Source organism: Cinclus cinclus, chromosome 24 (assembly GCF_963662255.1).
Source record: "Cinclus cinclus chromosome 24, bCinCin1.1, whole genome shotgun sequence".
Lineage (NCBI taxonomy): Eukaryota > Metazoa > Chordata > Aves > Passeriformes > Cinclidae > Cinclus > Cinclus cinclus.
This window is the reverse complement of record NC_085069.1, coordinates 2,734,750-2,805,395: the sequence shown is the minus strand read 5'-3', so window position 1 is coordinate 2,805,395 and position 70,646 is coordinate 2,734,750. Positions and strand designations below refer to the sequence as shown.

Below are 70,646 nucleotides of genomic sequence, written 5' to 3'. Positions count from 1 at the left end.
CTCTTTGTAGTTTTATTATCTCTTCATTTTCTCACCTGGATGGCGAACACAGTGATAGCTTTGGTAACAAACAGTGATAATCGCCTTCACACCCCGATGTATTTCTTCCTCACTCAGCTGTCCTGTTGGGATATCTGCTATTTGTCAGTCATTATCCCAAGTATTCTCGAGAACCTGATGGTGGGAACAGTGAGTATTTCCAAGACAAGATGTGCAATGCAAATGTTTTCCTTCCTTTTCTTTGGAGTTGCTGAGTGTTTTCTCTTGGCCGCCATGTCCCTTGATGGTTATTTTGCAGTTTGCTCCCCCTTGCATTACACAATGATCATGAGCAGCAGGGTCTGCAGAAGCCTGGTTGTTGGAGCTTACATCTGTGGAACTGCTGAGGGCTTAGTTCACACCCTCATCACCTTCAGCTCACCCTTGTGTGGTTGTGCCATTGACCACTTCTTCTGTGAGATTCAGCCTCTCCTGGACCTACTCTGTGGCAACACTCTCCCAAGTGAAATCCAGGTCATTGTGGTGGCTGTCTTTGCTATTCTGAGTCCTTTCTCACTGGTCATTTATTCCTATATTGGTATCGTTTCCACAATTCTTCACATGGCATCAGCTGAGAGCCAGGAGAAGGCGTTTTCCACTTGCTCCTCACAGCTCCTGGTTGTGACTGTTTTTTATGGCACTGCAGGCTCCATGTACCTGCGGCCAAAATACAGCTACTGTGCATCTGTGGATAAATTCCTCTCCCTTTCTTATTCTCTGGTGACTCCTTTATTGAATCCCATCATTTGCAGTTTGAGGAATAAGGAGGTGAAAGGAGCCCTGAAGGAAAAAATGGAGCAAACCTAAGTTAGTGTGGAAATGAAATAGAAGATTTGGGTTGTTCCAGGTGTTTGTGGTGGAATTTTTCACTCTAAATTCTTGTTCAGGAAAATCGATTTCCTGATCTACTTCAGCTATTGGGGAGGAAGGAGGGAGAAGAGTGGAGATTTTTAGCTCTAAGAGGGAGTGTTAGAAGCTATGTTAACATTTTGGAAGGGAATTTCTTCCACATACTTAAGAAATTCTTCAAGAAACTTATTTTTTTCCTTTTCTTTTCCTTGCTATTTTTCAAAAGCTTGAAAATTGTGCTTTACATACTTCTGAATTTTTGAACCAAAAAGTAATATTCAAGAGCCTGACTTTACTGAAAGAACTGAAAAGAATGAGTTTTCACCTGTTTGCATTTATTTCCTGAAAATGTTTAGTAAATCTGTTGGGGGAAAGGAGAGGACAGAATTCAGGCAACAATGTGGAGCCCAGGATATTATTGAGTACTGATTTTAATTCTGAGATTGTTACTGGGGCAAAAAAAAAAAAAAAAAAAAAAAAAGAGGTGTGCAAAATTGCATTCCTGCCCCACTGCCTCAAAGATATTTCTTCAATTTTAGAGTCATTGTTTTAAAAATGTTAGACCAAGTGTAGGCCTTTGAAGTACTTAACCACTGTAATCTTCTGTAACTATTAATACAACTCTTTATATTAAATGCTCAAAGCTTAAATGATATTGGAAAGATAAGGACATGCATTACTCCTTAAATTAATCCTTCATTCCAGGAAATCACTGAAAATATAAATATCATAAAAGTACATGTCCTGGTTTAAAAGACAGCTGTTTGCTAAGGAAAGCAGAAGCTTCCCTTTGGACTGAAAAATGTGACCCTTCCTTCCTTCTTTCCTTCCGATTATTAGGATTTTGAAATTAAGGGAGCTCTCAGGCAAAGATATGGGGGTAGGAATAACAGTTCTTTACTAGTATATCTACCAAGACAAACAAGAACAACAGCAGCTATGAAATTAGCCACAAACAGAACAGTAACTCAGTCCCAGTGTTTTTTGGCTGCAGGCACCTTTTCCCTGAGCTGCAGTTCCCGGTGCTGGGGGCGGGCAGGTCCCGCAGAGCTGCAGGAGGGCTGGGGGTGATGGCAGAGCTGTCCCAGGCAGAGACAGAGAGAGATGGAGAGAGCTCTCCGCTCACGGTGTGGGTCCTGGGGCTCAGCAGAGTGCTGGAAGGTGGCAGGTTCCAGCGAGAAGGCAGCAGGGCAGGGTCCCACAGCAGTGAGGATGGCTCCCGGCGATGGCATGGCAGGAATGCAACACAGGCGGCGATCGTCCTTCTCGTCCCAACTCCAAGGGGGAAATGGGACCCAGGCCCAGCCTTCCGCTTCCTCTTCTGGATGTCTCAATCTCGCAGGGTTTCCCTCTTCTCTCTCTCCTCCCCCTTGTCACCAGGGCCCAGTCAACAGGTATCTTAGCATGACAATGGGGAAAATTCCACAGAGGGAAAAGGGAAAGAAACAACCCCCAACAGTACAGGGTTCTTAATTGGATGTCATATGAATTTTTATCTTGAGAGTTTGTAAATCCACAAAAAAATTATAAGGTATAATATTCTTTGCAGAAGCTTGACATCTTTGTTTTTAATCACATCTTATTTTGGACCAAAAAATTTATTATAACAGAAAATGCTGTCTCATACTTTTAATTTTTTAAATTTCAAATGCATTACAAAAAGAATGCATTGTTTTTCGTCATATTGCTTTATTGGCATTAAAGTTTCTCCCCTAGTCATATATGCTAGACTCCTTACAGCAACATTCCCAGAGAATTGCACAACTGTGTGTATTATGAAAGAAGTGATGAAGAGGGGAAACCCAAGTAAAAAAAGCAGTGGGGATAAGAAAAGTGTAATTCATAAAACAAAAAACAAACAAAAAGCCCCCAACCAAAGAAAAAAAATGGTAAAATATAGTTCAGTAAAATGAAAGAAAGCATTAAAAACCTGGGAAGTTTCAGTCTGGTAAACCACCAGGTCCAATTCTTTCTTGATTGATTATGCAAAATTTGTGAGTTCTCAAGTTTGTGGACAACACTAAATCAGAGGGAGTAGACAATGTGCCAAAGGGCCCCCATGTTTTAATGAATCCAGAGGAAGGCTGGATGAGTTCCTTGAACAGAGAGCCCAGCTCTAGGTGTCCAAACCAGGTGGGATTCAGCTGCCTCTTCATGGCTTGATTTTGGGGGAGCTGCATCCATGGATTCACACTTGCCCATCTTAAGTGTCTGGAATCTGAGCCTGAAGGATGGTTTCTATCAAAATGGAAATTAGCACTTCTAGGGCAGGGATCTTGTGCTTCAGAAGGAGTCTTTGCAGATGAGTGCTGTCCTCATGGCCTGGAATAGCAGGCATGCAGAAGAACTTACAGGACTGAGTCCCCTCCAGGGGAAGCTGCGTGTTCCTGGTCTCTGCTGGGGAAGAAAGGCTGGTGGTACCTTGGACAGGATGAGAAAGCAGAGAGTCAATGATAAAAACAAAAATCAACCTCTCCTTCACTTCCTTTCTGACTGAAACTGTAAAACAAAGCTCAGAGAACTCACATTTGTGGGATCAGTATGGTGACGAGGATTTGCAAATCTCAGCTGTTTCAAGAGAGGTGTTTAGCCCTCAAGTTACCTGAAGATCTATGAACCCTGAGGCTCTGTGAATGATTTCATTTGCCCAAGACTACTTGCACCGAACAAAATGAGTCTGCTCTACAACAGAGCTTGGTCTCAGCTGATGCTAGAAATCTGACTGTGCAGTTGCCTCTTGAAGCAAGGTGCTCACTTTGAGAGAAAGTGTACAGGTGAAAAACTTAATTCCTCCAATTGGAACAGATCTTCAGTATTGTTCCAGAAAACTCTGAATTAACTCCACCTGATCTGATTTCAGGCTCCAGAGCACTGAACGGGAAAGCCTTACTGTGACAGACAGGAGAGCCAGGGGAGAATCAAACCAACCATGGTGCAGAATAAACACAACTAAATCCAGTGCAGAGTTCCAGCTCTGTGCCAGGATCCTTGTGCTGGTCTGGAGCACAGAGGTGCGGGACGGAAACATGAAAACACACGCTTGGGCTCACAGGAATATCCAGAGACAATTAATCATCCTTTCAGAATTTCACAGAAGAGGTTAAAAGTGTCCACACCTTGCTTATTTTCATCTTTTGAATGGAAAAGGGGATTTTGAATTTAGCTTTCTGTAAATGCTTTCATTGTATCTGCTTAAGTATAGCTGGAAGAAACCTGACTCCGTCTGGCAATAGAAGTATATGCTACTTGGGAATAATTGTCATAGGTTAAACACCCAGCAGATTGCACCAGTGAATCCTGCTGTCACTAGAATAGCCAGCCCATGGAATTTTGTGACTCTCATGCCCTTGGTGCTCCAGAAAACATTGTAAACTCTAGATTGGCAGTAAATTGGCAGTAAAAACAAAATAAAATAAAACACAAATACAAAAAGGCAGAAAAGACTGTAGTTCTTAAATCTGAGTAAGTCTTTTGTTTTGCACTGCACGTCTAGACATAAAGCGGTGAAAAATTAGTTTTTCTAGATAGAAAGTTTTACATCTAGGTATTTCTAATACGTACTACATCTTTACAAGGGATATGCTAGACACTGAGCTCTCATTTTAAAATAGTGCAGTAAAGCATGCTAAATTCTCCAAACCAATAATTGCCATTTCAGATTTTGTCTGAATCAGGTTTTATTCTTTCCCCAGCCAGTGCCCTCTCTGCTCTTTGTCTTTCTTTCCATCTTCCTCTGTCCTTTCTCTCTGTCTGTCTAACTAGCTCTTTTTTGACATCACTTCCTTGCATTCCTTGGGCTTTCTCCTCTGTCTCCCACTGCTGCAGCTCTCCTTTCTCAGCGGAAGGTCCCAATGCTTTTGTCTGCCTCAGGCTCTGCAGCCACCCAGCCCGGGGCTGTTCACACCCTGCTTTGTGCCAGCCTTCTCAAGCCCCTCGGTACGGTTCTGTTTGCCAGCACTGCCGTGCCCTGCTCCTCAGCACCTCCCAGCCGGGCCCCTGTGTCCGCCTGAGCCCGGCACTCAGCTGCGCTTCTCCAGCCCTCGGCAGCTCCCGCCTCCCTGCTCCCCCTCTCTGCTGTGCTCACACCCGGCAGAGCAGCACAGATCCGCCCCGTGCCCCAGCCCTGGCTCGGGGCCCGCCAGGAGCCTCCACCCTGCTCCTCACCTGCACCAGGTGTGCTGTCACCTGAGCAATGGCCAAACAACCGGGAGCCTGCAGCAGCCACTCATTCCCTGACACTGCAGCTGATGCCTCCATGGGCTTCCTAAAAGCACAGGCCACACAAAGCCAAGGGAATCAAAAGCAGATATATCTACTGAATAAATAAATTCCATACATCAATATCAATATCAATATCAATATCAATATCAATATTTATTGAAGGGCCTTCAGGAACATTTCAGGCAGACAAAGCCTCCCAGGGGCTACACTCCAAAATGGACCGTGGGTCACGGCTTCTCATCCTTTTCTAAGTTTGGTCCATTTGCCTATTGGAGGTTTATTTCCAATGACAGCTTCAGGTAATGAAGTCATTTACCTTCAGTTTGTTCACCCCCAACTCACTTTTGTTTCCATTTCCTGGGGCCTGAGGCAGTGAGGGGTCCTTGATTGCCAGGCCTGGGCAGGAATTGCTGTGTCTGAGCAGAATGGGGAAGCAGCAGCTCACACTGTGCATGGAGTTTGGAGTCACACGCATAAGAATGGCAGGATTGCAAATCTATGAAAAATACAAAAGCTACAATCCTGAGGCATCAGGGGTGAATAGCAACCAGCTGCCTCTTTGGAGCCCGAGGAACAGCAACTGCCTGCCGCAAGGCCCAAAAGCTTGTTGGTCAAATGCAGCAGGAACAAAAGTGCCTCCAGCCATCCTGAGTGGGAATGTGGCTAAAGCTGTGTCGGATCCAAGGCAGCCTGGAGGAAGGAGTGAATGTGAAGCTGCTGAAGAGCTGCCCAGGAGAGGCTGGGGCCCTGGCAGCCAAGGCTCACCCAGTGCAGCCTCTGGGGGTCCCTTTGGTGGGGCCAGCCCAGGGTCAGCCTGTGGGTGCACCTTGGGGGCACACCAAACTCACTGGAAAGGACCCTCTGAGAGCTTGGGTGCCTTGCACAGGAGTCTCACAGGCACAGGCCAGTGGAAGAACAGAGTGGAGTGGAACAGAAATGCCCGGCAGCCTGAGGGCCAGACACAAGTGTGACCTGGCTTGTGACAGCTCTGGGCAGGGCTCTGCTCACTGGGCTCTGTGCTCTGGGGAAGGAGTTCACTGATCCTTCACTCAGGGGAGGCCCTGCCAGCCAGTGAACCCCTGTGCATCAGAGGACAGGGGGAGTCCCAGTGACTGCCACCTGGGAGAGGAGCCATGTGGTTCCAGGGCCCAGGAGCCATGTGCTTCTGTGACCTCAAGGGGATCCATCCCTGTGTGCCCCCATGTCACTGAGGGGCAGCGATGTGGCACCTCTCCAGTGATTGTGACTCACCTGCCCAGGGCTCAGTATCCTGAGAGCAGGCTAACGTGTCAGCAGGTCTTCAGGATAGCTCAGCTTAGTCCTGTGCTACGCACCTCTCTGCCTTTCAAGCAGATTTATTGTTTACTGTCCCCTTCAGCTTTTGTCCTCTCACAGGTAATTATGACTTGACTCTTGGGATAGATCATAGAGGAAGGAGAGAAAAGTCTAGGCTGCTTATACCTTCCTAGCTGAAGGCTGAGCTGTTGCCCCTTCGTAGGCTGTCCACGTACAGGCTAGGCTAGAGTTCTTCTTTGCTGATTCTCTTTTCTTTACTATAGCCTAGGATAGGTAAGTAAGGGGTGACTGCAGTCTGTGGGGCTGGGCTCAGCCCAGAGTGGCAAAAAGCCCACCTTGGATACTGCAGGAGGGAGTGGGACAGAAGGAGAGCAGCAAAGGCTGTAGTTAAGTTAGTGGCTGAAAGCTGGTCACTCCTGCAGAGGAGGGAAAAGCCAGAGAGCTCTGCTGTTGATGCTGTGACAGCAGCAGGGCCTCCTCAGAGAAGGTAACATGCACTGGAGCACTTCAGAAGGACCTTTGAAGCTCCTGGGGCTCTGTCACTGATCACAAAGGGCTGAGCCTGCAGTTCAGCAGCTGGCTCAAGCACCACTGAAACTCTTGATGGCAAATGCTGTTCTTCCATAGGTTGTATTTCTTTAGAGTTTTTATACCTTTGGTGAGATATAATCATTTCTTTGCAATCAGGTGAGGGGATTGATGCTGATCCCTTCCTGGAGCACGTCCTTGGTCATCCAGAGCTTTGCCCGCTGCTCCTGAGAGGGACGATGGCCACAACAGGGAACAATTCCTGTGAGTACCAGCTTCACTGGCAGCTTTGGACTTTGTGACTCCCCACAGACAGCTGACATGACTGGTGCTCAGATCCCAGAATGATGTGCTCACAAGCTAGAGTGAAGTCTGGGATGTTTGCTGAGAATAGCCAGACTGCCCCAGGTTGTTTAGTCCCAGGAAAACACCTTTTGTCACTGTGAAGGAGACTTTGAAACATCATTGCTCATAGGGAGGTCTGACAGGTCCTTGAGCTGCCTTTTGTGCTCAGTACTTGCTTGTTTTCAAGAAGTTCCAGTCAGTTAGAATCAGGGAAAGCTTGACCTGATAATCCAGTCTAGAGCTCTGGTGAGAAGGGAAGGTACCCTGAGGCCCAGAAATCAGAGCTGGGGCTTGTTGGACTCTTGGCAAAGTAAGCAGGGGAACAGACTTTTCCAAATCAGGAAATTTCAATGGCAGTGCTAGGCTTCCCCTGATACTGAGTTGAAGGTTTGAGCTGGTTGTCCTGACTGCTTGTGCAGAAAGCTCAAAGTTTAAATATGCATTCTTTCCTCGCCTCATCTCTGTCCAAATGGAATTTCTCTGCAGTCATCGCCGAGGGAATAGCTCCTCCAAAAAGGATCCTCTTCCCACCAGAGAAGATTTGCATGGTCTGGCAGCAGAGACAGAGTGCTGGAGCAGGGCTCTTCAATGTGGGCAACACGTGCTTCCTCAACGCTGTCCTGCAGTGCCTGACCTACACCCCCCCACTGGCCAACTACCTGCTGTCCCAAGAGCACAGCCAGGCCTGTGAGTGCTTTTAGGAGCATCTCCTGAAAATCTCTTCATCAAGTCCCAGGTTCCCAGAATGTAAAATTTGTTTTCAGACAACAGCAGCCCTTTGTCAGCCCCATGAGTCTGTACTCTTTGAACACTGGAGCCTAGAACCCACTTGTCCTAGCCTGCTGCCTTACCCTTAATGAAAACACCTCTTTCTCCCTGGCAGTCTTTATTCCTGCAAGTTAAACCCTCTGTGCTTATTGCACAGAAAGCTGTTGGTTTGCCATCCCTCTCTGAACATTTTCTGCACACTAAAATGCCCTGGGACCATTGGGACTTTGGGAGGAGTGGAGTATTGGAGTGGAGTGGCAGTGCAAGAGGAGGAGTATCCCACTGCTGTGGATGTTTTGCTAACCTAAGGACCTTCCCTGTGTCCCTCTTCAGGTCACCAGCAGGGTTTCTGCATGATGTGCATCATGGAAGCACACGTGAACAAGGTCCTGCGTTCCCCTGTCAGTGCCATCCTGCCTTTGGCTGTCCTCAAGGTTTTCAAACGTAAGTCGTACCAGGTGCTTGAACAGGTTTCCTTCCCTCCTTCTATGAGAGAACTGAAACCTTCTTTCTTAGGCATAGGAGAACATTTGGAGCCCGGCAGGGAGGAAGATGCCCATGACTTCTTGTGCTGTACTGTCAATGCCATGCAGACAGCTTGTCTGAGTGAAAGCAGCGAGTAAGCACAAGCAAATCACCCTCACCAAGTTCTGAGCCCTTTGCACTGCTTGGTGTGCTCCCATCAAGGGAAACCTAAACCCTGGGCTTTCAGGCCAAGCAAAACTCTTGCCGGAGATAATGCTCTGTCTTCCCACTTGTTTCCAGCTTGGACCTCTCATCTCAATCCACTACCATTGTCTCTCAAATCTTTGGAGGCTTTCTGAGATCCAGAGGTATGTTTCCTCAACTCTTACTCTCTTTGACATTGCCTGTGTCCTTCTGTCTGCCTGTGCCTGACAGTTGGTCTGCTGGGACAGGTACAATGTGTAAATGGGCAGTGTCAGTCAGCTTCCCATTGCTGAGCATTTGGATTTTTCCTTCCAGTCACCTGCGTCAGCTGCAAAGCCGTTTCTGACTCCTACGAGGCCTTCCTGGATATCCCTTTGGATATCAGAGTAAGAAGCTTTTGCAGTTGTGCTTCCAAGACATGCCAAGGCCCTTGCAGCTTTCCAGAGTCAGCACATTTGTCTTAAAAATGTGTGCTGTGAGCACAAGAGATCTTGGTGGTGGGTGGGAAGGGGAATGGATGGTGTCCTCCTGCAGAGGCCATGGCACTGGTCTCTCTGTAGGTGCTGTCTTTAAGCTGGTCGAGCAGCATTATCCTCTCTGCACCCTCAATATATCCTCATCCTCCTTTGCTTTGCCCTCCCCTAACACTTGTCTGGCTCCCAGGCCGATGGGTTGGGTTGTTTGCACCACTGATGCCCCTGCATAGTGTCATGAGTTGATGTGAGTGGTGTGGTGGTACGGGGAGGGAGCTCTTGATGGCTCCGGGAGCCTCTGGGACACAGGGAGATGTTCAGCATCCCACTCTCTTTCTGTCTCCTTCTGGACAGCTTCATGGTGGGTCTCTTCAGCATCAGCTGCAGGGGTTTGCTTGTCAGCTCGTGGGAGTTGTTTGGGTGAGGCAATTTCCTGCAGCTCAGTGTGCTCATTTGTCACTCTTGCAGACAGCCTCGACCCTCACTGCAGCTCTGGAGGACTTTGTGAGACCCGAGCACCTGGATGGTGAAAACTGCTACAAATGTAACACGTAAGATGATTACTAAGCACATATTACCAGGAGATCCTGTGTGAGGGAGTTGCATGTCATTGAGCAGAAGTCATCTTCTCATGGAGCTTTGCTGCACACAGAGGAGATGCAGCTTCTTTAAAATAGAGCAGGGAATAGCCTTAGAATAGCAAAAGCTGTGTGAGACAGGACAGGTTGCCTGGCCACCCTGGGGGAGGATTGGGTGCATTTCAGCACTGGGTTCTGTGCTTGGTTTCAAGGTGTAAGAAGAATGTTGCTGCCTTCAAGAAGTTCACAGTCCATTGCGCACCCAAGGTTCTCACGGTGTGTCTAAAAAGGTTTGACTGTTTCACCGGTAGGAAGATCAGCAAGGTTTGTACACAGCCGGTGTGCAGCTTTCTCTTCCTGGAGCAGATTTCCCTGAGCTTGTGCCAAGGCACTGGTCTTGGGTTCGTCATGTTCCCTTCTGGGGAGAGAATTCCCTTGGGAAGACAGGCAAGCGCTCTTCTCCAGCAGAGCTGCTTTGGCCAAGAACAGCTTCCTGCCACTCAAAGCATTACACCTTTGTGATGGTGTGCTTTATGGAAAACCAGCTGCTTGTGAGCCCCAAAGATGTATTTACACACCTCTGGCCCCTGGATGTGGCAGGCTATTCTGTGTCATAGGTCAGGGTCACTTCTGAGCCCTGCTGGTGTCTGTGCAGGTTGTGAAGTACCCCGAGTACCTGGATCTTCGCCCGTACATGTCCCAGGCAGAGGGAGAACCCCTTCGTTACTCCTTGTATGCTGTCCTGGTGCACAGTGGGGTCAGCTGTCATACAGGACACTATTTCTGCTACACAAAGGTAGTCAGCAATGTCCTTCATTCCTTCCTTCCTTCCTTCCTTCCTTCCTTCCTTCCTGCCTTCCTTCCTTCCTTGCCAATGGGGAAAATGTGTGTGGGGAAGAGAAACTTTACTGTCGGTGTTACTGACAGCCAAGGTTTTGGGGCAGGAGATGTCTTGAGGGGCTGGACTGGATTTGTTTTGACATACTCTTTGTTAGGTAGTTTTCTGCCTGTGTTTTTGGTGAGGAACCATGCAGAGATCCTTGTCCTTTTTTTTTCACAGGCCAGCAATGGGCTGTGGTACCTGATGGATGATGAGTCTGTGGAGCTTCGTTGCCTTGACACAGCTCTCAGGCAGCAAGCCTACCTGCTGTTTTATGCCAGGTAATAAGCAGCATTCAGATACGTTCAGAAGATGTGTCCTTTTCCCTGTTTATTGGTTTGCTTCTTATAGTGCAGAGAATGCAGAGATTTCTCACCAAAGGCAATTACTACCAGCTTCATTCAATGCTGTGGAACCTGTGCTGCCCCAAGTCTGTCCTTCAGGCTGCTGCCCTGATGTAGCCTGCTACCTGCCTGCTCTGTGATGCTAGACTTTTGTAGAAAAGAGTGAGGGAACTTAAAGGGACCTGCCAGGAAAGATGGGGAGGGAGCCTTTATCAGGAAGGGCTGGACAGGATGAAGGGTATCAGTTTTCAGCTGACCCATTATGGCAGGTTTCCATGAGATATTAGGAAGAAATGCTTGAGTGGAAGGGTGGTGAGAGCATGGAACAGGCTGCCCAAAGAAGCTGTGGGTGCCCCATCCTTGGAGGTTTTCAAGGCCAGGGTGGACAGGGCTTGGAGGGGCCTTGTCTATTGTGAGGTATTCCTGTCCATGACAGCGGGGTGGCACAAAATGAGCATTAAGATCCCTTCCAACACAAGCAAGCGTGTGAATTTTGTGCAATTCACATGAGGGTCTAGAAGGTATAAAGATGAGGTTTATCTGAGACAGGAGTAGACTTGGTGGGAAGACTCTAGCTAAAATTTCCATTAGTGGCCTTGGTTAAATCTTCTCTCTGTCATAGAAACCTCTCCAAGGAAATGAGCGAATCCCAGAGAGGGCTGCAAAACAGCCCCAAACTGAGATCATTCTTTTCTTTTCTCCAGGTGTTCAGATCTGAAAATTGGAGAAAGGGCTTCTTCCTCACTGGCACCACCGTATGCCCCTTCCTTCCTTCCTCAGTGGGACGCTTCAGGACCTTCCAACAGGAGCTTGCAGTGTGCTCCTGGCCCCGGGGTTGCTCAGGAGCAGGTCCTGCTGAGGCGGAGGGACATGAGCAGATCCGTGCAGGGCAGCTACAACCTCTGCAGCCCCTCTGTGCAGCACACAGACTACGAGCCCTCAGCGAGGAAGAGGAGGAGGCTGACAACACATTCCCCGTGTTGTGATCAAACCCCTGTGGATAGAGCAACTCCAGGGCCCCCCAGCTCCCACTTGAAGCAGGCTCCCAAGCTCAGGGCTGCTCGGAGGCAAACCCGAGCGAGGTGCAGAGAGCAGAGGAGATCCCCACGGCGGGGCTCTGACCTGCACGGCCGCTTTGTGCAGTGCACAGACGACCAGCAGCCCTCTGTGAGCAAGAGGAAGAGGAGGAGAACAAGTTCTTCCCGTTGTGACAGAGCCCCAGGGGATTGCGCAACTTCAGGGCCCTCCAACACCAGCTTCAAGCAGGCTCCTGTGCTCAGGGCTGCTCAGGAGCAATCCCGAGCGAGGCTGAGGGAGCAGAGGAGATCCCCAGAGCTGGGCTATGATCTCCACAGCCGGTTTGTGCAGCACGCAGCCCAGCGCCCTTCGGCGAGGAAGAGGAGGGTGCCCATGGCCTAGAGGGGCAGGTCTGAGAAGAGCTCGGGGCACTCTGGGAGTGCTGCAGTCAGATTTTGGCCCTGGCTGAAGCAGAAGGGAAGATTAGCACTGAGGTTTTTATCACAGGTGTCTTTGTTTTCTTCTCAAAGATGAAGAAACAGTTGGTTTATATGGGCGATGATGCTTGTGAATAGAGTAATAGGCTTTAATTAGAATTCTTCATTCCACAGTGTAGATAGTTTTTGCTGCTAATATAGGTCAGTAGTTGAAAGCAATATTGATGCAATTTTTTAATTAAAGCTAGAAAAATAAATGTTAAGTACAGACTGATATTACCCTTGCCAATGTCTCTTTTTCTCAGTCTCAAGGTGAAATCTTGCTGGGTGTCCCCACTCAAAGGAGGAATCTCCAGCCACATTCTGAGAAGGGGAGGGGGGGTTAGACATCTGTCCTGTTGAAGAGTGGGGCTTTTCCAGAGTGAAGTGATGGACTGTGAGTGTCACAGTGCTCAGGGAGCTGTGCCAGCTGGGGCAGGATGCTCTGCCTGAGCAGGGATACAGCAGCTCCAGCTGTGTCCTGTCTACACCTTAGCAGGAATGGCTTGAGCAAGGAGGGCCTCCTGTTTGTAGTGCTAAAGAATGCTGAGACCAGCTTGACCAAACTATCATGTCACCACTGTCACTGAAAACATCAGGATAAATTAAGCTCTCTAATGCTACTTTTAGTGTCAGGAAGCACACATTCCTTTCTTAGAGTGCCCTTCTGGGCAACTCCTCCCACTTTATATTCCAGGCATGATGCTGTGTGGTATGGATGTCCCTCTGGGCAGTTCAGGTCATCACCTGTCCCAGCTGTGCTCTCTGCCAGTTTCTTTTGTGAGCCTCCTCACAGGCAGAGCAGAAGATGAGAAAACAAAATGTCCCTGACTCAGGACAAACGTGACTGAGCAAAACCCCAAACTTCAGCGTATTATCAACACCATTCTCATTGCAAATCCAGAACACAGCACTGTAAGAGCTACCGAAATAAAGAAATTAACTCTACCCTGTCTGAAATGAGAACAGTGGCATTCCAGCACAATTGCTGAATTACCTTTGTTAGTTCCCTCTTTATCTCTGGGTTCTGCACAGTGTCCATGTGGTTCAGAAATTCTACATTCCTTGAGTCCATATTCAGCCATACAATGCCTCTTCCAGGTCTGAGACCATTGATGCATATCAAGGTTAATTACAGTTGTTTTAGCAAAACGTAAAGCTTCAGGGCTTTTCCCAAGCTGTGTTCCCACTAGAGCAGCTTATGGCAAACCTTGCTAAATGTTGGCTACAGTGGCATATGACAGAGTGGAAAATTACACGGCTCATGATTAATTAAAAGAAGTAATTAGAAAACTGAATTAAAAGAATGAATTAGAAAAGGTATTTGTAAAGTTCTATCATTTCCAACACCATGAGGACATGCAAACAGAGAATCCCTGATCTGAGGGCAGGAGCAGCAAGGATGTCCAGGCCTTCACATGGAAGTGAGAGTCAGACGGGTCACATGGGAGAAACCAAAGTGGTGCTAGTACCTTCTTCAGCAGCAAAGCCTATTTTGTTGAATAGACCTGCCAAAACCTAATGTAAAAATGTATCAGAGGCAGCCAGTCAGGTTATGCTATAGAAGGGCAGTCCCACTTTTGCATGACAAGGATTTCTAGCATACCTCCCTAAGGTGTGTGAATATCCCTCCCTTGAGCAGGGAAAGCCCTGAAGGTCACTTCTCATGGCTGAGCAAAATAGGTTTGCTCATGGTTGTTGGATGAGTGACATCAATCTCGACGTAATTGTTTTGCCTGATTTCATAGAATTGCTTCTCTGTTGCTTCCAAGATAGTGCACTATACTGGAACACTAGTAGTTAGTTAGGGTGTGTTACTATGCTAGTTCCACTATGTTAGTTATGTTAGTAAGGCTGCCGATGCTATGTGACAAATACTTGTGATCAAGTTATTTTGCTTAATGATTGCAATCAATTTAAATGAATTCTTAATTTTATTTATATCAATAGATTTGGTTTGCCGTCTTTAATCCCATGGGGCACAGTTGTATACAGGCTCAAGTACACCTCTGTAACACTTTGCATAGAAACTGTTGAAGAGTCTGGGGCTGGGCTAGGATCCAGCTGCATGCAGACTTCTCTCTGAGGAGTTTAGAAAACAAAAGTGTCTTTCCTGTACCTGCTGACTTGACTGGAGGGCTTCTGTAACAAACTTTGTCTGGAGTGGGTCTGTTCTCCACTCACTGATAACTTTTGCAAGGAGCAGGGAGTTGGACTGGATGAGCATTATGGGTCCCTTCCCACGTGAGATATTCGATGATCTGATGATTCTATTACATGGTGGAAGGGGAAAGGGATTTTCTTTTTGCCACCATGGAAGTTGGGAGAAGTATTAGTAAAAACACTGGTAAAGGGAGGGCTGCAGGGAGCAGTATCACCTTCCATCACTAAATTGGACTAGGATTTCATAAAATTAAATGAAGACCAACAGCCGTGCCTGGCCTTGCTTATTGAGCCTTCTCCCAAGCACAATGGGAATATCTGCTGGTAGTGGATAACATTGAGTGAGTTGGTCTGTGCTGTGAAAGATGGTCTGACTGCTTGGTGGGCACATCTGTCAAATAAATCTTAGCCAAAGAAATAATTGGAATGCTAAATCCTTGTTTGCTGCAGCAGATGTGGCAAAGAAAGTGGGTGATTTTTGGTTGGTTGATTGGATGGGGATTATTGTTGTTGGTGGTGTTCTTTTAAACTTTCTGATTAATGACAAAGCTTCGGAAGAAGGAGTAGGGGAACCTACATGTTAATTTGTGGGCAAGAATGATCTTTTTGGTGCAACTTTATCCCAAAGTATATGTGAGGACTGCATCAATACACACTCCTTTGTCTTGGGTTCCTCTACGGCAGAGTCACTGATGGTGTGACCCAGAAAGAAAATATGGGTACAGACACCCAAATGGTTTAAAGTGGGCATGTTTCAGCAGACTGTAGTACACAGTAGCAGAAGCAGGGGAAGTATCTGGCAGCAGAGGATCATAAAGCCAAGGAGGATTAGCAGTGCCTTAGCAAAACCTATAGCCTGCATACTTCTTCATGATACCCTAAAAAGGGTCCTTCAAATCTGCGAGCGATGAGGTATGCCAGGAAATAGATCAAGGTAAACTAATTTTTAGTTGTAATGATCTGGACATCAACAGGGAAATAAAAATCAAGATTGGCAATGAGTGAATCTTTTGTCCCTTATCCCCAAGTGAATGTGGGCTGCATCTTTGTTTCACCTTCAAATTTTGCTGAGAAAGCATAAGTATGGTAAGCCTGTGTGGCAACTCTGTCATTAATCTGGCTGCATTATGAAGTAATAGTAATTACTGCAAAGTAAAACCAGATCTTGATATTTGTGTGGGATATCTGGGTTTATATAGAAATCATTTGCAAGTTCTGTAAAACTAGAGGTGGCTGTGAATCAGCTCATACACGTGCATCATATTTATCCAACCTCTTAACAACTATTCCTTATTGCTCCAATCAGCACTAGCCAGTCTCAGTGGACTTTATATAGATGTAGTATAAAGAGCTGTGGACAAACCTCTCTTCTGCTTCACTGCACAGTGCTCAGAGTTGAAAGCTTTCCTGGAGACCTCAACATTTAGGGGTTTTTTCCTATCCTCTCTCTTCTTCTACCACACTCCACAACAGGAGAAACTACCTTTGTTATATTCAAATGGTGCAACTGATGATTTTTGAGACTTGAACTGATTAGTCCATGAAAAGATCTCTGCCACAACAAGTTTTCTTCTTCTACAGAGTAAAAGTGGTAGCTGAGCGTTTGAAGAGAGTGGTGAATATACAGCCTTTGAAGGCAATGCTTTGAAAGAAGAATCAGTCAAAAAGAGACAGAAACAAAACGCATAAGACTGCCTCATTTTCTTTCGAAGCTTTTATAATCTTTTCAGAAGATCTTCTCAAAATCTGAGTAGTATCTAAATTCCAGTCCTCTTTCTGTCTGTTCAAGCAGGCAGTTGTATTCTGACTGCAGATTTGCCCGGCTGTTTGCAGCTTCATCGGCTGCTGGACACTAAAACGAGGAGAGCTCTGCAAGGCACCAGAGAAGGATGATCCTTGGGAACCTCAGTGGATTGAGTGAATTCAGACTCCTGGGTTTTTCTGGAACCTCTCCTTTACACCCTTTGCTCTTTCTAGTTTTATTATCTCTTCCTATTCTCACCTTGATGGCGAACACAGTGATAGCTTTGATAACAAACAGTGATAATCGCCTTCACACCCCGATGTATTTCTTCCTCACTCAGCTGTCCTGTTGGGATATCTGCTATTTGTCAGTCATTATCCCAAGTATTCTCGAGAACCTGATGGTGGGAACAGTGCGTATTTCCAAGACAAGATGTGCAATGCAGATGTTTTCCTTCCTTTTCTTTGGAGTTGCTGAGTGTTTTCTCTTGGCCGCCATGTCCCTTGATGGTTATTTTGCAGTTTGCTGCCCCTTGCATTACACAATGATCATGAGCAGCAGGGTCTGCAGAAGCCTGGTTGTTGGAGCTTACATCTGTGGAACTGCTGTGGGCTTAGTTCACACCCTCATCACCTTCAGCTCACCCTTGTGTGGTTGTGCCATTGACCACTTCTTCTGTGAGATTCAGCCTCTCCTGGACGTGCTCTGTGGCAACACTCTCCCAAGTGAAATCCAGGTCATTGTGGTGGCTGTCTTTGCTATTCTGAGTCCTTTCTCACTGGTCATTTATTCCTGTATTCCTATCGTTTCCAGAGTTCTTCACATGGCATCAGCTGAGAGCCAGGAGAAGGCGTTTTCCACTTGCTCCTCACAGCTCCTGGTTGTGACTGTTTTTTATGGCACTGCAGGCTCCATGTACCTGCGGCCAAAATACAGCTACTGTGCATCTGTGGATAAATTCCTCTCCCTTGCTTATTCTCTGGTGACTCCTTTATTGAATCCCATCATTTGCAGTTTGAGGAATAAGGAGGTGAAAGGAGCCCTGAAGGAAAAAATGGAGCAAACCTAAGTTAGTGTGGAAATGAAATTGAAGATTTGGGTTGTTCCAGGTGTTTGTGGTGGAATTTTTCACTCTAAATTCTTGTTCAGGAAAATCAATTTCCAGATCTACTTCATCTGTTGGGGAGGAAGGAGGGAGAAGAGTGGAGATTTTTAGCTCTAAGAGGGAGTGTTAGAAGCTATGTTAACATTTTGGAAGGGAATTTCTTCCACATACTTAAGAAATTCTTCAATAAACTTATTTTTTTCCTTTTCTTTTCCTTGCTATTTTTCAAAAGCTTGAAAATTGTGCTTTACATACTTCTGAATTTTTGAACCAAAGAGTAATATTCAAGAGCCTGACATTACTGAAAGAACTGAAAAGAATGAGTTTTCACCTGTTTGCATTTATTTCCTGAAACTGTTTAGTAAATCTGTTGGGGGAAAGGAGAGGACATAGTTCAGGCAATAATGTGGAGCCCAAGAAATTACTGAGGACTGATTTTTAATTCTGAGATTGTTACTGGGGCAAAAAAAAAAAAAAAAAAAAAAAAGAGGTGTGCAAAATTGCATTCCTGCCCCACTGCCTCAAAGATATTTCTTCAATTTTAGAGTCATTGTTTTAAACATGTTAGACCAAGTGTAGGCATTCGAAGTACCTAACCACTGTAATGCTCTGTAACTATTAATACAACTCTTTATATTAAATGCTCAAAGCTTAAATGATATTGGAAAGATAAGGACATGCATTACTCCTTAAATTAATCCTTCATTCCTGGAAATAACTGTAAATATAAATATCATAAAAGTACATGTCCTGGTTTAAAAGACAGCTGTTTGCTAAGGAAAGCAGAAGCTTCCCTTTGGACTGAAAAATGTGACCCTTCCTTCCTTCTTTCCTTCCGATTATTAGGATTTTGAAATTAAGGGAGCTCTCAGGCAAAGATATGGGGGTAGGAATAACAGTTCTTTACTAGTATATCTACCAAGACAAACAAGAACAACAGCAGCTATGAAATTAGCCACAAACAGACCAGTAACTCAGTCCCAGTGTTTTTTGGCTGCAGGCACCTTTTCCCTGAGCTGCAGTTCCCGGTGCTGGGGGCGGGCAGGTCCCGCAGAGCTGCAGGAGGGCTGGGGGTGATGGCAGAGCTGTCCCAGGGAGAGACAGAGAGAGATGGAGAGAGCTCTCCGCTCACGGTGTGGGTCCTGCTGCTCAGCAGAGTGCTGGAAGGTGGCAGGTTCCAGCGAGAAGGCAGCAGGGCAGGGTCCCACAGCAGTGAGGATGGCTCCCGGCGATGGCATGGCAGGAATGCAACACAGGCGGCGATCGTCCTTCTCGTCCCAACTCCAAGGGGGAAATGGGACCCAGGCCCAGCCTTCCGCTTCCTCTTCTGCATGTTTCAATCTCGCGGGGTGTCCTTCTTCTCTCTCTCCTCCCCCTTGTCACCAGGGCCCAGTCAACAGGTATCTTAGCATGACAATGGGGAAAATTCCACAGAGGGAAAAGGGAAAGAAACAACCCCCAACAGTACAGGGTTCTTAATTGGATGTCATATGAATTTTTATCTTGAGCGTTTGTAAATCCACAAAAAAATTATAAGGTATAATATCCTTTGCAGAAGCTTGACATCTTTGATTTTAATCACATCTTATTTTGGACCAAAAAAATTTATTATAAAAGAAAATGCTGTCTCATACTTTTAATTTTTTAAATTTCAAATGCATTACAAAAAGAATGCATTGTTTTTTGTCATATTGCTTTATTGGCATTAAAGTTTCTCCCCTAGTCATATATGCTAGACTCCTTACAGCAGCATTCCTAGAGAATTGCACAACTGTGTGTATTATGAAAGAAGTGATGAAGAGGGGAAACCCAAGTAAAAAAAGCAGTGGGGATAAGAAAAGTGTAATTCATAAAACAAAAAACAAACAAAAAGCCCCCAACCAAAGAAAAAAAATGTTATAATATGGTTCAGTAAAATGAAAGTAAGCATTAAAAACCTGGGAAGTTTCAGTCTGGTAAACCACCAGGCCCAATTCTTTCTTGATTGATTATGCAAAATTTGTGAGTTCTCAAGTTTGTGGACAACACTAAATCAGAGGGAGTAGACAATGTGCCAAAGGGCCCCCATGTTTTAATGAATCCAGAGGAAGGCTGGATGAGTTCCTTGAACAGAGAGCCCAGCTCTAGGTGTCCAAACCAGGTGGGATTCAGCTGCCTCTTCATGGCTTGATTTTGGGGGAGCTGCATCCATGGATTCACACTTGCCCATCTTAAGTGTCTGGAATCTGAGCCTGAAGGATGGTTTCTATCAAAATGGAAATTAGCACTTCTAGGGCATGGATCTTGTGCTTCAGAAGGAGTCTTTGCAGATGAGTGCTGTCCTCATGGCCTGGAATAGCAGGCATGCAGAAGAACTTACAGGACTGAGTCCCCTCCAGGGGAAGCTGCGTGTTCCTGGTCTCTGCTGGGGAAGAAAGGGTGGTGGTACCTTGGACAGGATGAGAAAGCAGAGAGTCAATGATAAAAAACAAAAATCAACCTCTCCTTCACTTCCTTTCTGACTGAAACTGTAAAACAAAGCTCAGAGAACTCACATTTGTGGGATCAGTATGGTGACGAGGATTTGCAAATCTCAGCTGTTTCAAGAGAGGTGTTTAGCCCTCAAGTTACCTGAAGATCTATGAACCCTGAGGCTCTGTGAATGATTTCATTTGCCCAAGACTACTTGCACCGAACAAAATGAGTCTGCTTTACAGCAGAGCTTGGTCTCAGCTGATGCTAGAAATCTGACTGTGCAGTTGCCTCTTGAAGCAAGGTGCTCACTTTGAGAGAAAGTGTACAGGTGAAAAACTTGTCCTACTTCCTCCAATTGGAACAGATCTTCAGTATTGTTCCAGAAAACTCTGAATTAACCCCACCTGATCTGATTTCAGGCTCCAGAGCACTGAATGGGAAAGCCTTACTGTGACAGACAGGAGAGCCAGGGGAGAATCAAACCAACCATGGTGCAGAATAAACACAACTAAATCCAGTGCAGAGTTCCAGCTCTGTGCCAGGATCCTTGTGCTGGTCTGGAGCACAGAGGTGCGGGACGGAAACATGAAAACACACGCTTGGGCTCACAGGAATATCCAGAGACAATTAATCATCCTTTCAGAATTTCACGGAAGAGGTTAAAAGTGTCCACACCTTGCTTATTTTCATCTTTTGAATGGAAAAGGGGATTTTGAATTTAGCTTTCTGTAAATGCTTTCATTGTATCTGCTTAAGTATAGCTGGAAGAAACCTGACTCCGTCTGGCAATAGAAGTATATGCAACTTGGGAATAATTGTCATAGGTTAAACACCCAGCAGATTGCACCAGTGATTCCTGCTGTCACTAGAATAGCCAGCCCGTGTAATTTTGTGACTCTCATGCCCTTGGTGCTCCAGAAAACATTGTAAACTCTAGATTGGCAGTAAATTGGCAGTAAAAACAAAATAAAATAAAACACAAATACAAAAAGGCAGAAAAGACTGTAGTTCTTAAATCTGAGTAAGTCTTTTGTTTTGCACAGAAGGTCTAGACATAAAGCGGTGAAAAATTAGTTTTTCTAGATAGAAAGTTTTACATCTAGGTATTTCTAATACATACTACATCTTTACAAGGGATATGCTAGACACTGAGCTCTCATTTTAAAATAGTGCAGTAAACCATGCTAAATTCTCCAAACCAATAATTGCCATTTCAGATTTTGTCTGAATCAGGTTTTATTCTTTCCCCAGCCAGTGCCCTCTCTGCTCTTTGTCTTTCTTTCCATCTTCCTCTGTCCTTTCTCTCTGTCTGTCTAACTAGCTCTTTTTTGACATCACTTCCTTGCATTCCTTGGGCTTTCTCCTCTGTCTCCCACTGCTGCAGCTCTCCTTTCTCAGCGGAAGGTCCCAATGCTTTTGTCTGCCTCAGGCTCTGCAGCCACCCAGCCCGGGGCTGTTCACACCCTGCTTTGTGCCAGCCTTCTCAAGCCCCTCGGTACGGTTCTGTTTGCCAGCACTGCCGTGCCCTGCTCCTCAGCACCTCCCAGCCGGGCCCCTGTGTCCGCCTGAGCCCGGCACTCAGCTGCGCTTCTCCAGCCCTCGGCAGCTCCCGCCTCCCTGCTCCCCCTCTCTGCTGTGCTCACACCCGGCAGAGCAGCACAGATCCGCCCCGTGCCCCAGCCCTGGCTCGGGGCCCGCCAGGAGCCTCCACCCTGCTCCTCACCTGCACCAGGTGTGCTGTCACCTGAGCAATGGCCAAACAACCGGGAGCCTGCAGCAGCCACTCATTCCCTGACACTGCAGCTGATGCCTCCATGGGCTTCCTAAAAGCACAGGCCACACAAAGCCAAGGGAATCAAAAGCAGATATATCTACTGAATAAATAAATTCCATACATCAATATCAATATCGATATCAATATCAATATCAATATCAATATCAATATCAATATCAATATCAATATCAATATCAATATTTATTGAAGGGCCTTCAGGAACATTTCAGGCAGACAAAGCCTCCCAGGGGCTACACTCCAAAATGGACCGTGGGTCACGGCTTCTCGTCCTTTTCTAAGTTTGGTCCATTTGCCTATTGGAGGTTCATCTTCCAATGACAGCTTCAGGTAATGAAGTCATTTACCTTCAGTTTGTTCACCCCCAACTCACTTTTGTTTCCATTTCCTGGGGCCTGAGGCAGTGAGGGGTCCTTGATTGCCAGGCCTGGGCAGGAATTGCTGTGTCTGAGCAGAATGGGGAAGCAGCAGCTCACACTGTGCATGGAGTTTGGAGTCACACGCATAAGAATGGCAGGATTGCAAATCTATGAAAAATACAAAAGCTACAATCCTGAGGCATCAGGGGTGAATAGCAACCAGCTGCCTCTTTGGAGCCCGAGGAACAGCAACTGCCTGCCGCAAGGCCCAGAAGCTTGTTGGTCAAATGCAGCAGGAACAAAAGTGCCTCCAGCCAACCTGAGTGGGAATGTGGCTAAAGTTGTGTCGGATCCAAGGCAGCCTGGAGGAAGGAGTGAATGTGAAGCTGCTGAAGAGCTGCCCAGGAGAGGCTGGGGCCCTGGCAGCCAAGGCTCACCCAGTGCAGCCTCTGGGGGTCCCTTTGGTGGGGCCAGCCCAGGGTCAGCCTGTGGGTGCACCTTGGGGGCACACCAAACTCACTGGAAAGGACCCTCTGAGAGCTTGGGTGCCTTGCACAGGAGTCTCACAGGCACAGGCCAGTGGAAGAACAGAGTGGAGTGGAACAGAAATGCCCGGCAGCCTGAGGGCCAGACACAAGTGTGACCTGGCTTGTGACAGCTCTGGGCAGGGCTCTGCTCACTGGGCTCTGTGCTCTGGGGAAGGAGTTCACTGATCCTTCACTCAGGGGAGGCCCTGCCAGCCAGTGAACCCCTGTGCATCAGAGGACAGGGGGAGTCCCAGTGACTGCCACCTGGGAGAGGAGCCATGTGGTTCCAGGGCCCAGGAGCCATGTGCTTCTGTGACCTCAAGGGGATCCATCCCTGTGTGCCCCCATGTCACTGAGGGGCAGCGATGTGGCACCTCTCCAGTGATTGTGACTCACCTGCCCAGGGCTCAGTATCCTGAGAGCAGGCTAACGTGTCAGCAGGTCTTCAGGATAGCTCAGCTTAGTCCTGTGCTACGCACCTCTCTGCCTTTCAAGCAGATTTATTGTTTACTGTCCCCTTCAGCTTTTGTCCTCTCACAGGTAATTATGACTTGACTCTTGGGATAGATCATAGAGGAAGGAGAGAAAAGTCTAGGCTGCTTATACCTTCCTAGCTGAAGGCTGAGCTGTTGCCCCTTCGTAGGCTGTCCACATACAGGCTAGGCTAGAGTTCCTCTTTGCTGATTCTCTTTTCTTTACTATAGCCTAGGATAGGTAAGTAAGGGGTGAGTGCAGTCTGAGGGGCTGGGCTCAGCCCAGAGTGGCAAAAAGCCCACCTTGGATACTGCAGGAAGGAGTGGGACAGAAGGAGAGCAGCAAAGGCTGTAGTTAAGTTAGTGGCTGAAAGCTGGTCACTCCTGCAGAGGAGGGAAAAGCCAGAGAGCTCTGCTGTTGATGCTGTGACAGCAGCAGGGCCTCCTCAGAGAAGGTAACATGCACTGGAGCACTTCAGAAGGACCTTTGAAGCTCCTGGGGCTCTGTCACTGAGCACAAAGGGGTGAGCCTGCAGTTCAGCAGCTGGCTCAAGCACCACTGAAACTCTTGATGGCAAATGCTGTTCTTTCCATAGGTTGTATTTCTTTGGAGTTTTTATTCCTTTGGTGAGATGTAGTCATTTCTTTGCAATCAGGTGAGGGGATTGATGCTGATCCCTTCCTGGAGCACGTCCTTGGTCATCCAGAGCTTTGCCCGCTGCTCCTGAGAGGGACGATGGCCACAACAGGGAACAATTCCTGTGAGTACCAGCTTCACTGGCAGCTTTGGACTTTGTGACTCCCCACAGACAGCTGACATGACTGGTGCTCAGATCCCAGAATGATGTGCTCACAAGCTAGAGTGAAGTCTGGGATGTTTGCTGAGAATAGCCAGACTGACCCAGGTTGTTTAGTCCCAGGAAAACACCTTTTGTCACTGTGAAGAAGACTTTGAAACATCATTGCTCATAGGGAGGTCTGACAGGTCCTTGAGTTGCCTTTTGTGCTCAGTACTTGCTTGTTTTCAAGAAGTTCCAGTCAGTTAGAATCAGGGAAAGCTTGACCTGATAATCCAGTCTAGAGCTCTGGTGAGAAGGCAAGGTACCCTGAGGCCCAGAAATCAGAGCTGGGGCTTGTTGGACTCTTGGCAAAGTAAGCAGGGGAACAGACTTTTCCAAATCAGGAAATTTCAATGGCAGTGCTAGGCTTCCCCTGATACTGAGTTGAAGGTTTGAGCTGGTTGTCCTGACTGCTTGTGTAGAAAGCTCAAAGTTTAAATATGCTTTCTTTCCTCGCCTCATCTCTGTCCAAATGGAATTTCTCTGCAGTCATCGCCGAGGGAATAGCTCCTCCAAAAAGGATCCTCTTCCCACCAGAGAAGATTTGCATGGTCTGGCAGCAGAGACAGAGTGCTGGAGCAGGGCTCTTCAATGTGGGCAACACGTGCTTCCTCAACGCTGTCCTGCAGTGCCTGACCTACACCCCCCCACTGGCCAACTACCTGCTGTCCCAAGAGCACAGCCAGGCCTGTGAGTGCTTTTAGGAGCATCTCCTGAAAATCTCTTCATCAAGTCCCAGATTCCCAGAACGTAAAATTTGATTTCAGACAACAGCAGCCCTTTGTCAGCCCCATGAGTCTGTACTCTTTGAACACTGGAGCCTAGAACCCACTTGTCCTAGCCTGCTGCCTTACCCTTAATGAAACCACCTCTTTCTCCCTGGCAGTCTTTATTCCTGCAAGTTAAACCCTCTGTGCTTATTGCGCAGAAAGCTCTTGGTTTACCATCCCTCTCTGAACATTTTCTGCACACTAAAATGCCCTGGGACCATTGGGACTTTGGGAGGAGTGGAGTATTGGAGTGGAGTGGCAGTGCAAGAGGAGGAGTATCCCACTGCTGTGGATGTTTTGCTAACCTAAGGACCTTCCCTGTGTCCCTCTTCAGGTCACCAGCAGGGTTTCTGCATGATGTGCATCATGGAAGCACACGTGAACAAGGTCCTGCGTTCCCCTGTCAGTGCCATCCTGCCTTTGGCTGTCCTCAAGGTTTTCAAACGTAAGTCGTACCAGGTGCTTGAACAGGTTTCCTTCCCTCCTTCTATGAGAGAACTGAAACCTTCTTTCTTAGGCATAGGAGAACATTTGGAGCCCGGCAGGGAGGAAGATGCCCATGACTTCTTGTGCTGTACTGTCAATGCCATGCAGACAGCTTGTCTGAGTGAAAGCAGCGAGTAAGCACAAGCAAATCACCCTCACCAAGTTCTGAGCCCTTTGCACTGCTTGGTGTGCTCCCATCAAGGGAAACCTAAACCCTGGGCTTTCAGGCCAAGCAAAACTCTTGCCGGAGATAATGCTCTGTCTTCCCACTTGTTTCCAGCTTGGACCTCTCATCTCAATCCACTACCATTGTCTCTCAAATCTTTGGAGGCTTTCTGAGATCCAGAGGTATGTTTCCTCAACTCTTACTCTCTTTGACATTGCCTGTGTCCTTCTGTCTGCCTGTGCCTGACAGTTGGTCTGGTGGGACAGGTACAATGTGTAAATGGGCAGTGTCAGTCAGCTTCCCATTGCTGAGCATTTGGATTTTTCCTTCCAGTCACCTGCGTCAGCTGCAAAGCCGTTTCTGACTCCTACGAGGCCTTCCTGGATATCCCTTTGGATATCAGAGTAAGAAGCTTTTGCAGTTGTGCTTCAAGACATGCCAAGGCCCTTGCAGCTTTCCAGAGTCAGCACATTTGTCTTCAAAATGTGTGCTGTGAGCACAAGAGATCTTGGTGGTGGGTGGGAAGGGGAATGGATGGTGTCCTCCTGCAGAGGCCATGGCACTGGTCTCTCTGTAGGTGCTGTCTTTAAGCTGGTCGAGCAGCATTATCCTCTCTGCACCCTCAATATATCCTCATCCTCCTTTGCTTTGCCCTCCCCTAACACTTGTCTGGCTCCCAGGCCGATGGGTTGGGTTGTTTGCACCACTGATGCCCCTGCATAGTGTCATGAGTTGATGTGAGTGGTGTGGTGGTACGGGGAGGGAGCTCTTGATGGCTCCGGGAGCCTCTGATACACAGGGAGATGTTCAGCATCCCACTCTCTTTCTGTCTCCTTCTGGACAGCTTCATGGTGGGTCTCTTCAGCATCAGCTGCAGGGGTTTGCTTGTCAGCTCGTGGGAGTTGTTTGGGTGAGGCAATTTCCTGCAGCTCAGTGTGCTCATTTGTCACTCTTGCAGACAGCCTCGACCCTCACTGCAGCTCTGGAGGACTTTGTGAGACCCGAGCACCTGGATGGTGAAAACTGCTACAAATGTAACACGTAAGATGATTACTAAGCACATATTACCAGCAGATCCTGTGTGAGGGAGTTGCATGTCATTGAGCAGAAGTCATCGCCTCATGGAGCTTTGCTGCACACAGAGGAGATGCAGCTTCTTTAAAATAGAGCAGGGAACAGCCTTAGAATAGCAAAAGCTGTGTGAGACAGGACAGGTTGCCTGGCCACCCTGGGGGAGGATTGGGTGCATTTCAGCACTGGGTTCTGTGCTTGGTTTCAAGGTGTAAGAAGAATGTTGCTGCCTTCAAGAAGTTCACAGTCCATTGCGCACCCAAGGTTCTCACGGTGTGTCTAAAAAGGTTTGACTGTTTCACCGGTAGGAAGATCAGCAAGGTTTGTACACAGCCGGTGTGCAGCTTTCTCTTCCTGGAGCAGATTTCCCTGAGCTTGTGCCAAGGCACTGGTCTTGGGTTCGTCATGTTCCCTTCTGGGGAGAGAATTCCCTTGGGAAGACAGGCAAGCGCTCTTCTCCAGCAGAGCTGCTTTGGCCAAGAACAGTTTCCTGCCACTCAAAGCATTACACCTTTGTGATGGTGTGCTTTATGGAAAACCAGCTGCTTGTGAGCCCCAAAGATGTATTTACACACCTCTGGCCCCTGGATGTGGCAGGCTATTCTGTGTCATAGGTCAGGGTCACTTCTGAGCCCTGCTGGTGTCTGTGCAGGTTGTGAAGTACCCCGAGTACCTGGATCTTCGCCCGTACATGTCCCAGGCAGAGGGAGAACCCCTCCGTTACTCCTTGTATGCTGTCCTGGTGCACAGTGGGGTCAGCTGTCATACAGGACACTATTTCTGCTACACAAAGGTAGTCAGCAATGTCCTTCCTTCCTTCCTTCCTTCCTTCCTGCCTTCCTTCCTTCCTTCCTTGCCAATGGGGAAAATGTGTGTGGGGAAGAGAAACTTTGCTGTCGGTGTTGCTGACAGCCAAGGTTTTGGGGCAGGAGATGTCTTTAGGGACTGGACTGGATTTGTTTTGACATACTCTTTGTTAGGTAGTTTTCTGCCTGTGTTTTTGGTGAGAAACCATGCAGAGATCCTTGTCCTTTCTTTTTCACAGGCCAGCAATGGGCTGTGGTACCTGATGGATGATGAGTCTGTGGAGCTTCGTTGCCTTGACACAGCTCTCAGGCAGCAAGCCTACCTGCTGTTTTATGCCAGGTAATAAGCAGCATTCAGATACGTTCAGAATATGTTTCCTTTTCCCTGTCTATTGGTTTGCTTCGCATAGTGCAGAGAATGCAGAGATTTCTCACCAAAGGCAATTACGACCAGCTTCATTCAGTGCTGTGGAACCTGTGCTGCCCCAAGTCTGTCCTTCAGGCTGCTGCCCTGATGTAGCCTGCTACCTGCCTGCTCTGTGATGCTAGACTTTTGTAGAAAAGAGTGAGGGAACTTAAAGGGACCTGCCAGGAAAGATGGGGAGGGAGCCTTTATCAGGAAGGGTTGGACAGGATGAAGGGTATCAGTTTTCAGCTGACCCATTATGGCAGGTTTCCATGAGATATTAGGAAGAAATGCTTGAGTGGAAGGGTGGTGAGAGCATGGAACAGGCTGCCCAAAGAAGCTGTGGGTGCCCCATCCTTGGAGGTTTTCAAGGCCAGGGTGGACAGGGCTTGGAGGGGCCTTGTCTATTGTGAGGTATTCCTGTCCATGACAGCGGGGTGGCACAAAATGAGCATTAAGATCCCTTCCAACCCAAGCAAGCGTGTGAACTTTCACATGAGGGTCTAGAAGGTATAAAGATGAGGTTTATCTGAGATCGGAGTAGACTTGGTGAGAAGACTCTAGCTAAAATTTCCATTAGTGGCCTTGGTTAAATCTTCTCTCTGTCATAGAAACCTCTCCAAGGAAATGAGCGAATCCCAGAGAGGGCTGCAAAAACAGCCCCAAACTGAGATCTTTCTTTTCCTTTCTCCAGGTGTTCTGATCTGAAAATTGGAGAAAGGGCTTCTTCCTCACTGGCACCACCGTATGCCCCTTCCTTCCTTCCTCAGTGGGCAGCCAGCAGCGAGCAGGTGGCTCCTGTTGGCCCACAGCGCTTGCCTGGCAGCACGAAGTTAACTCTGGGGAGGAGGGTCAGTGCACTAGAGGAGCAGTGGATCTCCTTCTAGCATCTCAGCATTTCTCCTTTTCCCCCTCTCAACATGCAGCACTCTTCACAGCCACAGTGCTGCCTCTTCTCCAAGCACCCCGGCTGCCTTCATCCCATTTGTGCCCCTTTGGCCCTTTGGCCTTGGCAGCCCTCCAGAAGAGCCTTTGGGAGGCTCAGAAATGTCCCTTCCCAGAACTCCTGGGAGATCCCCTCTGACTCTGGTCCTTTCAGGAGAGAAGGGCAGGAACTCTCCACAGCTCTCTTTGCAGGACATGGCCCTGGGCATGGAAGGCGCTGGCAGGAAGCAGGACCGGAGCAGATCCCCGCTGTCGGGCAGGGATGGCCACAGCTGCTCTGGGGTCAGCACGGACTGGGACCACACAGCAGGGAGGAGAACGGGCCCTCTGAGTTGTAGCACCACTGCCAGGGATGGTGAAGCTTCAGGACCTTCCAACAGGAGCTTGCAGTGTGCTCCTGGCCCCGGGGTTGCTCAGGAGCAGGTCCTGCTGAGGCGGAGGGTCATGAGCAGATCCGTGCAGGGCAGCTACAACCTCTGCAGCCCCTCTGTGCAGCACACAGACTACGAGCCCTCAGCGAGGAAGAGGAGGAGGCTGACAACACATTCCCCATGTTTTGATGAAAGCCCTGTGGATAGAGCAGATCCAGGGCCCCCCAGCTCCCGCTTGAAGCAGGCTCCCAAGCTCGGGGCTGCTCGGAGGCAAACCCGAGCGAGGTGCAGAGAGCAGAGGAGATCCCCACGGCGGGGCTCTGACCTGCACGGCCGCTTTGTGCAGTGCACAGACGACCAGCACCCCTCTGGGAGCAAGAGGAAGAGAAGGAGAACAAGTTCTTCCCGTTGTGACAGAGCCCCAGGGGATAACGCAGCTTCAGGGCCCTCCAACACCAGCTTCAAGCAGGCTCCTGTGCTCAGGGCTGCTCAGGAGCAATCCCGAGCGAGGCTGAGGGAGCGGAGGAGATCCCCAGAGCTGGGCTATGATCTCCACAGCCGGTTTGTGCAGCACGCAGCCCAGCGCCCTTCGGCGAGGAAGAGGAGGGTGCCCATGGCCTAGAGGGGCAGGTCTGAGAAGAGCTCGGGGCACTCTGGGAGTGCTGCAGTCAGATTTTGGCCCTGGCTGAAGCAGAAGGGAAGATGAGCACTGAGTTTTTTATCACAGGTGTCCTTTTTTTCTTCTCAAAGATGAAGAAACAGTTGGTTTATATGGGCGATGATGCTTGTGACTAGAGTAATAGGCTTTAATTAGAATTCTTCATTCCACAGTGTAGATAGTTTTTGCTGCTAATATAGGTCAGTAGTTGAAATCAATATTGAAGCAATTTTTTAATTAAAGCTAGAAAAATAAATGTTAAGTACAGACTGATATTACCCTTGCCAATGTCTCTTTTTCTCAGTCTCAAGGTGAAATCTTGCTGGGTGTCCCCACTCAAAGGAGGAATCTCCAGCCACATTCTGAGAAGGGGAGGGGGGGTTAGACGTCTGTCCTGTTGAAGAGTGGGGCTTTTCCAGAGTGAAGTGATGGACTGTGAGTGTCACAGTGCTCAGGGAGCTGTGCCAGCTGGGGCAGGATGCTCTGCCTGAGCAGGGATACAGCAGCTCCAGCTGTGTCCTGTCTACACCTTAGCAGGAACGGCTTGAGCAAGGAGGGCCTCCTGTTTGTAGTGTTAAAGAATGCTGAGACCAGCTTGACCAAACTATCATGTCACTACTGTCACTGAAAACATCAGGATAAATTAAGCTCTCTAATGCTACTTTTAGTGTCAGGAAGCACACATTACTTTCTTAGAGTGCCCTTCTGGGCAACTCCTCCCACTTTATATTCCAGGCAGGATGCTGTGTGGTGTGGATGTCCCTCCGGGCAGTTCAGGTCACCTGTCCCAGCTGTGCTCTCTGCCAGTTTCTTTTGTGAGCCTCCTCACAGGCAGAGCAGAAGATGAGAAAACAAAATGTCCCTGACTCAGGACAAACGTGACTGAGCACAACCCCAAACTTCAGTGTATTATCAACACCATTCTCATTGCAAATCCAGAACACAGCACTGTAAGAGCTACCGAAATAAAGAAATTAACTCTACCCTGTCTGAAATGAGAACAGTGGCATTCCAGCACAATTGCTGAATTACCTTTGTTAGTTCCCTCTTTATCTCTGGGTTCTGCACAGTGTCCATGTGGTTCAGAAATTCTACATTCCTTGCATCCAGCTTCAGCCATAAAATGCCTCTTCCAGGTCTGAGACCATTGATGCATATCAAGGTTAATTACAGTTGTTTTAGCAAAACGTAAAGCTTCAGGGCTTTTCCCAAGCTGTGTTCCCACTAGAGCAGCTTATGGCAAACCTTGCTAAATGTTGGCTACAGTGGCATATGACAGAGTGGAAAATTACACGGCTCATGATTAATTAAAACAAGTAATTAGAAAACTGAATTGAAAGAATGAATTAGAAAAGGTATTTGTAAAGTTCTATCATTTCCGACGCCATGAGGACATGCAAACAGAGAATCCCTGATCTGAGGGCAGGAGCAGCAAGGATGTCCAGGCCTTCACATGGAAGTGAGAGTCAGACGGGTCACATGGGAGAAACCAAAGTGGTGCTAGTACCTTCTTCAGCAGCAAAGCCTATTTTGTTGAATAGACCTGCCAAAACCTAATGTAAAAATGTATCAGAGGCAGCCAGTCAGGTTATGCTATAGAAGGGCAGTCCCACTTTTGCATGACAAGGATTTCTAGCATACCTCCCTAAGGTGTGTGAATATCCCTCCCTTGAGCAGGGAAAGCCCTGAAGGTCACTTCTCATGGTTGAGCAAAATAGGTTTGCTCATGGTTGTTGGATGAGTGACACCAATCTCTACATAATTGTTTTGCCTGATTTCATAGAATTGCTTCTCTGTTGCTTCCAAGATAGTGCACTATACTGTAACACTAGTAGTTAGTTAGGGTGTGTTACTATGCTAGTTCCACTATGTTAGTTATGTTAGTAAGGCTGCCGATGCTATGTAACAAATAATTGTGATCAAGTTATTTTGCTTAATGATTGCAATCAATTTAAATGAATTCTTAATTTTATTTATATCAATAGATTTGGTTTGCTGTCTTTAATCCCACGGGGCACAGTTGTATACAGGCTCAAGTACACCTCTGTAACCCTTTGCATAGAAACTGTTGAAGAGTCTGGGGCTGGGCTAGGATCCAGCTGCATGCAGACTTCTCTCTGAGGAGTTTAGAAAACAAAAGTGTCCTTCCTGTACCTGCTGACTTGACAGGAGGGCTTCTGTAACAAACTTTGTCTGGAGTGGGTCTGTTCTCCACTCACTGATAACTTTTGCAAGGAGCAGGGAGTTGGACTGGAGGAGCATTATGGGTCCCTTCCCACGTGAGATATTCGATGATCTGATGATTCTATTACATGGTGGAAGGGGAAAGGGATTTTCTTTTTGCCACCATGGAAGCTGGGAGAAGTATTAGTAAAAACACTGGTAAAGGGAGGGCTGCAGGGAGCAGTATCACCTTCCATCACTAAATTGGACTAGGATTTCATAAAATTAAATGAAGACCAACAGCCATGCCTGGCCTTGCTTATTGAGCCTTCTCCCAAGCACAATGGGAATATCTGCTGGTAGTGGATAACATTGAGTGAGTTGGTCTGTGCTGTGAAAGATGGTCTGACTGCTTGGTGGGCACATCTGTCAAATAAATCTTAGCCAAAGAAATAATTGGAATGCTAAATCCTTGTTTGCTGCAGCAGATGTGGCAAAGAAAGTGGGTGATTTTTGGTTGGTTGATTAGTTGGTTGGATGGGGATTATTGTTGTTGCTGGTGTTCTTTTAATCTTTCTGATTAATGACAAACCTTCGGAGGAAGGAGTAGGAGAACCTAGATGTTAATTTGTGGGCAAGAATGATCTTTTTGGTGCAACTTTATCCCAAAGTATATGTGAGGACTGGATCAATACACACTCCTTTGTCTTGGGTTCCTCTACGGCAGAGTCACTGATGGTGTGACCCAGAAATGAAATATGGACACCCAAATGGTTTAAAGTGGGCATGTTTCAGCAGACTGTAGTACACAGTAGCAGAAGCAGGGGAAGTATCTGGCAGCAGAGGATCATAAAGCCAAGGAGGATTAGCAGTGCCTTAGCAAAAGCTATAGCCTGCATACTTCTTCATGATACCCTAAAAAGGGTCCTTCAAATCTGCGAGCGATGAGGTATGCCAGGAAATAGATCAAGGTAAACTAATTTTTAGTTGTAATGATCTGGACATCAACAGGGAAATAAAAATCAAGATTGGCAATGAGTGAATCTTTTGTCCCTTATCCCCAAGTGAATGTGGGCTGCATCTTTGTTTCACCTTCAAATTTTGCTGAGAAAGCATAAGTATGGTAAGCCTGTGTGGCAACTCTGTCATTAATCTGGCTGCATTATGAAGTAATAGTAATTACTGCAAAGTAAAACCAGATCTTGATAGTTCTGTGGGATATCTGGGTTTATATAGAAATCATTTGCAAGTTCTGTAAAACTAGAGGTGGCTGTGAATCAGCTCATACACGTGCATCATATTTATCCAACCTCTTAACAACTATTCCTTATTGCTCCAATCAGCACTAGCCAGTCTCAGTGGACTTTATATAGATGTAGTATAAAGAGCTGTGGACAAACCTCTCTTCTGCTTCACTGCACAGTGCTCAGAGTTGAAAGCTTTTCAGGAGACCTCAACATTTAGGGGTTTTTTCCTATCCTCTCTCTTCTTCTACCACACTCCACAACAGGAGAAACTACCTTTGTTATATTCAAATGTTGCAACTGATGATTTTTGAGACTTGAACTGATTAGTCCATGAAAAGATCTCTGCCACAACAATTTTTCTTTTTCTACAGAGTAAAAGTGGTAGCTGAGCGTTTGAAGAGAGTAGTGAATATACAGCCTTTGAAGGCAATGCTATGAAAGAAGAATCAGTCAACAATAGACAGAAACAAAACACATAAGACTGCCTCATTTTCTTTAGAAGCTTTTATAATCTTTTCAGAAGATCTTCTCAAAATCTGAGTAGTATCTAAATTCTAGTCCTCTTTCTGTCTGTTCAAGCAGGCAGTTGTATTCTGACTGCAGATTTGCCCGGCTGTTTGCAGCTTCATCGGCTGCTGGACACTAAAACGAGGAGAGCTCTGCAAGGCACCAGAGGAGGATGATCCTTGGGAACCTCAGTGGATTGAGTGAATTCAGACTCCTGGGTTTTTCTGGAACCTCTCCTTTACACCCTTTGCTCTTTGTAGTTTTATTATCTCTTCATATTCTCACCTTGATGGCGAACACAGTGATAGCTTTGATAAAAAACAGTGATAATCGCCTTCACACCCCGATGTATTTCTTCCTCACTCAGCTGTCCTGTTGGGATATCTGCTATTTGTCAGTCATTATCCCAAGTATTCTCGAGAACCTGATGGTGGGAACAGTGAGTATTTCCAAGACAAGATGTGCAATGCAGATATTTTCCTTCCTTTTCCTTGGAGTTGCTGAGTGTTTTCTCTTGGCCGCCATGTCCCTTGATGGTTATTTTGCAGTTTGCTGCCCCTTGCATTACACAATTATCATGAGCAGCAGGGTCTGCAGAAGCCTGGTTGTTGGAGCTTACATCTGTGGAACTGCTGAGGGCTTAGTTCACACCCTCATCACCTTCAGCTCACCCTTGTGTGGTTGTGCCATTGACCACTTCTTCTGTGAGATTCAGCCTCTCCTGGACGTGCTCTGTGGCAACACTCTCCCAAGTGAAATCCAGGTCATTGTGGTGGCTGTCTTTACTATTCTGAGTCCTTTCTCACTGGTCATTTATTCCTGTATTCCTATCGTTTCCGCAATTCTTCACGTGGCATCAGCTGAGAGCCAGGAGAAGGCGTTTTCCACTTGCTCCTCACAGCTCCTGGTTGTGACTGTTTTTTATGGCACTGCAGGCTCCATGTACCTGCGGCCAAAATACAGCTACTGTGCATCTGTGGATAAATTCCTCTCCCTTTCTTATTCTCTGGTGACTCCTTTATTGAATCCCATCATTTGCAGTTTGAGGAATTAGGAGGTGAAAGGAGCCCTGAAGAAGAAATGGAGCAAACCTAAGTTAGTGTGGAAATGAAATTGAAGATTTGGGTTGTTCCAGGTGTTTGTGGTGGAATTTTTCACTCTAAATTCTTGTTCAGGAAAATCAATTTCCAGATCTACTTCAGCTATTGGGAAGGAAGGAGGGAGAAGAGTGGAGATTTTTAGCTCTAAGAGGGAGTGTTAGAAGCTATGTTAACATTTTGGAAGGGAATTTCTTCCACATACTTAAGAAATTCTTCAATAAACTTATTTTTTTCCTTTTCTTTTCCTTGCTATTTTTCAAAAGCTTGAAAATTGTGCTTTACATACTTCTGAATTTTTGAACCAAAGAGTAATATTCAAGAGCCTGACTTTACTGAAAGAACTGAAAAGAATGAGTTTTCACCTGTTTGCATTTATTTCCTGAAACTGTTTAGTAAATCTGTTGGGGGAAAGGAGAGGACATAGTTCAGGCAACAATGTGGAGCCCAGGATATTATTGAGTACTGATTTTAATTCTGAGATTGTTACTGGGGCAAAAAAAAAAAAAAAAAAAAAAAAAAAAAAAGAGGTGTGCAGAATTGCATTCCTGCCCCACTGCCTCAAAGATATTTCTTCAATTTTAGAGTCATTGTTTTAAACATGTTAGACCAAGTGTAGGCCTTTGAAGTACTTAACCACTGTAATCTTCTGCAACTATTAATACAACTCTTTATATTAAATGCTCAAAGCTTAAATGATATTGGAAAGATAAGGACATGCATTACTCCTTAAATTAATCCTTCATTCCTGGAAATAACTGTAAATATAAATATCATGAAAGTACATGTCCTGGTTTGAAAGACAGCTGTTTGCTAAGGAAAGCAGAAGATTCCCTTTGGACGGAAAAATGTGATCCTTCCTTCCTTCCTTCCTTCCTTCCTTCCTTCCTTCCTTCCTTCCTTCCTTCCTTCCTTCCTTCCTTCCATCCTTCCTTTCTTCCTTCCGATTATTAGGATTTTGAAATTAAGGGAGCTCTCAGGCAAAGATATGGGGGTAGGAATAACAGTTCTTTACTAGTGCAACTAACAAGACAAACAAGAACAACAGTAGCTATGGAATTAGCCACAAACAGACCAGTAACTCAGTCCCAGTGTTTTTTGGCTGCAGGCACCTTTTCCCTGAGCTGCAGTTCCCGGTGCTGGGGGCGGGCAGGTCCCGCAGAGCTGCAGGAGGGCTGGGGGTGATGGCAGAGCTGTCCCAGGGAGAGACAGAGAGAGATGGAGAGAGCTCTCCGCTCACGGTGTGGGTCCTGGGGCTCAGCAGAGTGCTGGAAGGTGGCAGGTTCCAGCGAGAAGGCAGCAGGGCAGGGTCCCACAGCAGTGAGGATGGCTCCCGGCGATGGCATGGCAGGAATGCAACACAGGCGGCGATCGTCCTTCTCGTCCCAACTCCAAGGGGGAAATGGGACCCAGGCCCAGCCTTCCGCTTCCTCTTCTGGATGTTTCAATCTCGCGGGGTGTCCTTCTTCTCTCTCTCCTCCCCCTTGTCACCAGGGCCCAGTCAACAGGTATCTTAGCATGACAATGGGGAAAATTCCACAGAGGGAAAAGGGAAAGAAACAACCCCCAACAGTACAGGGTTCTTAATTGGATGTCATATGAATTTTTATCTTGAGAGTTTGTAAATCCACAAAAAAATTATAAGGTATAATATCCTTTGCAGAAGCTTGACATCTTTGATTTTAATCACATCTTATTTTGGACCAAAAAAATTATTATAACAGAAAATGCTGTCTCATACTTTTAATTTTTTAAATTTCAAATGCATTACAAAAAGAATGCATTGTTTTTTGTCATATTGCTTTATTGGCATTACAGTTTCTCCCCTAGTCATATATGCTAGACTCCTTACAGCAGCATTGCTAGAGAATTGCACAACTGTGTGTATTATGAAAGAAGTGATGAAGAGGGGAAACCCAAGTAAAAAAAGCAGTGGGGATAAGAAAAGTGTAATTCATAAAACAAAAAACAAACAAAAAGCCCCCAACCAAAGAAAAAAAATGGTAAAATATAGTTCAGTAAAATGAAAGTAAGCATTAAAAACCTGGGAAGTTTCAGTCTGGTAAACCACCAGGTCCAATTCTTTCTTGATTGATTATGCAAAATTTGTGAGTTCTCAAGTTTGTGGACAACACTAAATCAGAGGGAGTAGACAATGTGCCAAAGGGCCCCCATGTTTTAATGAATCCAGAGGAAGGCTGGATGAGTTCCTTGAACAGAGAGCCCAGCTCTAGGTGTCCAAACCAGGTGGGATTCAGCTGCCTCTTCATGGCTTGATTTTGGGGGAGCTGCATCCATGGATTCACACTTGCCCATCTTAAGTGTCTGGAATCTGAGCCTGAAGGATGGTTTCTATCAAAATGGAAATTAGCACTTCTAGGGCAGGGATCTTGTGCTTCAGAAGGAGTCTTTGCAGATGAGTGCTGTCCTCATGGCCTGGAATAGCAGGCATGCAGAAGAACTTACAGGACTGAGTCCCCTCCAGGGGAAGCTGCATGTTCCTGGTCTCTGCTGGGGAAGAAAGGGTGGTGGTACCTTGGACAGGATGAGAAAGCAGAGAGTCAATGATAAAAAACAAAAATCAACCTCTCCATCACTTCCTTTCTGACTGAAACTGTAAAACAAAGCTCAGAGAACTCACATTTGTGGGATCAGTATGGTGACGAGGATTTGCAAATCTCAGCTGTTTCAAGAGAGGTGTTTAGCCCTCAAGTTACCTGAAGATCTATTAACCCTGAGGCTCTGTGAATGATTTCATTTGCCCAAGACTACTTGCACCGAACAAAATGAGTCTGCTCTACAACAGAGCTTGGTCTCAGCTGATGCTAGAAATCTGACTGTGCAGTTGCCTCTTGAAGCAAGGTGCTCACTTTGAGAGAAAGTGTACAGGTGAAAAACTTGTCTTAATTCCTCCAGTTGGAACAGATCTTCAGTATTGTTCCAGAAAACTCTGAATTAACCCCACCTGATCTGATTTCAGGCTCCAGAGCACTGAATGGGAAAGCCTTACTGTGACAGACAGGAGAGCCAGGGGAGAATCAAACCAACCATGGTGCAGAATAAACACAACTAAATCCAGTGCAGATTTCCAGCTCTGTGCCAGGATCCTTGTGCTGGTCTGGAGCACAGAGGTGCGGGACGGAAACATGAAAACACACGCTTGGGCTCACAGGAATATCCAGAGACAATTAATCATCCTTTCAGAATTTCACGGAAGAGGTTAAAAGTGTCCACACCTTGCTTATTTTCATCTTTTGAATGGAAAAGGGGATTTTGAATTTAGCCTTCTGGAAATGCTTACATTGTATCTGCATAACTACAGCTGGATGAAACCTGACTCAGTCTGGCAATAGAAGTATATGCTACTTGGGAATAATTGTCATAGGTTAAACACCCAGCAGATTGCACCAGTGATTCCTGCTGTCACTAGAATAGCCAGCCCGTGGAATTTTGTGACTCTCATGCCCTTGGTGCTCCAGAAAACATTGTAAACTCTAGATTGGCAGTAAATTGGCAGTAAAAACAAAATAAAATAAAACACAAATACAAAAAGGCAGAAAAGACTGTAGTTCTTAAATCTGAGTAAGTCTATTGTTTTGCACTGCAGGTCTAGATATAATACGGTGAAAAATTAGTTTTTCTAGATAGAAAGTTTTACATCTAGGTATTTCTAATACGTACTACATCTTTACAAGGGATATGCTAGACACTGAGCTCTCATTTTAAAATAGTGCAGTAAACCATGCGAAATTCTCCAAACCAATAATTGCCATTTCAGATTTTGTCTGAATCAGGTTTTATTCTTTCCCCAGCCAGTGCCCTCTCTGCTCTTTGTCTTTCTTTCCATCTTCCTCTGTCCTTTCTCTCTGTCTGTCTAACTAGCTCTTTTTTGACATCACTTCCTTGCATTCCTTGGGCTTTCTCCTCTGTCTCCCACTGCTGCAGCTCTCCTTTCTCAGCGGAAGGTCCCAATGCTTTTGTCTGCCTCAGGCTCTGCAGCCACCCAGCCCGGGGCTGTTCACACCCTGCTTTGTGCCAGCCTTCTCAAGCCCCTCGGTACGGTTCTGTTTGCCAGCACTGCCGTGCCCTGCTCCTCAGCACCTCCCAGCCGGGCCCCTGTGTCCGCCTGAGCCCGGCACTCAGCTGCGCTTCTCCAGCCCTCGGCAGCTCCCGCCTCCCTGCTCCCCCTCTCTGCTGTGCTCACACCCGGCAGAGCAGCACAGATCCGCCCCGTGCCCCAGCCCTGGCTCGGGGCCCGCCAGGAGCCTCCACCCTGCTCCTCACCTGCACCAGGTGTGCTGTCACCTGAGCAATGGCCAAACAACCGGGAGCCTGCAGCAGCCACTCATTCCCTGACACTGCAGCTGATGCCTCCATGGGCTTCCTAAAAGCACAGGCCACACAAAGCCAAGGGAATCAAAAGCAGATATATCTACTGAATAAATAAATTCCATACATCAATATCAGTATCAATATCAATATCAATATCAATATCAATATCAATATCAATATCAATATCAATATCAATATTTATTGAAGGGCCTTCAGGAACATTTCAGGCAGACAAAGCCTCCCAGGGGCTACACTCCAAAATGGACCGTGGGTCACGGGTTCTCGTCCTTTTCTCAGTTTGGTCCATTTGCCTATTGGAGGTTCATCTTCCAATGACAGCTTCGGGAATTGAAGTCATTTACCTTCAGTTTGTTCACCCCCAACTCACTTTTGTTTCCATTTCCTGGGGCCTGAGGCAGTGAGGGGTCCTTGATTGCCAGGCCTGGGCAGGAATTGCTGTGTCTGAGCAGAATGGGGAAGCAGCAGCTCACACTGTGCATGGAGTTTGGAGTCACACGCATAAGAAGGGCAGGATTGCAAATCTATGAAAAATACAAAAGCTACAATCCTGAGGCATCAGGGGTGAATAGCAACCAGCTGCCTCTTTGGAGCCCGAGGAACAGCAACTGCCTGCCGCAAGGCCCAGAAGCTTGTTGGTCAAATGCAGCAGGAACAAAAGTGCCTCCAGCCATCCTGAGTGGGAATGTGGCTAAAGCTGTGTCGGATCCAAGGCAGCCTGGAGGAAGGAGTGAATGTGAAGCTGCTGAAGAGCTGCCCAGGAGAGGCTGGGGCCCTGGCAGCCAAGGCTCACCCAGTGCAGCCTCTGGGGGTCCCTTTGGTGGGGCCAGCCCAGGGTCAGCCTGTGGGTGCACCTTGGGGGCACACCAAACTCACTGGAAAGGACCCTCTGAGAGCTTCGGTGCCTTGCACAGGAGTCTCACAGGCACAGGCCAGTGGAAGAACAGAGTGGAGTGGAACAGAAATGCCCGGCAGCCTGAGGGCCAGACACAAGTGTGACCTGGCTTGTGACAGCTCTGGGCAGGGCTCTGCTCACTGGGCTCTGTGCTCTGGGGAAGGAGTTCACTGATCCTTCACTCAGGGGAGGCCCTGCCAGCCAGTGAACCCCTGTGCATCAGAGGACAGGGGGAGTCCCAGTGACTGCCACCTGGGAGAGGAGCCATGTGGTTCCAGGGCCCAGGAGCCATGTGCTTCTGTGACCTCAAGGGGATCCATCCCTGTGTGCCCCCATGTCACTGAGGGGCAGCGATGTGGCACCTCTCCAGTGATTGTGACTCACCTGCCCAGGGCTCAGTATCCTGAGAGCAGGCTAACGTGTCAGCAGGTCTTCAGGATAGCTCAGCTTATTCCCGTGCTACGCACCTCTCTGCCTTTCAAGCAGATTTATTGTTTACTGTCCCCTTCAGCTTTTGTCCTCTCACAGGTAATTATGATTTGACTCTTGGGATAGATCATAGAGGAAGGAGAGAAAAGTCTAGGCTGCTTATACCTTCCTAGCTGAAGGCTGAGCTGTTGCCCCTTCGTAGGATGTCCACATACAGGCTAGGCTAGAGTTCTTCTTTGCTGATTCTCTTTTCTTTACTATAGCCTAGGATAGGTAAGTAAGGGGTGAGTGCAGTCTGAGGGGCTGGGCTGAGCCCAGAGTGGCAAAAAGCCCACCTTGGATACTGCAGGAAGGAGTGGGACAGAAGGAGAGCAGCAAAGGCTGTAGTTAAGTTAGTGGCTGAAAGCTGGTCACTCCTGCAGAGGAGGGAAAAGCCAGAGAGCTCTGCTGTTGATGCTGTGACAGCAGCAGGGCCTCCTCAGAGAAGGTAACATGCACTGGAGCACTTCAGAAGGACCTTTGAAGCTCCTGGGGCTCTGTCACTGATCACAAAGGTGTGAGCCTGCAGTTCAGCAGCTGGCTCAAGCACCACTGAAACTCTTGATGGCAAATGCTGTTCTTTCCATAGGTTGTATTTCTTTGGAGTTTTTATTCCTTTGGTGAGATATAGTCATTTCTTTGCAATCAGGTGAGGGGATTGATGCTGATCCCTTCCTGGAGCACGTCCTTGGTCATCCAGAGCTTTGCCCGCTGCTCCTGAGAGGGACGATGGCCACAACAGGGAACAATTCCTGTGAGTACCAGCTTCACTGGCAGCTTTGGACTTTGTGACTCCCCACAGACAGCTGACATGACTGGTGCTCAGATCCCAGAATGATGTGCTCACAAGCTAGAGTGAAGTCTGGGATGTTTGCTGAGAATAGCCAGACTGACCCAGGTTGTTTAGTCCCAGGAAAACACCTTTTGTCACGATGAAGAAGACTTTGAAACATCATTGCTCATAGGGAGGTCTGACAGGTCCTTGAGCTGCCTTTTGTGCTCAGTACTTGCTTGTTTTCAAGAAGTTCCAGTCAGTTAGAATCAGGGAAAGCTTGACCTGATAATCCAGTCTAGAGCTCTGGTGAGAAGGCAAGGTACCCTGAGGCCCAGAAATCAGAGCTGGGGCTTGTTGGACTCTTGGCAAAGTAAGCAGGGGAACAGACTTTTCCAAATCAGGAAATTTCAATGGCAGTGCTAGGCTTCCCCTGATACTGAGTTGAAGGTTTGAGCTGGTTGTCCTGACAGCTTGTGTAGAAAGCTCAAAGTTTAAATATGCTTTCTTTCCTCGCCTCATCTCTTTCCAAATGGAATTTCTCTGCAGTCATCGCCGAGGGAATAGCTCCTCCAAAAAGGATCCTCTTCCCACCAGAGAAGATTTGCATGGTCTGGCAGCAGAGACAGAGTGCTGGAGCAGGGCTCTTCAATGTGGGCAACACGTGCTTCCTCAACGCTGTCCTGCAGTGCCTGACCTACACCCCCCCACTGGCCAACTACCTGCTGTCCCAAGAGCACAGCCAGGCCTGTGAGTGCTTTTAGGAGCATCTCCTGAAAATCTCTTCATCAAGTCCCAGATTCCCAGAATGTAAAATTTGTTTTCAGACAACAGCAGCCCTTTGTCAGCCCCATGAGTCTGTACTCTTTGAACACTGGAGCCTAGAACCCACTTGTCCTAGCCTGCTGCCTTACCCTTAATGAAAACACCTCTTTCTCCCTGGCAGTCTTTATTCCTGCAAGTTCAACCCTCTGTGCTTATTGCACAGAAAGCTCTTGGTTTACCATCCCTCTCTGAAGATTTTCTGCACACTAAAATGCCCTGGGACCATTGGGACATTGGGAGGAGTGGAGTATTGGAGTGGAGTGGCAGTGCAAGAGGAGGAGTATCCCACTGCTGTGGATGTTTTGCTAACCTAAGGACCTTCCCTGTGTCCCTCTTCAGGTCACCAGCAGGGTTTCTGCATGATGTGCATCATGGAAGCACACGTGAACAAGGTCCTGCGTTCCCCTGTCAGTGCCATCCTGCCTTTGGCTGTCCTCAAGGTTTTCAAACGTAAGTCGTACCAGGTGCTTGAACAGGTTTCCTTCCCTCCTTCTATGAGAGAACTGAAACCTTCTTTCTTAGGCATAGGAGAACATTTTGAGCCCGGCAGGGAGGAAGATGCCCATGACTTCTTGTGCTGTACTGTCAATGCCATGCAGACAGCTTGTCTGAGTGAAAGCAGCGAGTAAGCACAAGCAAATCACCCTCACAAAGTTCTGAGCCCTTTGCACTGCTTGGTGTGCTCCCATCAAGGGAAACCTAAACCCTGGGCTTTCAGGCCAAGCAAAACTCTTGCCGGAGATAATGCTCTGTCTTCCCACTTGTTTCCAGCTTGGACCTCTCATCTCAATCCACTACCATTGTCTCTCAAATCTTTGGAGGCTTTCTGAGATCCAGAGGTATGTTTCCTCAACTCTTACTCTCTTTGACATTGCCTGTGTCCTTCTGTCTGCCTGTGCCTGACAGTTGGTCTGCTGGGACAGGTACAATGTGTAAATGGGCAGTGTCAGTCAGCTTCCCATTGCTGAGCATTTGGATTTTTCCTTCCAGTCACCTGCGTCAGCTGCAAAGCCGTTTCTGACTCCTACGAGGCCTTCCTGGATATCCCTTTGGATATCAGAGTAAGAAGCTTTTGCAGTTGTGCTTCAAGACATGCCAAGGCCCTTGCAGCTTTCCAGAGTCAGCACATTTGTCTTAAAAATGTGTGCTGTGAGCACAAGAGATCTTGGTGGTGGGTGGGAAGGGGAATGGATGGTGTCCTCCTGCAGAGGCCATGGCACTGGTCTCTCTGTAGGTGCTGTCTTTAAGCTGGTCGAGCAGCATTATCCTCTCTGCAACCACAATATATCCTCATCCTCCTTTGCTTTGCCCTCCCCTAACACTTGTCTGGCTCCCAGGCCGATGGGTTGGGTTGTTTGCACCACTGATGCCCCTGCATAGTGTCATGAGTTGATGTGAGTGGTGTGGTGGTACGGGGAGGGAGCTCTTGATGGCTCCGGGAGCCTCTGATACACAGGGAGATGTTCAGCATCCCACTCTCTTTCTGTCTCCTTCTGGACAGCTTCATGGTGGGTCTCTTCAGCATCAGCTGCAGGGGTTTGCTTGTCAGCTCGTGGGAGTTGTTTGGGTGAGGCAATTTCCTGCAGCTCAGTGTGCTCATTTGTCACTCTTGCAGACAGCCTCGACCCTCACTGCAGCTCTGGAGGACTTTGTGAGACCCGAGCACCTGGATGGTGAAAACTGCTACAAATGTAACACGTAAGATGATTACTAAGCACATATTACCAGGAGATCCTGTGTGAGGGAGTTGCATGTCATTGAGCAGAAGTCATCTTCTCATGGAGCTTTGCTGCACACAGAGGAGATGCAGCTTCTTTAAAATAGAGCAGGGAATAGCCTTAGAATAGCAAAAGCTGTGTGAGACAGGACAGGTTGCCTGGCCACCCTGGGGGAGGATTGGGTGCATTTCAGCACTGGGTTCTGTGCTTGGTTTCAAGGTGTAAGAAGAATGTTGCTGCCTTCAAGAAGTTCACAGTCCATTGCGCACCCAAGGTTCTCACGGTGTGTCTAAAAAGGTTTGACTGTTTCACCGGTAGGAAGATCAGCAAGGTTTGTACACAGCCGGTGTGCAGCTTTCTCTTCCTGGAGCAGATTTCCCTGAGCTTGTGCCAAGGCACTGGTCTTGGGTTCGTCATGTTCCCTTCTGGGGAGAGAATTCCCTTGGGAAGACAGGCAAGCGCTCTTCTCCAGCAGAGCTGCTTTGGCCAAGAACAGTTTCCTGCCACTCAAAGCATTACACCTTTGTGATGGTGTGCTTTATGGAAAACCAGCTGCTTGTGAGCCCCAAAGATGTATTTACACACCTCTGGCCCCTGGATGTGGCAGGCTATTCTGTGTCATAGGTCAGGGTCACTTCTGAGCCCTGCTGGTGTCTGTGCAGGTTGTGAAGTACCCCGAGTACCTGGATCTTCGCCCGTACATGTCCCAGGCAGAGGGAGAACCCCTCCGTTACTCCTTGTATGCTGTCCTGGTGCACAGTGGGGTCAGCTGTCATACAGGACACTATTTCTGCTACACAAAGGTAGTCAGCAATGTCCTTCCTTCCTTTTTTCTTTCCTTGCCAATGGGGAAAATGTGTGTGGGGAAGAGAAACTTTACTGTCGGTGTTACTGACAGCCAAGGTTTTGGGGCAGGAGATGTCTTGAGGGGCTGGACAGGATTTGTGTTGACATACTGTTTGTTAGGTAGTTTTCTGCCTGTGTTTTTGTTGAGAAACCATGCAGAGATCTTTGTCCTTTTTTTTTCACAGGCCAGCAATGGGCTGTGGTACCTGATGGATGATGAGTCTGTGGAGCTTCGTTGCCTTGACACAGCTCTCAGGCAGCAAGCCTACCTGCTGTTTTATGCCAGGTAATAAGCAACATTCAGATGCGTTCAGAAGATGTTTCCTTTTCCCTGTCTATTGGTTTGCTTCTCATAGTGCAGAGAATGCAGAGATTTCTCACCAAAAGCAATTACTACCAGCTTCATTCAGTGCTGTGGAACCTGTGCTGCCCCAAGTCTGTCCTTCAGGCTGCTGCCCTGATGTAGCCTGCTACTTGCCTGCTCTGTGATGCTAGACTTTTGTAGAAAAGAGTGAGGGAACTTAAAGGGACCTGCCAGGAAAGATGGGGAGGGAGCCTTTATCAGGAAGGGCTGGACAGGATGAAGGGTATCAGTTTTCAGCTGACCCATTATGGCAGGTTTCCATGAGATATTAGGAAGAAATGCTTGAGTGGAAGGGTGGTGAGAGCATGGAACAGGCTGCCCAAAGAAGCTGTGGGTGCCCCATCCTTGGAGGTTTTCAAGGCCAGGGTGGACAGGGCTTGGAGGGGCCTTGTCTATTGTGAGGTATTCCTGTCCATGACAGCGGGGTGGCACAAAATGAGCATTAAGATCCCTTCCAACCCAAGCAAGCGTGTGAATTTTCACAGGAGGGTCTAGAAGGTATAAAGATGAGTTTTGTCTGAGATAGGAGTAGACTTGGTGAGAAGACTCTAGCTAAAATTTCCATTAGTGGCCTTGGTTAAATCTTCTCTCTGTCATCGAAACCTCTCCAAGGAAATGAGCGAATCCCAGAGAGGGCTGCAAAAACAGCCCCAAACTGAGATCTTTCTTTTCTTTTCTCCAGGTGTTCGGATCTGAAAGTTGGAGAAAGGGCTTCTTCCTCACTGGCACCACCGTATGCCCCTTCCTTCCTTCCTCAGTGGGCAGCCAGCAGTGAGCAGGTGGCTCCTGTTGGCCCACAGGGCTTGCCTGGCAGCACGAAGGTAACTCTGGGGAGGAGGGTCAGTGCACTAGAGGAGCAGTGGATCTCCTTCTAGCATCTCAGCATTTCTCCTCTTCCCCCTCTCACCGTGCCGCACTCTTCACAGCCACAGTGCTGCCTCTTCTCCAAGCATCCCGGCTGCCTCCATCCCATTTGTGCCCCTTTGGCCCTTTGGCCTTGGCAGCCCTCCAGAAGAGCCTTTGGGAGGCTCAGAAATGTCCCTTCCCAGAACTCCTGGGAGATCCCCACTGACTCTGGTCCTTTCAGGAGAGAAAGGCAGGAACTCTCCACAGCTCTCTTTGCAGGACATGGCCCTGGGCATGGAAGGCGCTGGCAGGAAGCAGGACCGGAGCAGATCCCCGCTGTCGGGCAGGGATGGCCACAGCTGCTCTGGGGTCAGCACGGACTGGGACCACACAGCAGGGAGGAGAACGGGCCCTCCGAGTTGTAGCGCCACTGCCAGGGATGGTGAAGCTTCAGGACCTTCCAACAGGAGCTTGCAGTGTGCTCCTGGCCCCGGGGTTGCTCAGGAGCAGGTCCTGCTGAGGCGGAGGGACATGAGCAGATCCGTGCAGGGCAGCTACAACCTCTGCAGCCCCTCTGTGCAACACACAGACTACGAGCCCTCAGCGAGGAAGAGGAGGAGGCTGACAACACATTCCCCGTGTTGTGATCAAACCCCTGTGGATAGAGCAGCTCCAGGGCCCCCCAGCTCCCGCTTGAAGCAGGCTCCCAAGCTCAGGGCTGCTCGGAGGCAAACCCGAGTGAGGTGCAGAGAGCAGAGGAGATCCCCACGGCGGGGCTCTGACCTGCACGGCCGCTTTGTGCAGTGCACAGACGACCAGCACCCCTCTGGGAGCAAGAGGAAGAGGAGGAGAACAAGTTCTTCCCGTTGTGATAGAGCCCCAGGGTATAACGCAGCTTCAGGGCCCTCCAACACCAGCTTCAAGCAGGCTCCTGTGCTCAGGGCTGCTCAGGAGCAGTCCCGAGCGAGGCTGAGGGAGCGGAGGAGATCCCCAGAGCTGGGCTATGATCTCCACAGCCGGTTTGTGCAGCACGCAGCCCAGCGCCCTTCGGCGAGGAAGAGGAGGGTGCCCATGGCCTAGAGGGGCTGGTCTGAGTAGAGCTCCGGTCACTCTGGGAGTGCTGCAGTCAGATTTTGGCCCTGGCTGAAGCAGAAGGGAAGATTAGCACTGAGATTTTTATCACAGGTGTCCTTTTTTTCTTCTCAAAGATGAAGAAACAGTTGGTTTATATGGTGGATGATGCTTGTGAATAGAGTAATAGGCTTTAATTAGAATTCTTCATTCCACAGTGTAGATAGTTTTTGCTGCTAATATAGGTCAGTAGTTGAAATCAATATTGATGCAATTTTTTAATTAAAGCTAGAAAAATAAATGTTAAGTACAGACTGATATTACCCTTGCCAATGTCTCTTTTTCTCAGTCTCAAGGTGAAATCTTGCTGGGCGTCCCCACTCAAAGGAGGAATCTCCAGCCACATTCTGAGAAGGGGAGGGGGGGTTAGACATCTGTCCTGTTGAAGAGTGGGGCTTTTCCAGAGTGAAGTGATGGACTGTGAGTGTCACAGTGCTCAGGGAGCTGTGCCAGCTGGGGCAGGATGCTCTGCCTGAGCAGGGATACAGCAGCTCCAGCTGTGTCCTGTCTACACCTTAGCAGGAATGGCTTGAGCAAGGAGGGCCTCCTGTTTGTAGTGTTAAAGAATGCTGAGACCAGCTTGACCAGACTATCATGTCACCACTGTCACTGAAAACATCAGGATAAATTAAGCTCTCTAATGCTACTTTTAGTGTCAGGAAGCACACATTCCTTTCTTAGAGTGCCCTTCTGGGCAACTCCTCCCACTTTATATTCCAGGCATGATGCTGTGTGGTGTGGATGTCCCTCTGGGCAGTTCAGGTCACCTGTCCCAGCTGTGCTCTCTGCCAGTTTCTTTTCTGAGCCTCCTCACAGGCAGAGCAGAAGATGAGAAAACAAAATGTCCCTGACTCAGGACAAACGTGACTGAGCAAAACCCCAAACTTCAGCGTATTATCAACACCATTCTCATTGCAAATCCAGAACACAGCACTGTAAGAGCTACCGAAATAAAGAAATTAACTCTACCCTGTCTGAAATGAGAACAGTGGCATTCCAGCACAATTGCTGAATTACCTTTGTTAGTTCCCTCTTTATCTCTGGGTTCTGCCCAGTGTCCATGTGGTTCAGAAATTCTACATTCCTTGCATCCAGCTTCAGCCATAAAATGCCTCTTCCAGGTCTGAGAGCATTGATGCATATCAAGGTTAATTACAGTTGTTTTAGCAAAACGTAAAGCTTCAGGGCTTTTCCCAAGCTGTGTTCCCACTAGAGCAGCTTATGGCAAACCTTGCTAAATGTTGGCTACAGTGGCATATGACAGAGTGGAAAATTACACGGCTCATGATTAATTAAAAGAAGTAATTAGAAAACTGAATTAAAAGAATGAATTAGAAAAGGTATTTGTAAAGTTCTATCATTTCCAACACCATGAGGACATGCAAACAGAGAATCCCTGATCTGAGGGCAGGAGCAGCAAGGATGTCCAGGCCTTCACATGGAAGTGAGAGTCAGACGGGTCACATGGGAGAAACCAAAGTGGTGCTAGTACCTTCTTCAGCAGCAAAGCCTATTTTGTTGAATAGACCTGCCAAAACCTAATGTAAAAATGTATCAGAGGCAGCCAGTCAGGTTATGCTATAGAAGGGCAGTCCCACTTTTGCATGACAAGGATTTCTAGCATACCTCCCTAAGGTGTGTGAATATCCCTCCCTTGAGCAGGGAAAGCCCTGAAGGTCACTTCTCATGGCTGAGCAAAATAGGTTTGCTCATGGTTGTTGGATGAGTGACATCAATCTCTACGTAATTGTTTTGCCTGATTTCATAGAATTGCTTCTCTGTTGCTTCCAAGATAGTGCACTATACTGTAACACTAGTAGTTAGTTAGGGTGTGTTACTATGCTAGTTCCACTATGTTAGTTATGTTAGTAAGGCTGCCGATGCTATGTAACAAATACTTGTGATCAAGTTATTTTGCTTAATGATTGCAATCAATTTAAATGAATTCTTAATTTTATTTATATCAATAGATTTGGTTTGCTGTCTTTAATCCCACGGGGCAACGTTGTATACAGGCTCAAGTACACCTCTGTAACCCTTTGCATAGAAACTGTTGAAGAGTCTGGGGCTGGGCTAGGACCCAGCTGCATGCAGACTTCTCTCTGAGGAGTTTAGAAAACAAAAGTGTCCTTCCTGTACCTGCTGACTTGACAGGAGGGCTTCTGTAGCAAACTTTGTCTGGAGTGCGTCTGTTCTCCACTCACTGATAACTTTTGCAAGGAGCAGGGAGTTGGACTGCATGAGCATTATGGGTCCCTTCCCACGTGAGATATTCGATGATCTGATGATTCTATTACATGGTAGAAGGGGAAAGGGATTTTCTTTTTGCCACCATGGAAGTTGGGAGAAGTATTAGTAAAAACACTGGTAAAGGGAGGGCTGCAGGGAGCAGTATCACCTTCCATCACTAAATTGGACTAGGATTTCATAAAATTAAATGAAGACCAACAGCCATGCCTGGCCTTGCTTATTGAGCCTTCTCCCAAGCACAATGGGAATATCTGCTGGTAGTGGATAACATTGAGTGAGTTGGTCTGTGCTGTGAAAGATGGTCTGACTGCTTGGTGGGCACATCTGTCAAATAAATCTTAGCCAAAGAAATAATTGGAATGCTAAATCCTTGTTTGCTGCAGCAGATGTGGCAAAGAAAGTGGGTGATTTTTGGTTGGTTGATTAGTTGGTTGGATGGGGATTATTGTTGTTGCTGGTGTTCTTTTAAACTTTCTGATTAATGACAAAGCTTCAGAAGAAGGAGTAGGGGAACCTAGATGTTAATTTGTGGGCAAGAATGATCTTTTTGGTGCAACTTTATCCCAAAGTATATGTGAGGACTGCATCAATACACACTCCTTTGTCTTGGGTTCCTCTACGGCAGAGTCACTGATGGTGTGACCCAGAAAGGAAATATGGGTACAGACACCCAAATGGTTTAAAGTGGGCATGTTTCAGCAGACTGTAGTACACAGTAGCAGAAGCAGGGGAAGTATCTGGCAGCAGAGGATCATAAAGCCAAGGAGGATTAGCAGTGCCTTAGCAAAACCTATAGCCTGCATACTTCTTCATGATACCCTAAAAAGGGTCCTTCAAATCTGCGAGCGATGAGGTATGCCAGGAAATAGATCAAGGTAAACTAATTTTTATTTGTAATGATCTGGACATCAACAGGGAAATAAAAATTAAGATTGGCAATGAGTGAATCTTTTGTCCCTTATCCCCAAGTGAATGTGGGCTGCATCTTTGTTTCACCTTCAAATTTTGCTGAGAAAGCATAAGTATGGTAAGCCTGTGTGGCAACTCTGTCATTAATCTGGCTGCATTATGAAGTAATAGTAATTGCTGCAAAGTAAAACCAGATCTTGATAGTTCTGTAGGATATCTGGGTTTATATAGAAATCATTTGCAAGTTCTGTAAAACTAGAGGTGGCTGTGAATCAGCTCATACACGTGCATCATATTTATCCAACCTCTTAACAACTATTCCTTATTGCTCCAATCAGCACTAGCCAGTCTCAGTGGACTTTATATAGATGTAGTATAAAGAGCTGTGGACAAACCTCTCTTCTGCTTCACTGCAGAGTGCTCAGAGTTGAAAGCTTTCCTGGAGACCTCAACATTTAGGGGTTTTTTCCTATCCTCTCTCTTCTTCTACCACACTCCACAACAGGAGAAACTACCTTTGTTATATTCAAATGGTGCAACTGATGATTTTTGAGACTTGAACTGATGAGTCCATGAAAAGATCTCTGCCACAACAAGTTTTCTTTTTCTACAGAGTAAAAGTGGTAGCTGAGCATTTGAAGAGAGTGGTGAATATACAGCCTTTGAAGGCAATGCTATGAAAGAAGAATCAGTCAAAAATAGACAGAAACAAAACGCATAAGACTGCCTCATTTTCTTTCGAAGCTTTTATAATCTTTTCAGAAGATCTTCTCAAAATCTGAGTAGTATCTAACTTCTAGTCCTCTTTCTGTCTGTCCAAGCAGGCAGTTGTATTCTGACTGCAGATTTGCCCGGCTGTTTGCAGCTTCATCGGCTGCTGGACACTAAAACGAGGAGAGCTCTGCAAGGCACCAGAGAAGGATGATCCTTGGGAACCTCAGTGGATTGAGTGAATTCAGACTCCTGGGTTTTTCTGGAACCTCTCCTTTACACCCTTTGCTCTTTCTAGTTTTATTATCTCTTTATATTCTCACCTTGATGGCGAACACAGTGATAGCTTTGATAACAAACAGTGATAATCGCCTTCACACCCCGATGTATTTCTTCCTCACTCAGCTGTCCTGTTGGGATATCTGCTATTTGTCTGTCATTATCCCAAGTATTCTTGAGAACCTGATGGTGGGAACAGTGAGTATTTCCAAGACAAGATGTGCAATGCAGATGTTTTCCTTCCCTTTCTTTGGAGTTGCTGAGTGTTTTCTCTTGGCCGCCATGTCCCTTGATGGTTATTTTGCAGTTTGCTGCCCCTTGCATTACACAATTATCATGAGCAGCAGGGTCTGCAGAAGCCTGGTTGTTGGAGCTTACATCTGTGGAACTGCTGTGGGCTTAGTTCACACCCTCATCACCTTCAGCTCACCATTGTGTGGTTGTGCCATTGACCACTTCTTCTGTGAGATTCAGCCTCTCCTGGACCTGCTCTGTGGCAACACTCTCCCAAGTGAAATCCAGGTCATTGTGGTGGCTGTCTTTGCTATTCTGAGTCCTTTCTCACTGGTCATTTATTCCTATATTCATGTCGTTTCCACAGTTCTTCACGTGGTATCCGCTGAGAGCCAGGAGAAGGCGTTTTCCACTTGCTCCTCACAGCTCCTGGTTGTGACTGTTTTTTATGGCACTGCAGGCTCCATGTACCTGCGGCCAAAATACAGCTACTGTGCATCTGTGGATAAATTCCTCTCCCTTTCTTATTCTCTGGTGACTCCTTTATTGAATCCCATCATTTGCAGTTTGAGGAATAAGGAGGTGAAAGGAACCCTGCAGGAAAAATGGAGCAAACCTAAGTTAGTGTGGAAATGAAATAGAAGATTTGGGTTGTTCCAGGTGTTTGTGGTGGAATTTTTCACTCTAAATTCTTGTTCAGGAAAATCAATTTCCTGATCTACTTCAGCTATTGGGGAGGAAGGAGGGAGAAGAGTGGAGATTTTTAGCTCTAAGAGGGAGTGTTAGAAGCTATGTTAACATTTTGGAAGGGAATTTCTTCCACATACTTAAGAAATTCTTCAATAAACTTATTTTTTTCCTTTTCTTTTCCTTGCTATTTTTCAAAAGCTTGAAAATTGTGCTTTACATACTTCTGAATTTTTGAACCAAAGAGTAATATTCAAGAGCCTGACTTTACTGAAAGAACTGAAAAGAATGAGTTTTCACCTGTTTGCATTTATTTCCTGAAAATGTTTAGTAAATCTGTTGGGGGAAAGGAGAGGACATAGTTCAGGCAACAATGTGGAGCCCAGGATATTATTGAGTACTGATTTTAATTCTGAGATTGTTACTGGGGAAAAAAAAAAAAAAAAAAAAAAAAAAAGGAGGTGTGCAGAATTGCATTCCTGCCCCACTGCCTCAAAGATATTTCTTCAATTTTAGAGTCATTGTTTTAAACATGTTAGACCAAGTGTAGGCCTTTGAAGTACTTAACCACTGTAATCTTCTGCAACTATTAATACAACTCTTTATATTAAATGCTCAAAGTGTAAATGATATTGGAAAGATAAGGACATGCATTACTCCTTAAATTAATCCTTCATTCCTGGAAATAACTGTAAATATAAATATCATGAAAGTACATGTCCTGGTTTGAAAGACAGCTGTTTGCTAAGGAAAGCAGAAGCTTCCCTTTGGACTGAAAAATGTGATCCTTCCTTCCTTCCTTCCTTCCTTCCTTCCTTCCTTCCGATTATTAGGATTTTGAAATTAAGGGAGCTCTCAGGCAAAGATATGGGGGTAGGAATAACAGTTCTTTACTAGTGTAAGTGGCTAGACAAACAAGAACAACAGTAGCTATGGAATTAGCCACAAACAGACCAGTAACTCAGTCCCAGTGTTTTTTGGCTGCAGGCACCTTTTCCCTGAGCTGCAGTTCCCGGTGCTGGGGGCGGGCAGGTCCCGCAGAGCTGCAGGAGGGCTGGGGGTGATGGCAGAGCTGTCCCAGGGAGAGACAGAGAGAGATGGAGAGAGCTCTCCGCTCACGGTGTGGGTCCTGGGGCTCAGCAGAGTGCTGGAAGGTGGCAGGTTCCAGCGAGAAGGCAGCAGGGCAGGGTCCCACAGCAGTGAGGATGGCTCCCGGCGATGGCATGGCAGGAATGCAACACAGGCGGCGATCGTCCTTCTCGTCCCAACTCCAAGGGGGAAATGGGACCCAGGCCCAGCCTTCCGCTTCCTCTTCTGCATGTTTCAATCTCGCGCGGTGTCCTTCTTCTCTCTCTCCTCCCCCTTGTCACCAGGGCCCAGTCAACAGGTATCTTAGCATGACAATGGGGAAAATTCCACAGAGGGAAAAGGGAAAGAAACAACCCCCAACAGTACAGGGTTCTTAATTGGATGTCATATGAATTTTTATCTTGAGAGTTTGTAAATCCACAAAAAAATTATAAGGTATGATATTCTTTGCAGAAGCTTGACATCTTTGATTTTAATCACATCTTATTTTGTACCAAAAAATTTATTATAACAGAAAATGCTGTCTCATACTTTTAATTTTTTAAATTTCAAATGCATTACAAAAAGAATGCATTGTTTTTTGTCATATTGCTTTATTGGCATTAAAGTTTCTCCCCTAGTCATATATGCTAGACTCCTTACAGCAGCATTCCTAGAGAATTGCACAACTGTGTGTATTATGAAAGAAGTGATGAAGAGGGGAAACCCAAGTAAAAAAAGCAGTAGGGATAAGAAAAGTGTAATTCATAAAACATACAAAAAAAAAGCAAAATAAAAAACACACAACAAAACAAAAAAAAATGGTAAACTATGGTTCAGTTAAATGAAAGTAAGCATTAAAAACCTGGGAATTTTCAGTCTGGTAAACCACCAGGTCCAATTCTTTCCTGATTGATTATGCAAAATTTGTGAGTTCTCAAGTTTGTGGACAACACTAAATCAGAGGGAGTAGACAATGTGCCAAAGGGCCCCCATGTTTTAATGAATCCAGAGGAAGGCTGGATGAGTTCCTTGAACAGAGAGCCCAGCTCTAGGTGTCCAAACCAGGTGGGATTCAGCTGCCTCTTCATGGCTTGATTTTGGGGGAGCTGCATCCATGGATTCACACTTGCCCATCTTAAGTGTCTGGAATCTGAGCCTGAAGGATGGTTTCTATCAAAATGGAAATTAGCACTTCTAGGGCAGGGATCTTGTGCTTCAGAAGGAGTCTTTGCAGATGAGTGCTGTCCTCATGGCCTGGAATAGCAGGCATGCAGAAGAACTTACAGGACTGAGTCCCCTCCAGGGGAAGCTGCATGTTCCTGGTCTCTGCTGGGGAAGAAAGGGTGGTGGTACCTTGGACAGGATGAGAAAGCAGAGAGTCAATGATAAAAACAAAAATCAACCTCTCCTTCACTTCCTTTCTGACTGAAACTGTAAAACAAAGCTCAGAGAACTCACATTTGTGGGATCAGTATGGTGACGAGGATTTGCAAATCTCAGCTGTTTCAAGAGAGGTGTTTAGCCCTCAAGTTACCTGAAGATCTATGAACCCTGAGGCTCTGTGAATGAATTCATTTTCCCAAGACTACTTGCACGGAACAAAATGAGTCTGCTTTACAGCAGAGCTTGGTCTCAGCTGATGCTAGAAATCTGACTGTGCAGTTGCCTCTTGAAGCAAGGTGCTCACTTTGAGAGAAAGTGTACAGGTGAAAAACTTGTCTTAATTCCTCCAATTGGAACAGATCTTCAGTATTGTTCCAGAAAACTCTGAATTAACCCCACCTGATCTGATTTCAGGCTCCAGAGCACTGAATGGGAAAGCCTTACTGTGACAGACAGGAGAGCCAGGGGAGAATCAAACCAACCATGGTGCAGAATAAACACAACTAAATCCAGTGCAGAGTTCCAGCTCTGTGCCAGGATCCTTGTGCTGGTCTGGAGCACAGAGGTGCGGGACGGAAACATGAAAACACACGCTTGGGCTCACAGGAATATCCAGAGACAATTAATCATCCTTTCAGAATTTCACGGAAGAGGTTAAAAGTGTCCACACCTTGCTTATTTTCATCTTTTGAATGGAAAAGGGGATTTTAAATTTAGCCTTCTGGAAATGCTTTCATTGTATCTGCTTAAGTATAGCTGGAAGAAACCTGACTCCGTCTGGCAATAGAAGTATATGCTACTTGGGAATAATTGTCATAGGTTAAACACCCAGCAGATTGCACCAGTGATTCCTGCTGTCACTAGAATAGCCAGCCCGTGGAATTTTGTGACTCTCATGCCCTTGGTGCTCCAGAAAACATTGTAAACTCTAGATTGGCAGTAAAAACCAAATAAAATAAAACACAAATACAAAAAGGCAGAAAAGACTGTAGTTCTTAAATCTGAGTAAGTCTTTTGTTTTGCACGGAAGGTCTAGACATAATACGGTGAAAAATTAGTTTTTCTAGATAGAAAGTTTTACATCTAGGTATTTCTAATACATACTACATCTTTACAAGGGATATGCTAGACACTGAGCTCTCATTTTAAAATAGTACAGTAAACCATGCTAAATTCTCCAAACCAATAATTGCCATTTCAGATTTTGTCTGAATCAGGTTTTATTCTTTCCCCAGCCAGTGCCCTCTCTGCTCTTTGTCTTTCTTTCCATCTTCCTCTGTCCTTTCTCTCTGTCTGTCTAACTAGCTCTTTTTTGACATCACTTCCTTGCATTCCTTGGGCTTTCTCCTCTGTCTCCCACTGCTGCAGCTCTCCTTTCTCAGCGGAAGGTCCCAATGCTTTTGTCTGCCTCAGGCTCTGCAGCCACCCAGCCTGGGGCTGTTCACACCCTGCTTTGTGCCAGCCTTCTCAAGCCCCTCGGTACGGTTCTGTTTGCCAGCACTGCCGTGCCCTGCTCCTCAGCACCTCCCAGCCGGGCCCCTGTGTCCGCCTGAGCCCGGCACTCAGCTGCGCTTCTCCAGCCCTCGGCAGCTCCCGCCTCCCTGCTCCCCCTCTCTGCTGTGCTCACACCCGGCAGAGCAGCACAGATCCGCCCCGTGCCCCAGCCCTGGCTCGGGGCCCGCCAGGAGCCTCCACCCTGCTCCTCACCTGCACCAGGTGTGCTGTCACCTGAGCAATGGCCAAACAACCGGGAGCCTGCAGCAGCCACTCATTCCCTGACACTGCAGCTGATGCCTCCATGGGCTTCCTAAAAGCAGAGGCCACACAAAGCCAAGGGAATCAAAAGCAGATAAATTTACTGAATAAATAAATTTCATACATCAATATCGATATCAATATCAATATCAATATCAATATCAATATCAATATCAATATTTATTGAAGGGCCTTCAGGAACATTTCAGGCAGACAAAGCCTCCCAGGGGCTACACTCCAAAATGGACCGTGGGTCACGGCTTCTCATCCTTTTCTCAGTTTGGTCCATTTGCCTATTGGAGGTTTATTTCCAATGACAGCTTCAGGTAATGAAGTCATTTACCTTCAGTTTGTTCACCCCCAACTCACTTTTGTTTCCATTTCCTGGGGCCTGAGGCAGTGAGGGGTCCTTGATTGCCAGGCCTGGGCAGGAATTGCTGTGTCTGAGCAGAATGGGGAAGCAGCAGCTCACACTGTGCATGGAGTTTGGAGTCACACGCATAAGAATGGCAGGATTGCAAATCTACGAAAAATACAAAAGCTACAATCCTGAGGCATCAGGGGTGAATAGCAACCAGCTGCCTCTTTGGAGCCCGAGGAACAGCAGCTGCCTGCCGCAAGGCCAAAAGCTTGTTGGTCAAATGCAGCAGGAACAAAAGTGCCTCCAGCCATCCTGAGTGGGAATGTGGCTAAAGCTGTGTCGGATCCAAGGCAGCCTGGAGGAAGGAGTAAATGTGAAGCTGCTGAAGAGCTGCCCAGGAGAGGCTGGGGCCCTGGCAGCCAAGGCTCACCCAGTGCAGCCTCTGGGGGTCCCTTTGGTGGGGCCAGCCCAGGGTCAGCCTGTGGGTGCACCTTGGGGGCACACCAAACTCACTGGAAAGGACCCTCTGAGAGCTTGGGTGCCTTGCACAGGAGTCTCACAGGCACAGGCCAGTGGAAGAACAGAGTGCAGTGGAACAGAAATGCCCGGCAGCCTGAGGGCCAGACACAAGTGTGACCTGGCTTGTGACAGCTCTGGGCAGGGCTCTGCTCACTGGGCTCTGTGCTCTGGGGAAGGAGTTCACTGATCCTTCACTCAGGGCAGGCCCTGCCAGCCAGTGAACCCCTGTGCATCAGAGGACAGGGGGAGTCCCAGTGACTGCCACCTGGGAGAGGAGCCATGTGGTTCCAGGGCCCAGGAGCCATGTGCTTCTGTGACCTCAAGGGGATCCATCCCTGTGTGCCCCCATGTCACTGAGGGGCAGCGATGTGGCACCTCTCCAGTGATTGTGACTCACCTGCCCAGGGCTCAGTATCCTGAGAGCAGGCTAACGTGTCAGCAGGTCTTCAGGATAGCTCAGCTTATTCCCGTGCTACGCACCTCTCTGCCTTTCAAGCAGATTTATTGTTTACTGTCCCCTTCAGCTTTTGTCCTCTCACAGGTAATTATGATTTGACTCTTGGGATAGATCATAGAGGAAGGAGAGAAAAGTCTAGGCTGCTTATACCTTCCTAGCTGAAGGCTGAGCTGTTGCCCCTTCGTAGGCTCTCCACATACAGGCTAGGCTAGAGTTCTTCTTTGCTGATTCTCTTTTCTTTACTATAGCCTAGGATAGGTAAGTAAGGGGTGAGTGCAGTCTGAGGGGCTGGGCTGAGCCCAGAGTGGCAAAAAGCCCACCTTGGATACTGCAGGAAGGAGTGGGACAGAAGGAGAGCAGCAAAGGCTGTAGTTAAGTTAGTGGCTGAAAGCTGGTCACTCCTGCAGAGGAGGGAAAAGCCAGAGAGCTCTGCTGTAGATGCTGTGACAGCAGCAGGGCCTCCTCAGAGAAGGTAACATGCACTGGAGCACTTCAGAAGGACCTTTGAAGCTCCTGGGGCTCTGTCACTGATCACAAAGGGGTGAGCCTGCACTTCAGCAGTTGGCTCAAGCACCACTGAAACTCTTGATGGCAAATGCTGTTCTTTCCATAGGTTGTATTTCTTTGGAGTTTTTATTCCTTTGGTGAGATGTAGTCATTTCTTTGCAATCAGGTGAGGGGATTGATGCTGATCCCTTCCTGGAGCACGTCCTTGGTCATCCAGAGCTTTGCCCGCTGCTCCTGAGAGGGACGATGGCCACAACAGGGAACAATTCCTGTGAGTACCAGCTTCACTGGCAGCTTTGGACTTTGTGACTCCCCACAGACAGCTGACATGACTGGTGCTCAGATCCCAGAAGGATGTGCTCACAAGCTAGAGTGAAGTCTGGGATGTTTGCTGAGAATAGCCAGACTGACCCAGGTTGTTTAGTCCCAGGAAAACACCTTTTGTCACTGTGAAGAAGACTTTGAAACATCATTGCTCATAGGGAGGTCTGACAGGTCCTTGAGTTGCCTTTTGTGCTCAGTACTTGCTTGTTTTCAAGAAGTTCCAGTCAGTTAGAATCAGGGAAAGCTTGACCTGATAATCCAGTCTAGAGCTCTGGTGAGAAGGCAAGGTACCCTGAGGCCCAGAAATCAGAGCTGGGGCTTGTTGGACTCTTGGCAAAGTAAGCAGGGGAACAGACTTTTCCAAATCAGGAAATTTCAATGGCAGTGCTAGGCTTCCCCTGATACTGAGTTGGAGGTTTGAGCTGGTTGTCCTGACTGCTTGTGTAGAAAGCTCAAAGTTTAAATATGCTTTCTTTCCTCGCCTCATCTCTTTCCAAATGGAATTTCTCTGCAGTCATCGCCGAGGGAATAGCTCCTCCAAAAAGGATCCTCTTCCCACCAGAGAAGATTTGCATGGTCTGGCAGCAGAGACAGAGTGCTGGAGCAGGGCTCTTCAATGTGGGCAACACGTGCTTCCTCAACGCTGTCCTGCAGTGCCTGACCTACACCCCCCCACTGGCCAACTACCTGCTGTCCCAAGAGCACAGCCAGGCCTGTGAGTGCTTTTAGGAGCATCTCCTGAAAATCTCTTCATCAAGTCCCAGATTCCCAGAATGTAAAATTTGTTTTCAGACAACAGCAGCCCTTTGTCAGCCCCATGAGTCTGTACTCTTTGAACACTGGAGCCTAGAACCCACTTGTCCTAGCCTGCTGCCTTACCCTTAATGAAAACACCTCTTTCTCCCTGGCAGTCTTTATTCCTGCAAGTTCAACCCTCTGTGCTTATTGCACAGAAAGCTCTTGGTTTACCATCCCTCTCTGAAGATTTTCTGCACACTAAAATGCCCTGGGACCATTGGGACATTGGGAGGAGTGGAGTATTGGAGTGGAGTGGCAGTGCAAGAGGAGGAGTATCCCACTGCTGTGGATGTTTTGCTAACCTAAGGACCTTCCCTGTGTCCCTCTTCAGGTCACCAGCAGGGTTTCTGCATGATGTGCATCATGGAAGCACACGTGAACAAGGTCCTGCGTTCCCCTGTCAGTGCCATCCTGCCTTTGGCTGTCCTCAAGGTTTTCAAACGTAAGTCGTACCAGGTGCTTGAACAGGTTTCCTTCCCTCCTTCTATGAGAGAACTGAAACCTTCTTTCTTAGGCATAGGAGAACATTTGGAGCCCGGCAGGGAGGAAGATGCCCATGACTTCTTGTGCTGTACTGTCAATGCCATGCAGACAGCTTGTCTGAGTGAAAGCAGCGAGTAAGCACAAGCAAATCACCCTCACCAAGTTCTGAGCCCTTTGCACTGCTTGGTGTGCTCCCATCAAGGGAAACCTAAAGCCTGGGCTTTCAGGCCAAGCAAAACTCTTGCAGGAGATAATGCTCTGTCTTCCCACTTGTTTCCAGCTTGGACCTCTCATCTCAATCCACTACCATTGTCTCTCAAATCTTTGGAGGCTTTCTGAGATCCAGAGGTATGTTTCCTCAACTCTTACTCTCTTTGACATTGCCTGTGTCCTTCTGTCTGCCTGTGCCTGACAGTTGGTCTGCTGGGACAGGTACAATGTGTAAATGGGCAGTGTCAGTCAGCTTCCCATTGCTGAGCATTTGGATTTTTCCTTCCAGTCACCTGCGTCAGCTGCAAAGCCGTTTCTGACTCCTACGAGGCCTTCCTGGATATCCCTTTGGATATCAGAGTAAGAAGCTTTTGCAGTTGTGCTTCAAGACATGCCAAGGCCCTTGCAGCTTTCCAGAGTCAGCACATTTGTCTTCAAAATGTGTGCTGTGAGCACAAGAGATCTTGGTGGTGGGTGGGAAGGGGAATGGATGGTGTCCTCCTGCAGAGGCCATGGCACTGGTCTCTCTGTAGGTGCTGTCTTTAAGCTGGTCGAGCAGCATTATCCTCTCTGCACCCTCAAAATATCCTCATCCTCCTTTGCTTTGCCCTCCCCTAACACTTGTCTGGCTCCCAGGCCGATGGGTTGGGTTGTTTGCACCACTGATGCCCCTGCATAGTGTCATGAGTTGATGTGAGTGGTGTGGTGGTACGGGGAGGGAGCTCTTGATGGCTCCGGGAGCCTCTGGGACACAGGGAGATGTTCAGCATCCCACTCTCTTTCTGTCTCCTTCTGGACAGCTTCATGGTGGGTCTCTTCAGCATCAGCTGCAGGGGTTTGCTTGTCAGCTCGTGGGAGTTGTTTGGGTGAGGCAATTTCCTGCAGCTCAGTGTGCTCATTTGTCACTCTTGCAGACAGCCTCGACCCTCACTGCAGCTCTGGAGGACTTTGTGAGACCCGAGCACCTGGATGGTGAAAACTGCTACAAATGTAGCACGTAAGATGATTACTAAGCACATATTAGCAGGAGATCCTGTGTGAGGGAGTTGCATGTCATTGAGCAGAAGTCATCTTCTCATGGAGCTTTGCTGCACACAGAGGAGATGCAGCTTCTTTAAAATAGAGCAGGGAATAGCCTTAGAATAGCAAAAGCTGTGTGAGACAGGACAGGTTGCCTGGCCACCCTGGGGGAGGATTGGGTGCATTTCAGCACTGGGTTCTGTGCTTGGTTTCAAGGTGTAAGAAGAATGTTGCTGCCTTCAAGAAGTTCACAGTCCATTGCGCACCCAAGGTTCTCACGGTGTGTCTAAAAAGGTTTGACTGTTTCACCGGTAGGAAGATCAGCAAGGTTTGTACACAGCCGGTGTGCAGCTTTCTCTTCCTGGAGCAGATTTCCCTGAGCTTGTGCCAAGGCACTGGTCTTGGGTTCGTCATGTTCCCTTCTGGGGAGAGAATTCCCTTGGGAAGACAGGCAAGCGCTCTTCTCCAGCAGAGCTGCTTTGGCCAAGAACAGTTTCCTGCCACTCAAAGCATTACACCTTTGTGATGGTGTGCTTTATGGAAAACCAGCTGCTTGTGAGCCCCAAAGATGTATTTACACACCTCTGGCCCCTGGATGTGGCAGGCTATTCTGTGTCATAGGTCAGGGTCACTTCTGAGCCCTGCTGGTGTCTGTGCAGGTTGTGAAGTACCCCGAGTACCTGGATCTTCGCCCGTACATGTCCCAGGCAGAGGGAGAACCCCTCCGTTACTCCTTGTATGCTGTCCTGGTGCACAGTGGGGTCAGCTGTCATACAGGACACTATTTCTGCTACACAAAGGTAGTCAGCAATGTCCTTCATTCCTTCCTTCCTTCCTTCCTGCCTTCCTTCCTTCCTTCCTTGCCAATGGGGAAAATGTGTGTGGGGAAGAGAAACTTTACTGTCGGTGTTACTGACAGCCAAGGTTTTGGGGCAGGAGATGTCTTGAGGGGCTGGACTGGATTTGTTTTGACATACTGTTTGTTAGGTAGTTTTCTGCCTGTGTTTTTGGTGAGAAACCATGCAGAGATCCTTCTCCTTTTTTTTTCACAGGCCAGCAATGGGCTGTGGTACCTGATGGATGATGAGTCTGTGGAGCTTCGTTGCCTTGACACAGCTCTCAGGCAGCAAGCCTACCTGCTGTTTTATGCCAGGTAATAAGCAGCATTCAGATACGTTCAGAAGATGTGTCCTTTTCCCTGTTTATTGGTTTGCTTCTTATAGTGCAGAGAATGCAGAGATTTCTCACCAAAGGCAATTACTACCAGCTTAATTCAGTGCTCTGGAACCTGTGCTGCCCCATGTCTGTGCTTCAGGCTGCTGCCCTGATGTAGCCTGCTACCTGCCTGGTCTGTGATGCTAGACTTTTGTAGAAAAGAGTGAGGGAACTTAAAGGGACCTGCCAGGAAAGATGGGGAGGGAGCCTTTATCAGGAAGGGCTGGACAGGATGAAGGGTATCAGTTTTCAGCTGACCCATTATGGCAGGTTTCCATGAGATATTAGGAAGAAATGCTTGAGTGGAAGGGTGGTGAGAGCATGGAACAGGCTGCCCAAAGAAGGTGTGGGTGCCCCATCCTTGGAGGTTTTCAAGGCCAGGGTGGACAGGGCTTGGAGAGGCCTTGTCTATTGTGAGGTATTCCTGTCCATGACAGCGGGGTGGCACAAAATGAGCATTAAGATCCCTTCCAACCCAAGCAAGCGTGTGAATTTTGTGCAATTCACATGAGGGTCTAGAAGGTATAAAGATGAGGTTTATCTGAGACAGGAGTAGACTTGGTGGGAAGACTCTAGCTAAAATTTCCATTAGTGGCCTTGGTTAAATCTTCTCTCTGTCATAGAAACCTCTCCAAGGAAATGAGCGAATCCCAGAGAGGGCTGCAAAACAGCCCCAAACTGAGATGATTCTTTTCTTTTCTCCAGGTGTTCTGATCTGAAAATTGGAGAAAGGGCTTCTTCCTCACTGGCACCACCGTATGCCCCTTCCTTCCTTCCTCAGTGGGAAGCTTCAGGACCTTCCAACAGGAGCTTGCAGTGTGCTCCTGGCCCCGGGGTTGCTCAGGAGCAGGTCCTGCTGAGGCGGAGGGACATGAGCAGATCCGTGCAGGGCAGATACAACCTCTGCAGCCCCTCTGTGCAGCACACAGACTACGAGCCCTCAGCGAGGAAGAGGAGGAGGCTGACAACACATTCCCCGTGTTGTGATCAAACCCCTGTGGATAGAGCAACTCCAGGGCCCCCCAGCTCCCACTTGAAGCAGGCTCCCAAGCTCAGGGCTGCTCGGAGGCAAACCCGAGTGAGGTGCAGAGAGCAGAGGAGATCCCCACGGCGGGGCTCTGACCTGCACGGCCGCTTTGTGCAGTGCACAGACGACCAGCAGCCCTCTGTGAGCAAGAGGAAGAGGAGGAGAACAAGTTCTTCCCGTTGTGACAGAGCCCCAGGGGATTGCGCAACTTCAGGGCCCTCCAACACCAGCTTCAAGCAGGCTCCTGTGCTCAGGGCTGCTCAGGAGCAATCCCGAGCGAGGCTGAGGGAGCGGAGGAGATCCCCAGAGCTGGGCTATGATCTCCACAGCCGGTTTGTGCAGCACGCAGCCCAGCGCCCTTCGGCGAGGAAGAGGAGGGTGCCCATGGCCTAGAGGGGCACGTCTGAGAAGAGCTCGGGGCACTCTGGGAGTGCTGCAGTCAGATTTTGGCCCTGGCTGAAGCAGAAGGGAAGATTAGCACTGAGGTTTTTATCACAGGTGTCTTTGTTTTCTTCTCAAAGATGAAGAAACAGTTGGTTTATATGGGCGATGATGCTTGTGAATAGAGTAATAGGCTTTAATTAGAATTCTTCATTCCACAATGTAGATAGTTTTTGCTGCTAATATAGGCCAGTAGTTGAAAGCAATATTGATGCAATTTTTTAATTAAAGCTAGAAAAATAAATGTTAAGTACAGACTGATATTACCCTTGCCAATGTCTCTTTTTCTCAGTCTCAAGGTGAAATCTTGCTGGGTGTCCCCACTCAAAGGAGGAATCTCCAGGCACATTCTGAGAAGGGGAAGGGGGGTTAGACGTCTGTCCTGTTGAAGAGTGGGGCTTTTCCAGAGTGAAGTGATGGACTGTGAGTGTCACAGTGCTCAGGGAGCTGTGCCAGCTGGGGCAGGATGCTCTGCCTGAGCAGGGATACAGCAGCTCCAGCTGTGTCCTGTCTACACCTTAGCAGGAATGGCTTGAGCAAGGAGGGCCTCCTGTTTGTAGTGTTAAAGAATGCTGAGACCAGCTTGACCAAACTATCATGTCACTACTGTCACTGAAAACATCATGATAAATTAAGCTCTCTAATGCTACTTTTAGTGTCAGGAAGCACACATTCCTTTCTTAGAGTGCCCTTCTGGGCAACTCCTCCCACTTTATATTCCAGGCATGATGCTGTGTGGTGTGGATGTCCCTCTGGGCAGTTCAGGTCACCTGTCCCAGCTGTGCTCTCAGCCAGTTTCTTTTGTGAGCCTCCTCACAGGCAGAGCAGAAGATGAGAAAACAAAATGTCCCTGACTCAGGACAAACGTGACTGAGCAAAACCCCAAACTTCAGCGTATTATCAACACCATTCTCATTGCAAATCCAGAACACAGCACTGTAAGAGCTACCGAAATAAAGAAATTAACTCTACCCTGTCTGAAATGAGAACAGTGGCATTCCAGCACAATTGCTGAATTACCTTTGTTAGTTCCCTCTTTATCTCTGGGTTCTGCCCAGTGTCCATGTGGTTCAGAAATTCTACATTCCTTGAGTCCATATTCAGCCATACAATGCCTCTTCCAGGTCTGAGACCATTGATGCATATCAAGGTTAATTACAGTTGTTTTAGCAAAACGTAAAGCTTCAGGGCTTTTCCCAAGCTGTGTTCCCACTAGAGCAGCTTATGGCAAACCTTGCTAAATGTTGGCTACAGTGGCATATGACAGAGTGGAAAATTACACGGCTCATGATTAATTAAAAGAAGTAATTAGAAAACTGAATTAAAAGAATGAATTAGAAAAGGTATTTGTAAAGTTCTATCATTTCCAACACCATGAGGACATGCAAACAGAGAATCCCTGATCTGAGGGCAGGAGCAGCAAGGATGTCCAGGCCTTCACATGGAAGTGAGAGTCAGACGGGTCACATGGGAGAAACCAAAGTGGTGCTAGTACCTTCTTCAGCAGCAAAGCCTATTTTGTTGAATAGACCTGCCAAAACCTAATGTAAAAATGTATCAGAGGCAGCCAGTCAGGTTATGCTATAGAAGGGCAGTCCCACTTTTGCATGACAAGGATTTCTAGCATACCTCCCTAAGGTGTGTGAATATCCCTCCCTTGAGCAGGGAAAGCCCTGAAGGTCACTTCTCATGGCTGAGCAAAATAGGTTTGCTCATGGTTGTTGGATGAGTGACATCAATCTCTACGTAATTGTTTTGCCTGATTTCATAGAATTGCTTCTCTGTTGCTTCCAAGATAGTGCACTATACTGTAACACTAGTAGTTAGTTAGGGTGTGTTACTATGCTAGTTCCACTATGTTAGTTATGTTAGTAAGGCTGCCGATGCTATGTGACAAATAATTGTGATCAAGTTATTTTGCTTAATGATTGCAATCAATTTAAATGAATTCTTAATTTTATTTATATCAATAGATTTGGTTTGCTGTCTTTAATCCCACGGGGCACAGTTGTATACAGGCTCAAGTACACCTCTGTAACCCTTTGCATAGAAACTGTTGAAGAGTCTGGGGCTGGGCTAGGACCCAGCTGCATGCAGACTTCTCTCTGAGGAGTTTAGAAAACAAAAGTGTCTTTCCTGTACCTGCTGACTTGACAGGAGGGCTTCTGTAGCAAACTTTGTCTGGAGTGGGTCTGTTCTCCACTCACTGATAACTTTTGCAAGGAGCAGGGAGTTGGACTGGATGAGAATTATGGGTCCCTTCCCACGTGAGATATTCGACGATCTGATGATTCTATTACATGGTGGAAGGGGAAAGGGATTTTCTTTTTGCCACCATGGAAGTTGGGAGAAGTATTAGTAAAAACACTGGTAAAGGGAGGGCTGCAGGGAGCAGTATCACCTTCCATCACTAAATTGGACTAGGATTTCATAAAATTAAATGAAGACCAACAGCCATGCCTGGCCTTGCTTATTGAGCCTTCTCCCAAGCACAATGGGAATATCTGCTGGTAGTGGATAACATTGAGTGAGTTGGTCTGTGCTGTGAAAGATGGTCTGACTGCTTGGTGGGCACATCTGTCAAATAAATCTTAGCCAAAGAAATAATTGGAATGCTAAATCCTTGTTTGCTGCAGCAGATGTGGCAAAGAAAGTGGGTGATTTTTGGTTGGTTGATTAGTTGGTTGGATGGGGATTATTGTTGTTGCTGGTGTTCTTTTAAACTTTCTGATTAATGACAAAGCTTCAGAAGAAGGAGTAGGGGAACCTAGATGTTAATTTGTGGGCAAGAATGATCTTTTTGGTGCAACTTTATCCCAAAGTATATGTGAGGACTGCATCAATACACACTCCTTTGTCTTGGGTTCCTCTACGGCAGAGTCACTGATGGTGTGACCCAGAAATGAAATATGGGTACAGACACCCAAATGGTTTAAAGTGGGCATGTTTCAGCAGACTGTAGTACACAGTAGCAGAAGCAGGGGAAGTATCTGGCAGCAGAGGATCATAAAGCCAAGGAGGATTAGCAGTGCCTTAGCAAAAGCTATAGCCTGCATACTTCTTCATGATACCCTAAAAGGGGTCCTTCAAATCTGCGAGCGATGAGGTATGCCAGGAAATAGATCAAGGTAAACTAATTTTTAGTTGTAATGATCTGGACATCAACAGGGAAATAAAAATCAAGATTGGCAATGAGTGAATCTTTTGTCCCTTATCCCCAAGTGAATGTGGACTGCATCTTTGTTTCACCTTCAAATTTTGCTGAGAAAGCATAAGTATGGTAAGCCTGTGTGGCAACTCTGTCATTAATCTGGCTGCATTATGAAGTAATAGTAATTACTGCAAAGTAAAACCAGATCTTGATAGTTCTGTAGGATATCTGGGTTTATATAGAAATCATTTGCAAGTTCTGTAAAACTAGAGGTGGCTGTGAATCAGCTCATACACGTGCATCATATTTATCCAACCTCTTAACAACTATTCCTTATTGCTCCAATCAGCACTAGCCAGTCTCAGTGGACTTTATATAGATGTAGTATAAAGAGCTGTGGACAAACCTCTCTTCTGCTTCACTGCAGAGTGCTCAGAGTTGAAAGCTTTCCTGGAGACCTCAACATTTAGGGGTTTTTTCCTATCCTCTCTCTTCTTCTACCACACTCCACAACAGGAGAAACTACCTTTGTTATATTCAAATGGTGCAACTGATGATTTTTGAGACTTGAACTGATGAGTCCATGAAAAGATCTCTGCCACAACAAGTTTTCTTTTTCTACAGAGTAAAAGTGGTAGCTGAGCATTTGAAGAGAGTGGTGAATATACAGCCTTTGAAGGCAATGCTATGAAAGAAGAATCAGTCAAAAATAGACAGAAACAAAACGCATAAGACTGCCTCATTTTCTTTCGAAGCTTTTATAATCTTTTCAGAAGATCTTCTCAAAATCTGAGTAGTATCTAACTTCTAGTCCTCTTTCTGTCTGTCCAAGCAGGCAGTTGTATTCTGACTGCAGATTTGCCCGGCTGTTTGCAGCTTCATCGGCTGCTGGACACTAAAACGAGGAGAGCTCTGCAAGGCACCAGAGAAGGATGATCCTTGGGAACCTCAGTGGATTGAGTGAATTCAGACTCCTGGGTTTTTCTGGAACCTCTCCTTTACACCCTTTGCTCTTTGTAGTTTTATTATCTCTTTATATTCTCACCTTGATGGCGAACACAGTGATAGCTTTGATAACAAACAGTGATAATCGCCTTCACACCCCGATGTATTTCTTCCTCACTCAGCTGTCCTGTTGGGATATCTGCTATTTGTCTGTCATTATCCCAAGTATTCTCGAGAACCTGATGGTGGGAACAGTGAGTATTTCCAAGACAAGATGTGCAATGCAAATGTTTTCCTTCCTTTTCTTTGGAGTTGCTGAGTGTTTTCTCTTGGCCGCCATGTCCCTTGATGGTTATTTTGCAGTTTGCTGCCCCTTGCATTACACAATGATCATGAGCAGCAGGGTCTGCAGAAGCCTGGTTGTTGGAGCTTACATCTGTGGAACTGCTGAGGGCTTAGTTCACACCCTTATCACCTTCAGCTCACCCTTGTGTGGTTGTGCCATTGACCACTTCTTCTGTGAGATTCAGCCTCTCCTGGACGTGCTCTGTGGCAACACTCTCCCAAGTGAAATCCAGGTCATTGTGGTGGCTGTCTTTGCTATTCTGAGTCCTTTCTCACTGGTCATTTATTCCTATATTGGTGCCGTTTCCACAATTCTTCACATGGCATCAGCTGAGAGCCAGGAGAAGGCCTTTTCCACTTGCTCCTCACAGCTCCTGGTTGTGACTGTTTTTTATGGCACTGCAGGCTCCATGTACCTGCGGCCAAAATACAGCTACTGTGCATCTGTGGATAAATTCCTCTCCCTTTCTTATTCTCTGGTGACTCCTTTATTGAATCCCATCATTTGCAGTTTGAGGAATAAGGAGGTGAAAGGAGCCCTGAAGAAAAAATGGAGCAAACCTATGTTAGTGTGGAAATGAAATTGAAGATTTGGGTTGTTCCAGGTGTTTGTGGTGGAATTTTTCACTCTAAATTCTTGTTCAGGAAAATCAATTTCCAGATCTACTTCAGCTATTGGGAAGGAAGGAGGGAGAAGAGTGGAGATTTTTAGCTCTAAGAGGGAGTGTTAGAAGCTATGTTAACATTTTGGAAGGGAATTTCTTCCACATACTTAAGAAATTCTTCAATAAACTTATTTTTTTCCTTTTCTTTTCCTTGCTATTTTTCAAAAGCTTGAAAATTGTGCTTTACATACTTCTGAATTTTTGAACCAAAGAGTAATATTCAAGAGCCTGACTTTACTGAAAGAACTGAAAAGAATTAGTTTTCACCTGTTTGCATTTATTTCCTGAAAATGTTTAGTAAATCTGTTGGGGGAAAGGAGAGGACATAGTTCAGGCAACAATGTGGAGCCCAGGATATTATTGAGTACTGATTTTAATTCAGAGATTGTTACTTGGGCAAAAAAAAAAAAAAAAAAAAAAAAAAAGAGGTGTGCAAAATTGCATTCCTGCCCCACTGCCTCAAAGATATTTCTTCAATTTTAGAGTCATTGTTTTAAACATGTTAGACCAAGTGTAGGCCTTTGAAGTACTTAACCACTGTAATCTTCTGTAACTATTAATACAACTCTTTATATTAAATGCTCAAAACTTAAATGATATTGGAAAGATAAGGACATGCATTACTCCTTAAATTAATCCTTCATTCCTGGAAATAACTGTAAATATAAATATCATGAAAGTACATGTCCTGGTTTGAAAGACAGCTGTTTGCTAAGGAAAGCAGAAGCTTCCCTTTGGACTGAAAAATGTGATCCTTCCTTCCTTCCTTCCTTCCTTCCTTACTTCCTTCCTTCCTTCCTTCCTTCCATCCTTCCTTTCTTCCTTCCGATTATTAGGATTTTGAAATTAAGGGAGCTCTCAGGCAAAGATATGGGGGTAGGAATAACAGTTCTTTACTAGTGTAACTAACAAGACAAACAAGAAAAACAGTAGCTATGGAATTAGCCACAAACAGACCAGTAACTCAGTCCCAGTGTTTTTTGGCTGCAGGCACCTTTTCCCTGAGCTGCAGTTCCCGGTGCTGGGGGCGGGCAGGTCCCGCAGAGCTGCAGGAGGGCTGGGGGTGATGGCAGAGCTGTTCCAGGGAGAGACAGAGAGAGATGGAGAGAGCTCTCCGCTCACGGTGTGGGTCCTGGGGCTCAGCAGAGTGCTGGAAGGTGGCAGGTTCCAGCGAGAAGGCAGCAGGGCAGGGTCCCACAGCAGTGAGGATGGCTCCCGGCGATGGCATGGCAGGAATGCAACACAGGCGGCGATCGTCCTTCTCGTCCCAACTCCAAGGGGGAAATGGGACCCAGGCCCAGCCTTCCGCTTCCTCTTCTGGATGTTTCAATCTCGCGGGGTGTCCTTCTTCTCTCTCTCTTCCCCTTGTCACCAGGGCCCAGTCAACAGGTATCTTAGCATGACAATGGGGAAAATTCCACAGAGGGAAAAGGGAAAGAAACAACCCCCAACAGTACAGGGTTCTTAATTGGATGTCATATGAATTTTTATCTTGAGAGTTTGTAAATCCACAAAAAAATTATAAGGTATAATATTCTTTGCAGAAGCTTGACATCTTTGATTTTAATCACATCTTATTTTGGACCAAAAAATTTATTATAACAGAAAATGCTGTCTCATACTTTTAATTTTTTAAATTTCAAATGCATTACAAAAAGAATGCATTGTTTTTTGTCATATTGCTTTATTGGCATTAAAGTTTCTCCCCAGTCATATATGCTAGTCTCCTTACAGCAACATTCCTAGAGAATTGCACAACTGTGTGTATTATGAAAGAAGTGATGAAGAGGGGAAACCCAAGTAAAAAAAGCAGTGGGGATAAGAAAAGTGTAATTCGTTAAAAAAAAAAAAAAACAACAAAAAAACGAAAAACCACCCAACCAAACAAAAAAACAAAGGTAAAATATGGTTCACGTAAATGAAAGTAGGTATTAAAAACCTGGGAAGTTTCAGTCTGGTAAACCACCAGGTCCAATTCTTTCTTGATTGATTATGCAAAATTTGTGAGTTCTCAAGTTTGTGGGCAACACTAAATCAGAGGGAGTAGACAAT

The 70,646-nt window shown here is 46.9% G+C and overlaps 4 protein-coding genes across 4 annotated transcripts in view; all 4 read left to right on the top strand.

The window, feature by feature from the left end:
• The window catches only part of LOC134053232 (olfactory receptor 10C1-like), a gene marked incomplete at its 5' end in the record, with an annotated part of 894 nt that extends 48 nt beyond the window's left edge, over nt 1-846 (top strand). Inside the window, one exon of the mRNA XM_062508119.1 lies at nt 1-846. This exon is cut by the window's left edge and continues 48 nt beyond it. Coding sequence (XP_062364103.1) covers nt 1-846 — 846 coding nt within the window.
• Nucleotides 847-16,829: 15,983 nt separating this feature from the next.
• Nucleotides 16,830-46,969, top strand: LOC134053460 (olfactory receptor 10C1-like; the record flags this gene model as incomplete). Its single annotated transcript, XM_062508473.1, has 2 exons — nt 16,830-17,372; nt 46,925-46,969. Coding segments are annotated over 2 exons (588 nt in total), but the record flags the coding sequence as incomplete, so codon positions are not given.
• A 3,958-nt stretch (nt 46,970-50,927) lies between these two features.
• On the top strand, nt 50,928-51,833 carry LOC134053279 (olfactory receptor 10C1-like; the record flags this gene model as incomplete). Its single annotated transcript, XM_062508203.1, has 1 exon — nt 50,928-51,833. A coding segment is annotated over exon 1 (906 nt), but the record flags the coding sequence as incomplete, so codon positions are not given.
• Nucleotides 51,834-67,571: 15,738 nt separating this feature from the next.
• Nucleotides 67,572-68,477, top strand: LOC134053258 (olfactory receptor 10C1-like; the record flags this gene model as incomplete). Its single annotated transcript, XM_062508154.1, has 1 exon — nt 67,572-68,477. A coding segment is annotated over exon 1 (906 nt), but the record flags the coding sequence as incomplete, so codon positions are not given.
• Between the last annotated feature and the right edge of the window lie 2,169 nt (nt 68,478-70,646).